Source organism: Cheilinus undulatus, linkage group 20 (genome assembly GCF_018320785.1).
Source record: "Cheilinus undulatus linkage group 20, ASM1832078v1, whole genome shotgun sequence".
Lineage (NCBI taxonomy): Eukaryota > Metazoa > Chordata > Actinopteri > Labriformes > Labridae > Cheilinus > Cheilinus undulatus.
The window spans coordinates 1,754,919-1,825,657 of record NC_054884.1 but is presented as its reverse complement, the minus strand read 5'-3'; the positions used below and the strand labels follow the sequence as shown (position 1 = coordinate 1,825,657).

The 70,739-nt window shown below is 39.4% G+C and overlaps 4 protein-coding genes across 22 annotated transcripts in view; 3 read left to right on the top strand and 1 right to left on the bottom strand.

The window, feature by feature from the left end:
* Nucleotides 1-3,902, top strand: part of rsph1 (radial spoke head component 1) — a 13,816-nt gene extending 9,914 nt beyond the window's left edge. The window contains exons 5-8 of the mRNA XM_041816365.1: nt 659-794; nt 1,028-1,099; nt 3,435-3,543; nt 3,772-3,902. Coding sequence (XP_041672299.1) covers nt 659-794; nt 1,028-1,099; nt 3,435-3,543; nt 3,772-3,824 — 370 coding nt within the window. The 3' untranslated portion in view covers nt 3,825-3,902. The remainder of the gene's footprint in view (nt 1-658; nt 795-1,027; nt 1,100-3,434; nt 3,544-3,771) is intronic.
* Nucleotides 3,903-7,645: 3,743 nt separating this feature from the next.
* adprm (ADP-ribose/CDP-alcohol diphosphatase, manganese-dependent) lies at nt 7,646-16,214 on the top strand. 2 transcript variants are annotated; one of them, XM_041814887.1, is made up of 4 exons: nt 7,646-7,783; nt 7,886-8,505; nt 13,809-13,931; nt 14,724-16,214. In XM_041814887.1, exons 1-4 carry the CDS (start codon nt 7,761-7,763, stop codon nt 15,014-15,016), a joined length of 1,059 nt encoding a protein of 352 aa, XP_041670821.1. In that variant the 5' UTR covers nt 7,646-7,760; the 3' UTR covers nt 15,017-16,214. The 2 variants fall into 2 exon arrangements, with proteins under 2 accessions (XP_041670821.1, XP_041670820.1); XM_041814886.1 differs by having other exon boundaries at nt 7,754-8,505.
* A 3,331-nt stretch (nt 16,215-19,545) lies between these two features.
* map2k4b (mitogen-activated protein kinase kinase 4b) lies at nt 19,546-45,142 on the top strand. 3 transcript variants are annotated; one of them, XM_041816071.1, is made up of 13 exons: nt 19,546-19,752; nt 21,856-21,891; nt 24,392-24,424; nt 30,105-30,207; nt 31,920-32,094; nt 32,362-32,481; nt 35,102-35,221; nt 35,306-35,357; nt 35,826-35,953; nt 37,262-37,339; nt 37,426-37,574; nt 38,138-38,183; nt 42,034-45,142. In XM_041816071.1, the coding sequence occupies exons 1-13, from the start codon at nt 19,638-19,640 to the stop codon at nt 42,145-42,147; spliced, it is 1,269 nt and encodes a 422-aa protein (XP_041672005.1). In that variant the 5' UTR covers nt 19,546-19,637; the 3' UTR covers nt 42,148-45,142. The 3 variants fall into 3 exon arrangements, with proteins under 3 accessions (XP_041672005.1, XP_041672006.1, XP_041672007.1); XM_041816072.1 differs by lacking the exon at nt 24,392-24,424; XM_041816073.1 differs by lacking the exons at nt 21,856-21,891; nt 24,392-24,424.
* Nucleotides 45,143-52,501: 7,359 nt separating this feature from the next.
* myocd (myocardin) overlaps nt 52,502-70,739 on the bottom strand; it is a 246,061-nt gene continuing 227,823 nt past the window's right edge. For 6 of the 16 annotated variants that reach the window (XM_041815350.1, XM_041815361.1, XM_041815355.1 and 3 more), the window contains 9 exons: nt 69,418-69,522; nt 69,026-69,336; nt 66,121-66,277; nt 65,508-66,041; nt 64,715-65,212; nt 61,835-61,975; nt 61,356-61,478; nt 58,382-58,439; nt 52,502-58,245 (listed from right to left, as the gene is read on the bottom strand). In XM_041815350.1, coding sequence (XP_041671284.1) covers nt 57,629-58,245; nt 58,382-58,439; nt 61,356-61,478; nt 61,835-61,975; nt 64,715-65,212; nt 65,508-66,041; nt 66,121-66,277; nt 69,026-69,336; nt 69,418-69,522 — 2,544 coding nt within the window. In that variant the 3' untranslated portion in view covers nt 52,502-57,628. The remainder of the gene's footprint in view (nt 58,246-58,381; nt 58,440-61,355; nt 61,479-61,834; nt 61,976-64,714; nt 65,213-65,507; nt 66,042-66,120; nt 66,278-69,025; nt 69,337-69,417; nt 69,523-70,739) is intronic. The other 10 variants (XM_041815364.1, XM_041815358.1, XM_041815365.1 and 7 more) reach the window with 6 other exon arrangements.

The window sequence follows — 70,739 nt, the reverse complement described above, 5'->3', positions numbered from 1 at the left end:
CATTTTGGTTGGCCGACCACTCCTAAGAAGGTTCACCACTGTTCCCAGTTTTCTCCATTTGTGGATAATGGCTCTGGCCATGGTTCACTGGAGTCCCAAAGCCTTGGAAATGTCTTTGTAACCTTTTCCAGTCTGATAGATTTCAGTCTCTTTGTTTCTCATTTGTTCTTGAATCTCTTTGGATGGTGGTGTGATGCGTTTCTTTCTGAGATCTTGTAGCCTACTTCACTTTGTCTGACAGCTTCTATTTAAGAGATTTCTTCTTTTAACTAATCTGGCTGTAATCAGGTCTGGGTGTGGCCAGTGACACTGAACTCAGCTTTCCAAGAACTGTGGTTAATCACAGTTAACTCAGGATTTAACAAGGAGGGCGTTTAATTTTTCACACAGGGCCAGATAGGTTTGGATTTTTTCCCCCCTTAAAGTATTAAATAATCATTCAAACACTGCATTTTTTTATTTACTTGGGTTGTCTTTGTGAGATATAAAAATCTGTTTGATGATCAGAAACATTTAAGTGTGATAAATATGCAAAAAAACTCAGGATTCAGAAAGGGGGCAAGTACTTTTTCATGGCACTGTATATATGAATGAATTCCAGCCTAAACTTCACCAAATCTTAGATCTTAATGCTGGTTTTAAATCTTCTCATTTCCAGACATGGTCAGGGAGTTTACCATTACCATGATACTGGCTCAAAGTACAAAGGATCATGGGTAAACGGCAAGATGGAGTCAGCTGGAGAGTACATCCACTCCAGCCACAGATACCAGGGCAACTTTGTCAACAGCTTTGTGAGTCCAGCTCTCATTACTAAACATGACATTCTCTGCCAAACGGTGGGTAAAATGATTTAAATATCTGTTTGTGCTTCAGGGATGCTGTGAAGGGGACAGGCTGAAAAGTCTGATTTAATTATGCTCATTAAAGTCACTGTATGTGTGGCAGCTACAAATAGAAGAAAACCATGACATAGAATGATCTAAGACTTATTTACAGAGGCCTGTGTGTTATTTTTATGTTCCAGCCGTGTGGTCCAGGCAAGTTTGTGTTTGATATCGGCTATGAGCAACACGGAGAATTCCATCAAACAGAGCAGGTAACCCAGCACTGTTGAGTCCATCTATTTTATCTGATTTTACTACATACATTATAGTAATCTGTCCAAAGACACAATGTTTAACCCTGAAAACCATCTCGACTCCAGCCAGCGACCGTGGAAAAGAGCAGCAAAGATCTAAAGTCTCAGCGGTCGCCTTACCTGACCTCCAGGGAGGGGAATCACATGTTAGGGGCTGCAGGAGGAGCAGAGGAGGTGTTGTCTGATGTGTTTGCGTGCTCTGGTGTCAGATAGGAGAATGTCTGGTGTCGTTGTTGAATGTTCAGTTTGGGGATACGATGCCCCCAGACTTTTATGTGGCTTTATGTTTTCAGGCTGTCCATCCATAGATCCAGGTTGTGCATGGGTTATCTCAGTGACGTTTGCTTTACACTTTAATGTTAGTTTTTACAGTAGTTTTCTGGATGTGCCCTGAGCAGTGCTGCTGTTAGTTTCTGTTATCTTTGAATACCAAAACTCCCATCTGCATGACAAACTTACCTGACCAAGTACTAATACAGACCCCCTAAACCTCAAATCTTGAACTGCCTGGTGGCTTTATGCCTCTGTGAGGTATATGATTACTGCGCAGTGTCAAGAAGAAGGGCATGGGAGGTCTCTGACATTGACCTTTGACCTCCATGATGTATCTAGTTGGTCTTTAGAGTGCAAATAAGGAAAAAGTCCTTCAAAATGTTTTCACACTCATGAGCCATGGATAAGATGAAGCCTGATGTGTGGACCTTTGACATATGACTTTAAAAACCTACTAGCTGCAAACATATTTGCTGTATTTGCAGTAAGTCAGGTCCCTGCAGAGACACGTTATTTCTGGGGAAACACTGAGACTAAGGCCCAGTTCAGACCAGATATTTGCAGCATAACAAGGCTGTTCTAGGACATAACTATGACTTTTCATCTAATTATTATGGATTTATCTGAGAAGTTTGAATTTTGTTTTTACAAATATGACTTTTATCTCATTATTTTGAATTTTGTTGTTATAATAATGACTTTTTATCTAATTATTATGACTTTTATCTCAGAATTTTGAATTTTGTTCTCATAATTATAACTTTATCTCATAATTTTGAATTTTGTTCTCATAAAAATGATTTTTTATCTCGTAATTATGACTTTTATCTCATAATTTTGAATTTTGTTCTCATAATTATGACTTTTTATCTAGTTATTATGACTTTTATCTCATAATTTGGAATTTTGTTCTTATAAAAATGACTTTTTATCTCATAATTTTGAATTTTTTTCTTATAATTATGACTTTTTATCTCATAATTTTGAATTTTGTTCTCATAAAAAAGACTTTTTATCTCATAATAATGACTTTTATCTCATAATTTTGAATTTTGTTCTTAACTCATAATAATGACTAAGGATTTTTTTTTTCAAGAACTGCCCCACCTTCACATTTTTGCTTTTTTATCTGGTGAAATGGGCTTCCATACCGGCATCTCAAGCGCCCCTCCCTACTGTGGGCCTGGGTAGTCAGTACCCTTACCCCCCCTGTATATATGCCCCTGTATATATGCCCCTGTATATATGCCCCTGTATATATGTCCCTGTATATATGCCCCTGTATATATGCCCCTGTATATATGCCCCTGTATATATGCTAAAATTGCAAAATAAAATTAGGCAAAAGTGAAATTTTTCATTTGCTAACTTGATTCTCTCTGATCTAGTCACATTTGTACACATATTTACAGTTCTGGATAAATTTCAAACGTGCCCTCTTCATTATTGTAGCTTGATGATTTAAATAGTTCCAGAGTTATGCTCATTTAGAGATGGGCTGTAAATTTGGAGCAGTAGCCTAATAGGTTAAATAAAACACTGTAAAGAAAGTGACTGTGAGTGTCGCTGCTATGGACGCTACGCCGTCTCCTTCAGTTTCATTGTTGTAAACTGGCTCACAGAGAGTCGGAGGGTGGCCCGTTACAGTCGGTGCAGTCTCATCTCCTCACGACTCTCAGGTCCAAACTGGGCTTCAGATTTTTGAAGTTTGAAATTCTGATGTGGGATCAACGCTGATACCTGGCCCTCCATTCATGATTGTACCTGAGGAGTTTGTGATACTGAAATCCAAACCAGAGAAACAGGAAGTGTTCTTTTTCTTCTCGGTTGCACACTTGTCTGCTCTTTATGCATTTTAGACCTTTAATGCATGGCGTGGCCTTGGACTGTGAATGAAGCTTTAGGATGCATGTTCATAATGGATTTGGATGTAAGCGGCAGTGTATTTCATGAAGTTTCAGATGTTCAACACTATTTTTCCAAGGCCTCTGAAGCTTTTTCTCTCTTCTGTTCTCTGAAGGACCAAACTGAGGGCGAGTGGGGCGAATTTCCATCCACCAGCGCCCTCAAGTGGATCCCAAAGTGTATCAGCAGTCTCACACCATGGCCTCCAGGAAGAGACTCTACAGGTGAGCTTTAACTACGGCCACTGCTTAGGGTTGTAGGTAATTTATACCCACCTGTAATATTTGTTTATACCTTTTATTCAGCTTATATGAGGGAGTGAGGTGCATTCTTTTCTGTGGCATGAACGAACTTCACGGCTGTTTTTTAAGATTCAAGTTTAAGTGTCATCTCAGAGCAACAAAGAGGCCAGACGGCACCAAAGAAGCTGAATTTGTTTTTTCTTTCCTCAGGAGAAAAAGACCCACATTCAACCGAGGAGGAGGGAGAAAACTCTCCTGAGTGATCGAACCATGATCCAGCATCTTTCACATTTTTAACTGACACAAATATACTAACAAACATGTAAATAAAGAAGTGAAGCTTTTATGTTGATGCTCTAATAAAGAGATAGAGATCAACCAAAGGTTTGTTTATCTTCTCGTTGTACAACAAAACAGTGAGTGCATTAAGCCCACGGAGCAGGGCTCATCGAGAACATCTGCACCAGGACCAGATTTAGTCTCTACAGAAACTCTGGGGGCCGGACTTTCAAATAAACAAAAATAAATATTTTGGTCTGACTGAAATATTATTGTAGTAGTATTTGGAGGACACTCAGTCATTACCAGTGATATCTATGCCTGTTATCTATGATGGCCAAGGAGACAGGCCTGACAGCAGAACTGGCCAGACCCCTGAAAATCCCAGGCCCTCCCCAGTTGTGATTTAGAACTTGTATTTACTCATTTTTGACACTTTTAACCCCTTTTTCATACTTTTTGCACCTTGAACACAATTTTTGCAAGATTTTAACCCCTTTTAAGCCACTTTTCTTACATGTTTTAGCCCCTCTGTGTCACTTTTCTTCTATTTTTGCCACTTTTTAACCCCTTTTCATTAAGTTTTGTCAACATTTTTTGCAACTTTAAAACCATTTTTGCCACTTTTAACCCATTTTTTATACTTTTTGCCTGTTTTACCCAATTTTTTGCCATTATTTAACCCATTTAAACCACTTTTCCTGCATCTAATAACCCATCCATGCCATTTTTGCCACTTTTCTTCTAGTTCTGCCACAATTAACTCCTTTTCATTACTTTTTTGTACTATTTTCTGTCATTTGTAGCCAATTGTTGATACTTTTAGCCCCTTCTTTTCCTCTTTTACCATTTTTTGCCACACTGACCTCTTTTCACCACCTTTTCTGCCAATTTTTCTCTCTTTGTGCCACTTATCACCCATTTTTGCTAGTCTCTAGCCCCTTTTCACCACTTTATCTGGACTTTTTTGCAGCACTTCTGCCAACCTTAACCTTTTTTTAAATATCTACTAATTATGACAGTAAATTTCAGTAAAAAGAGATCAAATAAGTCATAGACTATTTTAACCCCTTAACGCCTGTTGTATCATATTTGATACATACTTTTATGAAACCTCTATCTAATCAATATGCTCAATGGATTACTCAAAAAAAAACTTATGAAAACAATCTAAGTGATAAAAATGCCCTCAAGTGGATTATCAGTTACCAAAAACACCTAATGAATAAAATGAGATGCTAAAAATGTAATTGTTAAATTTTATGGAAATTTTGATATTTTTTAAATTTCAGTAGACAGTCACATGAATATTTCAGTTCCGGAAAATTAGAATTTTCTGGCTTTTATTTGTGTTTTCAGGCTTTAAGGGGTTAATGTTAACTGTTGGTGGGATGGATTTAACAGCTGCAGACATTTAAAGCCAAAGGATACTCTTAAAACCACAACATCCTCTTTTCCTCCTTTTCTGAATTTAATGATCTTCTGGGGTCCGGACAGGAAGCTTTAGGGGGCCTGATATGGCCCCTGGGCCACCAGTTGATGATCAGTGCCATAGAGGGTGTTCAGGCCATGTTGCAGCTTTGTCGGTCATTTTTTGGGTTCATCTTTACTTATTTTGACCGTGTTAATGGTGACAGCATACATTTTGGAGGGTACATTTTTCTCTGTAGAGTTTTAAAATATTTATATCAGAACCTGTAAAGGTCCAAAAGGAAGCCCTGCACACTTTTTGCATCCACTCAGGTTGTGAGCAAAAATATCCCCACTAAAGCCCACTCAAATCAAAGTTTTGGATCCTCCAGCCATTCCAGTAAAAACAAAACAAAAAAAACATGCATGTATGATATTAGGCTTCCTTTCTGGACTCACTGCTTCAAGAGTGCAGTTTTTACTGCTCGTCACCAAATATCAGCCATTTTACCATTTTTGGCACAAGGGGAAATTACATGCTTTTTCCTTGTTTCCTGTGTTATTAAAAAAGTAATAAAATCTTGATATTAAACATAAAAATAAAAAATAACAATCAAAATTTTCTCATTTTTAACATATCCAATTCAATGAAATTAGATTTTCATAGAGTAGCCCTATATGAAAAACATTTAATCTTTTGTTTTTTAAACATCACAAACATCAAACTGGCACTGAAAGTGTTCAGTCCTGAGAATTAATCAATATTTGATTTTTTTTCTTATCAGATATGATCTTGATTGAAAAATGTATGCAAAAAAAAAGTGGGGAAAAATTATATTTAATTTCCATTTATGTCCACTCACATCCTGAGTTCAACAATTTATTGAAATCTTTAAGAAAAATAATGCATGAAAATCAAACTTGTTTTTCAATATTAATGTATTCAAGGCTGTGAATATCGGCTGCAAAGAATTTCAATTTGCATATAGTATCTGAAAATTGTTTACTTTTTGGGGATTTTATGTTATAAAAATCAGGGGTTTGCACCTAAACGGGCACTGAAAGGGTTAATTTGCAAAAAAAAAAAAAAAAAAGGTTCAATATTTGAAATAACAATGGATCTTTATCTGGTTAAATCAGGGGTGTCAAACTCAGTCACAGCAGGGGCCAGAATCTGAATTTTGGTCTAACCTGAGGGCCTAACAGGGTCACCATTTAACCTTAAACTGTCAACAAAACTGATGATAAAAGATTATGAGATTTAAAAAAGTCAAAATGATCAGTTTAAAGGCTCAAAATCTGAGATTAAAAGTCAAAATATTAATTAAAAATGTCAGAACACAAAATCAAAAGTCAAAATAATGTTTTCAAAAGGCAAATATATGAGAGAAAGTAAAAATCATGAGTTAAAAGGTTAAAATATGGATTACAAATCAAAATTATGAGTTGAAAAGGTCAAAATTTGACAAAAAAAATAAATTTTGAGTTTAAAAGGTTGAGATATAACTTAAAATTGAAGATTATGAATCTAAAAGCTCAAATTATGAGATAAAATTTGAAATTATGATCTCAAAAAAGGACTTTAAATTTAAAATTGTGATTTAAAAGTTAACAATATAAGATAAAAAGTCAAAACGCCAAGTCTAATGTCAGAATTTTGAGATGAAAATTGAAAAAATTGAATGAAAACAAAAATTAATTTCTCTCCCTCATTCCTTATTTTCTATCTCATTATTTTTACTCTCTAGTTTTTTTAAAGTTTTATGACTTAATAAAGGATATTTTAAATCTTCAAGACTAAATTCCCATTTCTATACTGGGGAAAATCTGCAGACCTCAGACCTGTGGGCTGGTTATTGTTAAATGTGATATATGTAAAATATAATACGTGATCCTGCGGACCGGGTAAAACTGCACCACGGGCCGGATTTGGCCCCCGGGCCTTGAGTTTGACACCCCTGGGTTAAATATAGGTTAGATCAAATTTTAAAAATGGATGATCAGATCTGATCGGTGAAAAAACATTTGGAAAAATAATGCACTGTTTTAATTGTTTATATGCGGCCAGTTTTGGTCACGTCAGTGTAAAAATGTATTTTACTGTATGATCATTTCATCCATGTGTTCTGTGTGCTTTATTTTGAAGGATACAACCGGAAAATGAGGCTTTTATTTCGAAATAAGTGCCGCAGGTGCTTCGCTTCAAAGCGTGACCGTGTTAAATGGCGACTTTCTGCCGTATGTTTCTAAGGTTGTCGTAGTTACGTTAGACGTTAAAGAGCCCTGAATGCTTTTTGTTGTTGTTGCTCAGTCAAACATAGTTATCAGGTTTTTATTTAGTAGAAAAAAAATGACAAATTCACATCTGTTCGGAAACGTAACGTCTTCAGCATCTCTTGGAACAAAACCGCGACAACGACAGTCATATTCAGCAGGAAGTCACAAGTTAACACGGACGCTCTGCACACCGCAACACCTCCGCTACATGTAGCGTTGGATTTTGAATTGTCATGATGTGGAACCAAAGCGGGAGGTGAGCACACACATCCAGCCTGGCGGTGTTTCATCATGTGACGTTTTTCACTCGTTACAGGTATGTGTCCATGGTTTACCGTAACCTTACATTTCTCCGTAGAGTCAGTGAACACACCCTGACGGCCGTTAAACCAGAGACATCACGGAGAATGGAGAACTTTCCAGAACAAACGCCACTGTTTACCTTCGGTGTGATAGCCGATATTCAGTACGCTGACATGGATGACGGGTTTAACTTTACCCGGACCCGGAGGAGGTACTACCGGAGCAGCCTAAAGCTGTTAAAGAACGCCCTGAAGAGCTGGGGAGAATCGGCAGTAAAACCGGACTTTATTCTCCAGCTCGGAGACATCATCGACGGCTTCAATAAGAACCACGAAGCCTCAGACAGAGCTCTGGACGCCGTGCTGGAAGAGTTCAGCTCCGGGCCCGCCGAGGTCCACCATGTGTGGGGAAACCACGAGTTTTATAACTTCAGCCGGAGTGACCTGCTGCGGTCAAGGCTTAATAGTACACTGCATTCCGAGCGGAGCCTGAACGCAGCACCAGCTGACTGTGACCTGTATGCGTACAGCTTCAGCCCGGTACCCGGGTTTACCGTGGTCATCCTGGACGGGTATGATGTGAGTCTGCTGGGCAGAGAGGAGAGCAGTGATCGGTACAAAGACTCTCTGAGTCTGATCAGACAACACAACCACAACGAAGACCTCAACTGTCCAGGTAAAGACCAGTAATGTCCAGGTTAAAGGTCAGTTATGTCTAGGTTAAAGGTCAGTTATGTCCGGGTAAAGATCAGTCATGTCCAGGTTAAAGATCAGTCATGTCCAGGTTAAAGGTCAGTTATGTCCAGGTTAAAGGTCAGTTATGTCCGGGTAAAGATCAGTCATGTCCAGGTTAAAGGTCAGTTATGTCCGGGTAAAGATCAGTCATGTCCAGGTTAAAGGTCAGTTATGTCCGGGTAAAGATCAGTCATGTCCAGGTTAAAGATCAGTCATGTCCAGGTTAAAGGTCAGTTATGTCCAGGTAAAGATCAGTCATGTCCAGGTTAAAGATCAGTCATGTCCAGGTTAAAGGTCAGTTATGTCCGGGTAAAGACCAGTAATGTCCAGGTTAAAGGTCAGTTATGTCCAGGTTAAAGGTCAGTTATGTCCGGGTAAAGATCAGTCATGTCCAGGTTAAAGGTCAGTTATGTCTAGGTTAAAGGTCAGTTATGTCCAGGTAAAGACCAGTAATGTCCAGGTTAAAGGTCAGTTATGTCTAGGTTAAAGGTCAGTTATGTCCAGGTAAAGACCAGTAATGTCCAGGTTAAAGGTCAGTCATGTCCAGGTAAAGATCAGTCATGTCCAGGTTAAAGGTCAGTTATGTCCAGGTTAAAGGTCAGTTATGTCCAGGTAAAGATCAGTCATGTCCAGGTTAAAGGTCAGTCATGTCCAGGTTAAAGGTCAGTTATGTCCAGGTTAAAGGTCAGTTATGTCCGGGTAAAGATCAGTCATGTCCAGGTTAAAGGTCAGTTATGTCCAGGTTAAAGGTCAGTTATGTCCAGGTAAAGACCAGTAATGTCCAGGTTAAAGGTCAGTTATGTCTAGGTTAAAGGTCAGTTATGTCCAGGTTAAAGGTCAGTTATGTCCAGGTTAAAGGTCAGTTATGTCCAGGTTAAAGGTCAGTTATGTCCAGGTAAAGATCAGTCATGTCCAGGTTAAAGGTCAGTCATGTCCAGGTAAAGACCAGTAATGTCCAGGTTAAAGGTCAGTTATGTCCAGGTTAAAGGTCAGTTATGTCCAGGTTAAAGGTCAGTTATGTCCAGGTTAAAGGTCAGTTATGTCCAGGTTAAAGGTCAGTTATGTCCAGGTAAAGATCAGTCATGTCCAGGTTAAAGGTCAGTTATGTCCAGGTTAAAGGTCAGTTATGTCCAGGTTAAAGGTCAGTTATGTCCAGGTAAAGATCAGTCATGTCCAGGTTAAAGGTCAGTCATGTCCAGGTTAAAGGTCAGTTATGTCCAGGTTAAAGGTCAGTTATGTCCGGGTAAAGATCAGTCATGTCCAGGTTAAAGGTCAGTTATGTCCAGGTTAAAGGTCAGTTATGTCCAGGTTAAAGGTCAGTTATGTCCAGGTTAAAGGTCAGTTATGTCCAGGTTAAAGGTCAGTTATGTCCAGGTAAAGATCAGTCATGTCCAGGTTAAAGGTCAGTTATGTCCAGGTTAAAGGTCAGTTATGTCCAGGTAAAGATCAGTCATGTCCAGGTTAAAGGTCAGTCATGTCCAGGTTAAAGATCAGTCATGTCCAGGTAAAGATCAGTCATGTCCAGGTTAAAGGTCAGTTATGTCCAGGTTAAAGGTCAGTTATGTCCGGGTAAATATCAGTCATGTCCAGGTTAAAGGTCAGTTATGTCTAGGTTAAAGGTCAGTTATGTCCAGGTTAAAGGTCAGTTATGTCCAGGTTAAAGGTCAGTTATGTCCAGGTTAAAGGTCAGTTATGTCCAGGTTAAAGGTCAGTTATGTCCGGGTAAAGATCAGTCATGTCCAGGTTAAAGGTCAGTTATGTCCAGGTAAAGATCAGTCATGTCCAGGTTAAAGGTCAGTCATGTCCAGGTTAAAGATCAGTCATGTCCAGGTTAAAGGTCAGTTATGTCCAGGTTAAAGGTCAGTTATGTCCGGGTAAATATCAGTCATGTCCAGGTTAAAGGTCAGTCATGTCCAGGTTAAAGGTCAGTTATGTCCAGGTAAATATCAGTCATGTCCAGGTTAAAGGTCAGTTATGTCCAGGTAAAGATCAGTCATGTCCAGGTTAAAGGTCAGTTATGTCCAGGTAAAGATCAGTCATGTCCAGGTTAAAGGTCAGTTATGTCCAGGTTAAAGGTCAGTTATGTCCAGGTTAAAGGTCAGTTATGTCCAGGTTAAAGGTCAGCTATGTCCAGGTAAAAATAAGTTATGCCCAGGTTAAAGGTCAGTTATGTCCAGGTAAAGATCAGTCATGTCCAGGTTAAAGGTCAGTTATGTCCAGGTAAAGATCAGTCATGTCCAGGTTAAAGGTCAGTTATGTCCAGGTTAAAGGTCAGTTATGTCCAGGTTAAAGGTCAGCTATGTCCAGGTAAAAATAAGTTATGCCCAGGTTAAAGGTCAGTTATGTCCAGGTAAAGATCAGTCATGTCCAGGTTAAAGGTCAGTTATGTCCAGGTAAAGATCAGTCATGTCCAGGTTAAAGGTCAGTTATGTCCAGGTTAAAGGTCAGTTATGTCCAGGTTAAAGGTCAGTTATGTCCAGGTTAAAGGTCAGTTATGTCATGGTTAAAGGTCAGTTATGTCCAGGTAAAAATAAGTTATGCCCAGGTTAAAGGTCAGGTATGTCCAGGTTAAAGGTCAGTTATGTCAAGGTAAAGGTCAGTTATGTCCAGGTTAAAGGTCAGTTATGCCCAGGTTAAAGGTCAGTTAAGTCCAGGTTAAAGGTCAGTTATGTCCAGGTAAAGATCAGTTATGTCCAGGTTAAAGGTCAGTTATGTCCAGGTAAAGATCAGTCATGTCCAGGTTAAAGGTCAGTTATGTCCAGGTTAAAGGTCAGTTATGTCCAGGTTAAAGGTCAGTTATGTCCAGGTAAAGATCAGTCATGTCCAGGTTAAAGGTCAGTTATGTCCAGGTTAAAGGTCAGTTATGTCCAGGTTAAAGGTCAGTTATGTCCAGGTTAAAGGTCAGTTATGCCCAGGTTAAAGGTCAGTTAAGTCCAGGTTAAAGGTCAGTTATGTCCAGGTAAAGATCAGTCATGTCCAGGTTAAAGGTCAGTTATGTCCAGGTTAAAGGTCAGTCATGTCCAGGTAAAGATCAGTCATGTCCAGGTTAAAGGTCAGTTATGTCCAGGTTAAAGGTTAGTTATGTCTAGGTTAAAGGTCAGTTATGTCCAGGTTAAAGGTCAGTTATGTCCAGGTAAAGATCAGTCATGTCCAGTTAAAAGGTCCGTTATGTCGAGTTTAAGGGTCAGTTATGTCAAGGTAAAAGTAAATTATGCCCAGGTTAAAGGTCAGTAATGTCCAGGTTAAAGGTCAGTTACGTCCAGGTTAAAGGTCAGTTATGTCCAGGTAAAAATAAGTTATGTCCAGGTTAAAGGTCAGTTATGTCTAGGTAAAGATCACTTATGTCCAGGTTAAAGGTCAGTTATGTCCAGGTTAAAGGTCAGTTATGTCCAGGTAAAAATAAGTTATGCCCAGGTTAAAGGTCAGGTATGTCCAGGTTAAAGGTCAGTTATGTCCAGGTAAAAATAAGTAATGCCCAGGTTAAAGGTCAGGTATGTCCAGGTTAAAAGTCAGTCATGTCCAGGTAAAAATAAATTATGCTCAGGTTAAAGGTCAGTTATGCCCAGGTTAAAGGTCAGTTATGTCCAGGTTAATGGTCAGTTATGCCCAGGTTAAAGGTCACTTATGCCCAGGTTAAAGGTCAGTTATGCCCAGGTTAAAGGTCAGTTTTCTCCAGGTTAAAGGTCAGTTATGTCCAGGTTAAAGGTCAGTTCTGTCCAAGGTAAAAGGTCAGTTATGTCCAGGTTAAAGGTCAGTTATGTCCAGGTAAAAATAAATTATGCCCAGGTCAAAGGTCAGTTATGTTAAGGTAAAAATAAATTATGCCCAGGTTAAAGGTCAGTTATGTCCAGGTAAAAATAAATTATGCCCAGGTCAAAGGTCAGTTATGTCAAGGTAAAAATAAATTATGCCCAGGTTAAAGGTCAGTTATGCCCGGGTTAAAGGTCAGTTATGCCCAGGTTAAAGGTCAGTTATGTACAGGTAAAAATAAATTATGCCCAGATTAAAGGTCAGTTATGTCCCGGTAAAGATCAGTTATGTTCAGGTTAAAGGTCAGTTATGTCAAGGTAAAAATAAATTATGCCCAGGTTAAAGGTCAGTTATGTACAGGTAAAAATAAATTATGCCCAGGTTAAAGGTCAGTTATGTACAGGTAAAAATAAATTATGCACAGGTTAAAGGTCAGTTATGTACAGGTAAAAATAAATTATGCACAGGTTAAAGGTCAGTTATGTACAGGTAAAAATAAATTATGCCCAGGTTAAAGGTCAGTTATGTACAGGTAAAAATAAATTATGCACAGGTTAAAGGTCAGTTATGTACAGGTAAAAATAAATTATGTCTGGATTCACGACTAACCTCAGGGTGAAACAATGTCACCTTTTTAAACAGAATATCTCAACCTCATTTCACCAGTAATAAAATATGAAAAATTTTTTAGCACTGATGCTAAATGATTTTGACATTTAAAAAGTTAAAAAGATACGTTTAAAGGCTCACAATCTGAGAAAAGCAAATTTATTAGTTCACAAAGGTCAAAACATGAAATTGAAATTGAAAAAATGTTTTTTAAAGGCAGATATATTAGAAAGATAGTCAAAATTATGAGTCAAAAGGGTCAAAATATGGAATAGAATTTTTAATCATGAAATCAAAAGTCAAAGTATGATTCAAATTTTTAAAATTGTAAACTATGGGATTATAAAGTCAAAGTTAGGAGTTGAAAATATGAGATAAATACAATATAATTAGTTTTAAAGGTCAAAACATGACTTAACATTTTAAATTATGAATCTAAAAGCTCAAAATATTATATGAGAAGTCAAAATTATGAGTTGAAATCTTCAAAGTATGAAATAAAAAGTCAAAATACTAAATTAGACTTTTTTGAGATGTAAAATTGAAAAAAATGAAATGAAAACACAAATTCATTTCTTTTCCCACATTCCTGACTTCTTATCTAAATATTTGTACTTCTTATTTTTAGATTTTATGACTTAACAAGGACATCTTAAATCATCTGGATAAGTTCACATTTTTATACTTGAGGAAATCTGCAGACTTCATATTGTAGAACCAGTTATAACAGAATTTTCATATGAACTTGCGAGCTAGATTTAACTGTTCCTTGAGCCGGATTTGGCCCCCGGGCCTTGAGTTGCCCCTTGAGAGCCCTGCTCTAGAGCCGTCAGATGATTGGACTAATTCTGTGCATTAATTATATTTTTCCATGCTGTGTTTCAGTGTTTAAAGATCTGGAGGAGAGATACACAATGTTTAACGGTGGATTCAGTAAAATCCAGCTGCAGTGGCTCGATTCTCTCCTGACCTCTGCTGATGAAAATGGAGAAAAAGTCACCGTCGTCTGTAAGTCAGAGCTACGTGTTTCAGCAGGAATTTTCTGATGAATTCATATTTCTTTTAAAATAATTTTTTGACATCGATTTTTCAAATTTTTTTCCTCTCATAGATCAAGTAAGAGCTCTGACACTTAGTTGGATTTCTGATATGAATTATGAGAGAAAGACATGCTAGCCAAAAGACTAGCCTTCTGTCTTCATATGGTGCCGTTATTGCTGTAATTACATTTAAACTATGTTTAGGGACTGGTATTACTTCTAGATCTGGACAGTGTGTACATTGTTCTTCCTTCAGGAGCTGCTTAAAGGTCACATATTTGACCCCTTTAAGACAAGTTCATATTGGTCTCAGAGGTCCCAAAAACATGCCTGTGAAGTCTGTTGCTAAAAACTCCAGTTTTGGATTTCTGCATGTCTAAAAACCCCTCTGTTTCAGCCCTGCTCAGAACCAGCTGTTTCTGTAGCTTTCAGTGTCACTGAGCTGTCTGACTCCGCCCCTCTTGGCAAATGGGTGTGGCTTGATGGATGTGGCTCTCCTGATCTTCCAAGTGTGGAGGGCCAACTGAACCTGGGGGTGGGGCTAACTCCCCACATGACATCATGAGGGGAAAATCTGGGGACAGCTTGTTTCAGCTCACATTTGGAGAAAGAGAGGGGGGAGGGGTTTGATTGTTCTGATTCTTAGGGGGATTGTGGACAGGCCAGGGTCACATATTTTTGTTAGAAAAGCCTGAAAAAGTATATTTTGCATAATATGTGACCTTTAAAAATACTGAATGATAAAAATATTCTCTCTTAGGTCACCTCCCCGTTCACCCCAGCTCCACCACGCCGATCTGCCTCGCCTGGAACTACGACGAGCTGCTGTCCATCCTCCGCTCTCACCGCTCCGTGGTGTGTTTCATGGCCGGACACGACCACGACGGAGGATACCACAAGGACAAAACCACAGGGACGCACCACCTCACCTTAGAGGGGGTCATCGAGACGCCACCAGACAGTGACGCCTTCGCCACCGTCTCTGTGTACGAGGACAGGATGGAGCTGAGAGGATACGGGAGGGTTAGGGATCGAGTGCTTCAGTTTCCATGACGACTGTGAGACACTGACTACAGGGCAACAAAAAAGCAGAGTTTCTGGAATATTCTCGACTGAAAGATTATAGATTATAGATCGGTATGATCTTAGTTTCTGCTAAAGAAGTTTGTAAATTATCAGAGTCACTTTACTGGGAAAATATCTACACATGCAGCCATCTACGCAGTCTACAGGTTAATAAATTAGAAGATACGCTAAATCAAACTGCACTGATGGTTCAAGAGGATGTTTAAAGATGCAGCAGTTTATACTTTAACTTTATTTTTAACTTTGGAGTTCAGGGCAAGGCTTTTTTATACTTACTGTATGCAATGAATCTACAGAAGTGCACGCGTTCTAGACACACAACGTGAGACTCTGAGCTCCTCAGCGGGCTACAGACAAGATGGTTGGAAACATGGGAGGCTACACACTAAAGGGCCGTTTCTTTAAAACTCTAAGTTGGCAAGGGCTAACGACAGCAGGGAGTTTAATGCCTTAAAATGTCTCCTTAAACATCTCGAAAAGGTTCTGATTTTAAGCGTCCAACCTCAGTGAAAGCTGTTAAGGATGCTGAAATATTAGTTTTACTTTTGTAGACTAGAAAACTGCGAAACAGGCACACTGTTAAGAGACGAGTCTGTCACTGTGAACAGCAGAAGACCGCAGCATCCCGGTAACATCAGTGCCAAAAGAATGGATGACTTTAGAAAGCATGTTCTGCAGTAAAATCTGAGTGTTTTTAATAGTGCGGGTCACCCAGCTCTACTGAGATCAACCTGCTGTGTCACCACGTAGTTCATCATTTTTAAACTTTAGTTTATGTACCAAAGAGTTTTCCTAAAGGTGGAGAGCAGATGACCCTCATGAAACACACCACACTTTGTGTTTTTAAATGCAAGGTGTTGTGTTGAAATACCTCAGCTGAACATTACCTCATTATTTATTTAACTTTGATTTTTAATTCTGACAAAGAGGAAAATGATTCTGTTTTATTCTAGAGGTGAAGTGGTTGTTTGAGTATTTCTATGCACATATTTTAAGACTGAGGTCATTTTCTATTGCTGCCTTTTTACTAAAGCGTCTCCTTGCACAGCACTGATTTTTCTGTTATTTGCCGAGGGATGTAGCGTGCAATGTTGAGTGAATCATGCCAGTTTTGTACCTTTTGCAATGTAAAACAATGCAATGGACAATAAAAACGTGAACAGCAGCAGCACTTTGTCTCTGAATTCACAGATGCATCGGTCTAGCACAGGGCTTCTCGACCTTTTCAGGCCCCCCCCCCCCCAAAAAAAAAAAAAGGTGCCAGAGACCTGGGACCCCCACTGTACCTGAAGGTGGTTGAACACAGCCAGGAACACTCAAGGCTGCTCATTAGGAAAAACAGGCGAGCCTTCTGGGGGCCAGCAAACTTATAGTCCATTGTGAAGTTAAACTGTGGTATTTTATATTTAACCTGAATAATAACCACTCTTATCAAAGAAACACATTTTAAAACTTTTGTGTGGTAAGTAGCCCTCTTAAAAACAATCCTTTTGTTAAAAAAAAATTAAAATACATGAAAGATAGCTAAAATTGGTAAATAATCAGAAAAAATGGTGGGAATGGTGGTGAAATTAGATTTTAAAAGTAGCACAAATGGGTTAGAAATGCCCAAAATTAGATTAAAGTGGCAAAAATAACCAAAAATGGGTTAAAGTGGTAAAAAAAAAGGCATATTAAGTGGTAAAAGGGGATTCAAAAGTGACTAAAATGGCATTAAAGTGGCAAAAATAGGTGGACATTTGTTTAAATGGGATGAAAATTGATATAAACTGGCAAAAATGGGCTTTTCACATTGTGAAATGTGTTTTAAAAAGCTGTAAAATGGGTTACTAGTGGCAATAATGTGTCAGCAGATCCAACAATAGACAGAGTTGCAAGATTTTGTTTAGAAGTGGCAAAAAAGGGTTTAAAATGGACAAAAAATGGGTCTTAAGTTGCAAAAATATCTTTAAATTGGCAAAATTGGTGGAAAAAAGTGATAGAAATTGGTAAAAATGAGGATAAATTGGTGGAAAGTGGCAACAGTGTAATTCAAAACTAAATAGTCAAAATAGTTTTGTTAAGGCATTTGGAGACCCCCTCTCAGTGTCTCACGACCCCAAATGGGGTCCTGACCCCAATGTTGAGAACCCCTGGCCTAGCAAACGTGGCATAGACCAGCGTCAGTAGCTGATGTCTATCACTGCCGCCTGGCTCTGAGTCTTTCACCAAATAGAGAAATAAAGAAAACTGGTTAACAGTCACAGGAGGGAGAATTATGTTCATCTGGGCTAACAGGATACAGATTCTTAATTATTAATTAGTAATCAGTAGGATTGTGGAAGTTAAAAATTAGCCATAGTTTGTTGTTTAAATGATGGGTTAAGAACAAATACTGCTCTGACAGCAGGGGCTTAGAACTGATGGTGCAGGGACGTCCTCGACTGAGAAACCGTCACCTTCAAAGCCAGCAACACACTACATGTAGTGCACGTGTCAGTAAAGCTACAACAGCATATTAGAGCTACTCCATAAGGAAAGGATCCATCATGGATGTCAGGGAAAAAAAATCCTGAATTTTGGGAGATGCAGTCATACATTTTTTTGAGGAAAAACACAAAAGTCACAAATTTTGACATAAACTTGGTAGATATCCTTTCATAAATTATTACATGATAAAGTAATAAATTTACACTTATAGAGGTAGATTCTTATCGCAGTGAGGCTGTTTTACACATAAACAGGTCAGTTCTCTTTCCAGGATAACTGCAACGAGCTAGATTTGTGCCCACTGTATATTAGACCACAGCTTTGTGAGTCAGTTTGAGTTTTCTCCGGGGTTGATGAGAAGAAGTGTTTTATTTGAGGTTAGAAGAAGTCATTTAGATTTCAGAGGATCTAGTTCAAGTACATTTAAGCATGCCATTATTAACCTTAGTGATGTATAGCAGGGGTTTTCAAAGTCCCCTAAGAAGAACTTATTCATCTGGTGGACCCCCACCCACAAAAAGGATTCAAACTGAAAAAAGATTAAACATTTCAAACATTTATGTTTAATCTTTAAGCATTTTTAACATTAATATATTCTGGTTTGCAAATGTCCTTAAACATCTGCCTTTCCCTCTTATTCAGTTATAATGCCATTAAATACCCTTTTTTCACATTTTTGGGCCATTTTACAACTTTTTGCTTCTTTTTCCCCATTTTTTCCACTTTTATCCCATTTTTGCCCCTTTTTCACCTTTTTGGCCATTTAAGCTACCTTTCATCATTAAATATCCCTTTTTCCCCAATTTATTTGTGACGTCTTTTTGCCACTTTTATCCCATTTTTTGGCCTTTTTTCTTTGCCATTTTTGCCACTTTTTGTCCATTTAAGTGACCTTTTTTCCAGTAAATACCACTTGTTTCCCCTTTTCCCAATTGTTGCCTCTTCTTGTTGCCATTTTTGCCCTTTCTCACATTTTTTTGCCACGTTTTGCCCATGTAAACTACCCTTTTCCATTACTTACCACTTATTTCCTCTTTTTTTGTCTATTTTTGCCACTCTTGACTGCTTTTTGCCCATTTAAGTCACTTTCCACTCATTTTTTGTCACTTCTTGCAAATCTCTGCTACTTTCTGACCATTTTTCCAAATTTTCTCCCCATTTTCACCCATTTTTTGCCAGTTTTTGACCATTTGCCACCTTTAACCTATTTTTATTGCTACTTCAGGCTGTTTTTGCCTCTTTTTCCTCTTAGATTGTGGCTCTTTCAAAGGTATTATTAATAATGTGGCTCTTTGGTTGAGTAACACTGCTCTATAGCAAAGTCCTTATAATAACTATAAGTTTATCCATTTTGCTCCATGCACAGCAGATCACCTTTTTTCTGGTTTCTGGTTCCTGCCTCCCTTGAAGCTCTGTGGCGCCCCCCAGGGGAGGCCCGCCTCACACTTTGAAAAACACTGAAAGGGATTATTTTCAACAAGAAAATGAGGCTTGTTAAAATGTAGAGCTAGTAACTTTAGAGAACTACTAGCTGCAGTGGCTGGTGAGTAAAAATGTTCCTGTTTAGCCCTGGATAGGTTATATTGATTACCACATTCAAACATATATTTGATATTCATTTATTCAACATTTAAAATCAATTTTGTAAGCCTATGTTGAGAGTGTTAATATTTTTACCAGTTTGTTGATTTTATTAATCAGAGGAAGTCAAAGAGATGTGTTTTATGTTGTGGTTTTAATAATCTGACCGTAGATCGATTATTTATTGAGTGCTGCATGACTACACTGGTGTGGTCTGAGGCCACAGAGCTTCAGAGAGTTATTCTGTCAAATACACTAACACTGTTATATAATCAGAAATATGCAGGATGACTCACTGGCGTAATGGTGAAAAGTTTTAAGTGTTTTGGTTATTAAAATGGTGGATTTGTCGATGTTTCACTGTAAAAACGTGTGTTTCCGACTGTCGGTGAACGCATCACCCGCACAGACGTGGCCGTGGTGCAGCTGCTGCGTTCAGGTGTCGCAGTGTCCCGTGTGGAGGCAGAGAGGGCGAAGTTTGACTCTCTGCATTGCAGCCTGGGCGCTGCTGCTGCTGCTGCCGGAACCCAACACAACAATGGCGACTCCCAGTCCTGACAGCAACTCCACAAGCCCCACCAACAACAGCGGCAACATCGTCGGATCCACGTCGCACCATTTCCACCAGCAGACACAGAGCAGCAGCATGCAAGGTACGCCACAGTTAGCTCCATATTACCGTTTCACAATTCAACTGGGAACACTGGAGTTAGTGGGAGAAGGTAGCTTGTAGCTTCCCAGAAACCACAGTAAAGATAGACCGGGTAGTTCATGTTTTCCGGCTGAAATTTTCAAAATAAGATCCAAATGTGCACTGCTAAGCTTTTCTCAAACACTTGGGTATTTTTAGCAGGAAAGATGGCGATTTTTTAATATTCAGCTGTAACTTGTAGACTTTGGACTGCTTCTGTATAATACTATTGCCATAGTGCTCTCAGGTTATAACTAAGGTTTTTCACAGAAGAAGAGTAGGGTGTACAAATATGTCGGGATCATTACAAACCGTTTGTGACAGTAATGAGGCAAAAAAAGAGAAATCTGCGGTAATAAATGACTATTCAAAACGAGTTTTCAATTACTTTTAATAGTGGGGGATCTTTATAAATATCAGGTATGCATTGGCTAATTTTCATTACACAAATGCTACCAGTGTTGTCGTGAAATGTAGGCAGTGTCGAAGTTTTCCTGCTATTCTTGATAAAAAGAGACAAAAGTTTACTGATTTTTTCGTTCTTTGGACTTGTTTATTTCATGCTGTGATATCGAAAGACTAATCGATATCATTATGATATTTATTAGAATCATTTCGACGTTCAAACTTCTGGTATAGGCAGGTGATGTATTTCTAGTGAAGGCGTACATACTTGCTTTTATTTTGAAAGCGGAACTGCGCAGTCTCCGCTGAAGCCCGCGCTTTCTTTGCGTAGCTTTATCAAGCTACATAGCTAACAGGCTAGCAGTGATACAGGGGCTTCTGTTTAGCTTCTGAACCGACAGACATGTAGTGAAGTTTCTATTTTCTGTAAATAAGACGCGGTTCTTTTATGGCTCATAGATTCAAATCCCCAAATGTTTATTAGTTTAAAGGGTCATCTAATGATTGTTTATCTGCCGATATTATTAGCATCGGGCAGCTATCAGAGCCATGAAGGCCTACGCTGAAGTGTCCTCCTCTACGTTAGCCAGGCCACTGCCTCGAGAATAAATAAAAGGGAATAAAACTGTTAAAATTAGATAACGTAATTACATTTACGATATAAACATTAATTAAACTTTAATGATTTACAGCCTGGAGGAGTCTCACAGCGCCACAGGACTCATTATCCTCGAATATGTTTGATTTATGTCGAGATTTCATCTCCTTTAAATAAAGCAGAGTAAATATATAATAAAGCACATTTCATACCCAAAGGCTTTGCACAGTAGTTAGGCCAAACAGCAAGATAATACCGATTAGAATCAGCCTGGGGAAACAAAGCCTGCTAAAGAGCACAGACTTAATAATAAAAAACAGATTATCAAGACTTTCCATTTTAAACAAGGATTATTAAAAAGGTTAGCTATGCTATAAATCTGTTTTAGTACTGTACACTCCTATAAACATTGATCAGAGGAGCAGGAAAAGCTGCTGACAATAAAGATCACAGATATCTGCCTTCAAATACGTAAAAATGTATTTCAGAATATTAGAATTTTAAATCATAGGCTGTGTGGTAAGATATTTTTCCCCCCAAAAAAGCCTTTTAATAGAAAAAACATTAGACAAACTAGCCTATTAAACATATACATAACAATTTATAACTAATAGTTATTGATAAAATAATAGAAATAGTCCCTGTTATGTAACATATCAGCAGATATTGGCCTTACTGATAAACAGTCAGCCACTGGGAAGAATAATGTGCCATGAACGATATAAGCATCCAGCGTTTATCTGTTGCGCCGGGTAAATTTAATGTTGTCTTTTAGCACTAAAATACTTTCTTTATTATGCAGAAGAAGTCCTCTGTCTGGTCTCTTTTCATGGTCTGTAAAGAAAGTAATGACTTTATGTGATGTGATATGTGGATTTTTCTAAATGGGGGGTAGACAGTGATGATGGAAGTGTTGATGATACCTGTTTGACTATGGAATGAGCTTCCGTTGAATTTTGGAGCAAAAATCAGACAGGAGCAGTTATTTAGGAGACTCCAGTGGTGCATGAATGTCCTGTGTGGCCGATGTTTGGGATGAAATGTTTTATCTAAACCTTACAGAAACCAACAGCTGCTGGAGATGTCAGAATGAAACAGGTATTCACATTTATTTTACCAGAAGGGTTTTTGAATTCTTTGTGTTCAGCAAAGAAACTCCTTCAAATATTTCACACCCACCTTCCTCTTCTTTTCATCATTTCCCTGTTTGTTTCTATATAATTTTATTTTATTTTAAACCTGAATTTTTACCCTCTCTTCTGCATGTTTTAATGAGATTTTCATGGTAGAATGGTCGTATGTAGACACAGTAGACAGACCCCATTTGATGAGACACTACTTCAGACTCGATCACTTTGAAAAACCGCTGTTTTTGTCTTTTCTGACACATATTTGTGGTGTATCACTGATAACTCTTCAAGTACTGCTGCTGTTCTTCTGGCCTTATAGCAGAATGTAGATGAAGTGTTACATAATTCACACTGACACACAGCCGAAAGAGCAGAAGTTTGCCTGTAATCTTTAAATTAGAAACAAGGATATGGGACCAAGGACTTTTACTTTTGTTCCTGTGGTATCACAGCAGTTATTGATCTTGTTTGATTTTAAACCTTAATGTACTGCAGAGAATTTTGTGGTCATAAAAACTTAGTTTTTAGGATCAAATGTCATAATAACAGCAGCATTATACAGATTTTCAGTGATATATTACTCAGAATTTACATTATCACTAATACAAGGGTGGCAAAATTTACAGTACTTAAAGATTTGGCAGCACTTTATTTTAATTAGGGCTCTGATTACCTAGTAATTCAATAATATTAATAAATATTAACAAATGTAGTAATAAATGGGCATTTAACCGAATAACTCAGAAATATGGCCATTTAGGAAGTTGAACGGTTTGCAAAAATAATCTTATTGCGATTTTTTTCCCCCAGCATTGCGATTGCAAATGATATGTGATTATTATTAGGTACCATATCTTGTTTATCTTTTAACAAATTTAAGCAATAAATCATTCTGTATTACAACCTACATTTAGTCAATCAGCATGCTTTGACTTTCCAGGGAGTGCATAGCTAGAAACCCCCATATGGATAGATGCATTTATGACAATGTGCATTAAAAAATGAAATTATTCAGAAGCAGTAATCCCAGAGTAGCATTAATCTGAGTAGATGAGTGAAACAAGCTTTAAACTATAAAGGAGGAGGCTGGGGTGGAGGAGGGGAAGCTTTAAGCTATAAAGGAGGAGGCCGGGGTGGAGGAGGGGAAGCTTTAAGCTATAATGGAGGAGGCTGGGGTGGAGGAGGGAAAGCTTTGAGCTATAAAGAAGGAGGCTGGGGTGGAGGAGGGAAAGCTTTGAGCTATAAAGAAGGAGGCTGGGGTGGAGGAGGGGAAGCTTTAAGATAAAGGAGGAGGCCGGGGTGGAGGAGGGGAAGTTTAAGCTATAAAGGAGGAGGCCGGGGTGGAGGAGGGGAAGCTTTAAGCTATAAAGGAGGAGGCTGGGGTGGAGGAGGGGAAGCTTTAAGCTATAAAGGATGAGGCCGGGGTGGAGGAGGGGACGCTTTGCCAGCAGCAGGCTCTTGGTTATCAGCTGCTAGGGATGTGATTTGTGTGAACTAACACCAAGCTTCATCAATATAAGATGGAATGAGTGATTAAAAAATATATATATATTTGCAATTATTGTTGTTGATATTGCAAATTTGACATCAATTGCTTTATTGAAGGAGGATTATTGTTTTAAGTAAGTAAAAAATACATCAAACTTGAAAAGGACAATTTTTGTAAACTATTTTATTAAAAAAAGACACTTGAATGTTTGCATAATGTGCATTAAATTTACTCTAAACTGGTGTTTTGACATATTTCAATCTGTGATTTGTAAATTGCAGCATGCCATATTGCGATTTAATCTCGCTGGTGATTAATTGCCCAGTCCTAGTTGTTAGGTGGTATTTTAACCAAACCTATAATGTCAACTTATTAAGGAAGGACTCAGTTTAACTTACTGGGCCAAAATAAAGAAATTACCCAGGAATTAGAAGTGCTTCTGTGTTACGAGGGTTAGGGTAAAATTCTACCTAATTATCAGAGCATTGCCACAGTATTATTAGGATTTATTTACAGTGAATACATTATAACTAGGTAAGTATTGCCCTAATATTACAGAGTTATTCCTTGGTAAAATGTCAGATTATTACTATGTAGTTCCAACCTTATTCTTGAGAAATTACTGGGTAAATATGGTTATTTCTAGGGAATTACTACATAATCAAGGCCCACTAAAATAAAGTGCTACATTTCTCACTTGTGTTTTTGGTTGAAATAGAAAGTTCTAGCTACACAAGCAGTCCCATGCTTATTGAACAGTGTTCTTATGCTGGATTAATAGAATACACATAAGAATAAATGAAACCACACCTAGTTTGACCTGAAGCTGCATGGCCGTGAATCAGACCCACCAGAACACGGTTCTAGTTTTCATGTGTAATGTCCCTTTACTCCACTTTTACCACGCTGGGATGGCACGTTTTAACAACGATCTCTCAGCCCAAAGAACATGCAGTAAAGTGTTTTTTCTTTACTTCAGGGTTTCAGATAAGCCTGTCTGGAGTTTCCCAAAGTAAGCCACACACAGCACACCGACCGTTGACTCTCTGTGGGGGAATCTCAGTAGTCTAAAGCGGTTTCTTTCCTCGCTGGCTCTGGCTGTGCGACGGGTTTCTGTTCACTCACTGAAGCCGCTGTAAACTACTGACCAGCCTGTGTGGTGCTCTGGTAGTGGGGGAGTCTGTCCACTGTTCACTGCTGTCACAAAAAATGCTAAACATCATGGCAGAGAGAGATGAATCTGCTCCGGGGTTTGGAGGCTCAGAGTTAAAGAGGGCATGGCGAAGACGACGCAACACTTCAAGTCAGCACCAAGCACAGAGTGACTAACTAAACCACTGAAATCAAAGACTGGACATATGAAGAGAACTGGCCTCTCTGGGTTCAAAAACCTTAAACCTCATTCTGTCCACGGGTGTAGAGCATTTAGAAGTCCCCGGTAGATGTCCCTTCTTCTCTGACGCTCTTTAGACGGCATGTTAACAGGGATTTATCTGGTTTTGTGCACCCAGACACCAGGTGGCGATCTTTAATGCTTTGTGTGGACATATCTCAATATGTGGTGATATCTGATAGTTCAGACTGCATACAGAGGTGGTCTAGGACATTGGTTCCCAACCTGGGGTCTGGGACCCCCCAGGGGGGCGCCAAAGGTCTTAGGGGAGCGCAAGGATTTATCTGCTCTGAGGCTGCCAAAATTAGGTTTGCAAATATTAACTAAAACCATGACAAAGCAGTTATTAAGTAGTTTATACAAAGGTCTTTTTTAGGGTTTTATCAGTGAAGCAATGAAAAATGTATGTTGATTTTTGGCAGCAGTGACACTTTTTCTTCTCTCTTGGGTCCTTGGGGCCCTGGTCTTGGTCCCTGGTCCATAAAAAGTCCTCACATTTTAGTCTTTACTTTTAGTCAAAGCATTTATTTTCTTATGTAAATCTGATACCAAATCATGGTAGTGTGTTCTCTGCTAAACCTGGAGTTTTGACAGATTTAACCAGAGTGGAGAAATATCACAGATTTAGCATGTCTACATTACATTTTAGTCTAGTTTTTGTCAGTTTCTGTCATCACAGATATGTTTTTGTTAGTCTCAGTCTAGTTTTAGTCATCACAGATCTATTTTTGTTAGCCTCAGTCTAGTTTTAGTCATCACAGATCTATTTTTGTTAGTCTCAGTCTAGTTTTTGTCATCACAGATCTATTTTTGTTAGCCTCAGTCTAGTTTTAGTCATCACAGATCTATTTTTGTTAGCCTCAGTCTAGTTTTAGTCATCACAGATCTATTTTTGTTAGCCTCAGTCTAGTTTTAGTCATCACAGATCTATTTTTGTTAGCCTCAGTCTAGTTTTAGTCATCACAGATCTATTTTTGTTAGCCTCAGTCTAGTTTTAGTCATCACAGATCTATTTTTGTTAGCCTCAGTCTAGTTTTAGTCATCACAGATCTATTTTTGTTAGCCTCAGTCTAGTTTTAGTCATCACAGATCTATTTTTGTTAGTCTCAGTCTAGTTGTAGTCATCACAGATCTATTTTTGTTAGTCTCAGTCTAGTTGTAGTCATCACAGATCTATTTTTGTTAGTCTCAGTCTAGTTTTAGTCATCAGATCTATTTTTGTTAGTCTCAGTCTAGTTTTAGTCATCACAGATCTGTTTTTGTTAGTCTCGTTTTAGTCATCACAGATCTGTTTTTGTTAGCCTCAGTCTAGTTTTTTCATCACAGATCTGTTTTTGTTAGCCTCAGTCTAGTTTTTTCATCACAGATCTGTTTTTGTTAGTCTCAGTCTAGTTTTTTCATCACAGATCTGTTTTTGTTAGCCTCAGTCTAGTTTTTTCATCACAGATCTGTTTTTGTTAGTCTCAGTCTAGTTTTTTCATCACAGATCTGTTTTTGTTAGTCTCAGTCTAGTTTTTGTCATCACAGATCTGTTTTTGTTAGTCTCAGTCTAGTTTTAGTCATCAGATCTATTTTTGTCAGTCTCAGTCTAGTTTTTGTCATCACAGATCTATTTTTGTTAGTCTCAGTCTAGTTTTTTCATCACAGATCTGTTTTTGTTAGCCTCAGTCTAGTTTTTTCATCACAGATCTATTTTTGTTAGTCTCGTTTTAGTCATCACAGGTCTGTTTTTGTTAGTCTCAGTCTAGTTTTTGTCATCACAGATCTGTTTTTGTAAGTCTCAGTCTAGTTTTAGTCATCACAGATCTATTTTTGTTAGTCTCAGTCTAGTTTTAGTCATCAGATCTATTTTTGTTAGTCTCAGTCTAGTTTTAGTCATCAGATCTATTTTTGTCAGTCTCAGTCTAGTTTTAGTCATCACAGATCTGTTTTTGTTAGTCTCAGTCTAGTTTTAGTCATCACAGATCTGTTTTTGTTAGTCTCAGTCTAGTTTTAGTCATCACAGATCTGTTTTTGTTAGCCTCAGTCTAGTTTTTTCATCACAGATCTATTTTTGTTAGTCTCGTTTTAGTCATCACAGGTCTGTTTTTGTTAGTCTCAGTCTAGTTTTTGTCATCACAGATCTGTTTTTGTTAGTCTCAGTCTAGTTTTTGTCATCACAGATCTGTTTTTGTTAGCTTCAGTCTAGTTTTTTCATCACAGATCTGTTTTTGTTAGTCTCAGTCTAGTTTTTGTCATCACAGATCTGTTTTTGTTAGTCTCAGTCTAGTTTTAGTCATCAGATCTATTTTTGTCAGTCTCAGTCTAGTTTTTGTCATCACAGATCTATTTTTGTTAGTCTCAGTCTAGTTTTTTCATCACAGATCTGTTTTTGTTAGCCTCAGTCTAGTTTTTTCATCACAGATCTATTTTTGTTAGTCTCGTTTTAGTCATCACAGGTCTGTTTTTGTTAGTCTCAGTCTAGTTTTTGTCATCACAGATCTGTTTTTGTTAGTCTCAGTCTAGTTTTTGTCATCACAGATCTGTTTTTGTAAGTCTCAGTCTAGTTTTAGTCATCACAGATCTATTTTTGTTAGTCTCAGTCTAGTTTTAGTCATCACAGATCTATTTTTGTTAGTCTCAGTCTAGTTTTAGTCATCAGATCTATTTTTGTTAGTCTCAGTCTAGTTTTAGTCATCAGATCTATTTTTGTTAGTCTCAGTCTAGTTTTAGTCATCACAGATCTGTTTTTGTTAGTCTCGTTTTAGTCATCACAGATCTGTTTTTGTTAGTCTCAGTCTAGTTTTTTCATCACAGATCTGTTTTTGTTAGCCTCAGTCTAGTTTTTTCATCACAGATCTGTTTTTGTTAGTCTCAGTCTAGTTTTAGTCATCACAGATCTGTTTTTGTTAGCCTCAGTCTAGTTTTTTCATCACAGATCTATTTTTGTTAGTCTCGTTTTAGTCATCACAGGTCTGTTTTTGTTAGTCTCAGTCTAGTTTTTGTCATCACAGATCTGTTTTTGTTAGTCTCAGTCTAGTTTTTGTCATCACAGATCTGTTTTTGTTAGTCTCAGTCTAGTTTTAGTCATCAGATCTATTTTTGTTAGTCTCAGTCTAGTTTTTTCATCACAGATCTGTTTTTGTTAGCCTCAGTCTAGTTTTTTCATCACAGATCTATTTTTGTTAGTCTCGTTTTAGTCATCACAGGTCTGTTTTTGTTAGTCTCAGTCTAGTTTTTGTCATCACAGATCTGTTTTTGTTAGTCTCAGTCTAGTTTTAGTCATCAGATCTATTTTTGTCAGTCTCAGTCTAGTTTTTGTAATCACGGATCTATTTTTGTTAGTCTCAGTCTAGTTTTTGTCATGGGAAAAGGCTGACAAATATTTTTAGTCAGAGTTTTAGTCGACTAAATTAACACTGACTGGTCGAGGAGGTCTTTGTGGTCTAGGAGGTCTTCATCTGGGCTGGATTGGTTGTGTAGACCTGAGTCACATACACGTTAGACCATAAAGAGTGTTGTTTGTTAATCTTATTTTCCTTTTTTGATTATTTTCACCGTGTTCATGCTCAGGTCAGTATTTTGAATGGAAAGATTTTTTCAGTAGAATATAAAACATCAGAACCAGTAACAGGTCAAGAATAAGCTCTGTAGCCTTTTTATTTCCACTCAGGCTGTTGGTGACCAAAAAAGTCCCATTGAAACCTGTTAAAACCTATTTTCATCCTCAAGCCAGTGCAGTGAAAAACATGCATTTTTTGCATTTGCAGTTTTTCCTGTTGGTCACCAAATATCAGTCATTGACCATATGTGGCATGAGGGGAAAATGTCTGCTTCAGATATCGTGACAATTTATTAAAGTCTTAGAATTTAAAGAAAACAATAATGCACAAAATCAAAGTTGTTGCTCATTATCAACATATCCAGCTGTGATAATCCCCTTCAAGGAAATTCAGTTTTCATGTTCAGTGCTTAATAAATTTATTAGACCACCTCCCAAAGTAAGGTTTATGCCACATCTGTCCTAAATTAACAGCATTGGTAATTACCAAAATCCGTTTTTTCCCCCAGTATATATAATTCTCTGTGCATTGACAGTATGGTTGAAAGATGTGCAAAGGGTGCAAGAATGCTGACTAGACATGACCATAAATATAAGATATGCAAAGATGTGGGCAGGTTTACATGCAGTGGTTAAGATGATAGTTTACATGAGTCAGTACATATGAAATGAGGTGTTTTACCACAGTGAGCTCCTACAGTTTCATATGTACAGTGTCATACAGTAGAAGTCGACATGGTTAAATGTTTAGCAGTGCTTATGGCCTCCTCTCCTTATATGGTCACTTCCAGCTTGAAGCCTAAACACCAAACTTAAAGCAGAAAACGCCCCCGATACCAAAATAGCCTTACATCCTGGCCATGTTCTCTTCTTATTGACAGTCTGTGATCTAAATCAATGTTTCCAGGCGATACTGCCCAATAGAAATGATAATAATGATGATGAATGCTGTGCTGTGTAAGTGTTGGGTCACTTTGATATCTAAGGGAACTGTTCAGATTTGATTGCACATTTCTTTACAAGAACATTTACTTTTTTTTTTTTTTTCAGAGATTCCTAATATCAGTATCCTGCAGGACGGCTCTTTTGGCTCCAAAGCAACACCAACTTTTATAATAAATATAAAACTGTATTTCCTCTTATAAAAGCCTGGTTCTTAATGAAGGCCTGTCCTACTTGAACATCTCATGGCTAATCCCAAAGAGAGCCAGAAGGGAAAACAAAGGAAGATGAATTTAGATGCCAAAGCTGTTTAGAGCTCTTATACAAGGCTGCTTTAAATAAAGGCCCTGTACCAGGCTTCTATTAGAGGAAATGTGGTATCTGGACCTAAATTTATCTGGTATAATTAAAGGAGCAGATGTAGTATCTGAGTATTGGGAATCTCAGTGTACCTGGGCACTCTGCTTGTCTTTAAATGCATTTTGAGCTTCCTCTGATCCTGACAAGAACTTGAGATAAACCAAAGACCAGTTCATGGGCAGATCATGCTGATCCTCACTGCTCTGCCCTAAATTTATCACCATATTTATTCAAACAAAGCACAATAACGTGCAGCTACTTCAGTAAATCACTGCTCTTCATATTGCCTTGATAGTTTAAGGTTTATCTCAAGTTGAACCAGAAGTTTCCGATGACAGAGGAGCGTTAAACCACTCCGTTTGTGTCCTCTGTCTGCTCAGACTGGTTGACCCACAGCGTGAGTGTTTGTGTGCATGTTGTTGGATCTGGATCTCTGTCTCTCTCTTCACCTGCCAGGTAAACGTAAAGCTCTGAAGCTGAACTTCGCTAACCCTCCAGTCAAACCGGCCTCCAGACTCCCCATCAACCCGACACCGCCATCCTTCCAGAACCCCCACATGTGAGTACACGTGGCTATGGAGGGGGCGGGGTTTGTGCTCAGCAAAGGAGCACTCGCTCCAGGACCAGACGGCCTGTACCATGGCGAAGCATGATTGTCTTTAAACCATTGCAGAGTAGATGTCTGGATTAATGCAAAGACCGTCATGAGCCTGTTACCGTCCTGAAGACAAATAAACGACGGCCCCTCTCTGGTGGCTCCAAAGTTCTTCTACCTGTCAGAAACTCCAGAGCAGTGTTAATCAACGCATGGCTCTTCAGCCACATGTGGTTCTCTTATGTCTGAATTTAAAATATTATTCCACCTTTAAAAAGGGAAACTTTGACCTCAGAGTAAAAACCCAGAGTAACCTAGACAAATCCAGGTAACACAGGAACCCAGCTACATAAAAAGAGACCTAAGGACCAGAAATGCTGGAGCATTAAAATAATAGGAAGAGACAGAAAGGAATGAATCAAAGCAGTAAGAAGTAGAATCAAAACAATTTAAATGTGTCGAGATAAATGAGTCAGAATTCAAAAATTAGAAAGGTAGACGTGGTAAAATTAGTCAGAATAAATTCATAATAACAATATAAGTTTTTGCAATTTTACCTTTTTGCTTCTTTTTCCCTGCTATAGTCACTTTCACTCATTTTTTGCTTTATGACCCTTTTTCCACCTGCAACTTATTTTTTTGATACATTTCACCCATTTTTGCCACTTTTTGCCCTTTTTTGCCACTTTTTCCTCTCATTTTTCACCTAATTATTGCAGTTTTTGCCCCTTATTCCATTTTTTGCCATTGGAAATCAATTTTTACTGCTTTAAGCCCACCTTTCCACTTGTTTTGGACAATTTTTCCCTATTTGTATCCCGCTTATACCCTCTTTTACCAATTTTTGCCTCTTTTATCCTGCATTTTGCTGTTTTTCGCCTCTTATTGCCATTTTCCCCCCTATTTTTCCCACCCTTGTTGCTTTTTGCCCTTCTACCTTTTTGCTCCTTTTTCCTGCTATAGTCACTTTTCACTCATTTTTTCGCTTTATGACCCAAATATGTTCCCCTTGTAACTTAATTTTTTATCACATCTCACCCATTTTTCCCACTTTCTGCCCACTTTTTCTTCCCATTTTTTTCACCCAGTTATTGCATTTTTGCCCCTTTTCACCCCTTTTTGCCCCTCATTCCATTTTTTGTCACTTATTTTTACATTTTTACAGCTTTAAGCCCACTTCTGCCACTTCTTTTTGCCACTTTTTGCTTGTTTTTGCCCTTTTTCACCAGTTTAAGCCTCTTTAATACTGCTTTTTGCCACTTTTTCCTCCCCATTTATGTCACTTTTCACCCAGTTTTTGCTATTTTATGCCTACTTTGCCCCTTGTCAGCCACTTTCACCCCTTTTTGCCACTTTTCACCACTTAGATTGTGGCTCTTGCAAAAGTATTTTTCAATAATATGGCTCTTTGCTTGAGCAGGGTAAGTAACACTGCTCCTTTTATCACCAGGCTTTACGCTACTCATCTCTTGGAAGTCTTTTCATTAAGTTGAGTGCAGATCTTTATCTTTATTTAAACCAAAGAGCAGTTGCAGATTTTACCTACAGACAACACATAGGTGCATGTAAAGTCAATAAAGACTATTAACTTCAAAAACAGAGACACATGCTGGTGAGGCAGCTGCTCCGTGTATCCCTGATAGTACTTAAATGTGTTTTATCTGCCGTTCCGTCAGAGAGCGTCTGCGGACGCACAGCATCGAGTCGTCAGGGAAGCTGAAGATTTCTCCGGAGCAGCACTGCGACTTCACGGCTGAGGACCTGAGGGACCTTGGGGAGATCGGTCGGGGGGCGTACGGCTCCGTCAACAAGATGGTCCACAAACCTACGGGACAGATCATGGCTGTCAAGGTGAGCTTCTGGTACTCATACACACCCCTTCCACATTAGCAGTAAATCTGTTTTAAAACACTGGAACTGTTGTTGCTGTCTTCAAAGTGTTGTCACAAAGTAAATAAGGGCTTCAGTATGTCTGGTGTCCATGCAGATGTCTAAAACCAGTTACAGGCTGGAGGGGTTAAGAACTGGTGCTGCTCGAATCCAGCGTTGAAATCCTAGCTATCCGTGCAGGAACTGGTCTGAAAGCAAGACTCATCTGTAAATGTCTGTGTCTTTCAGAGGATTCGTTCCACGGTGGATGAGAAGGAGCAGAAGCAGCTGTTGATGGACCTTGATGTGGTGATGAGGAGCAGCGACTGTCCCTACATCGTCCAGTTCTATGGAGCGCTCTTCAGAGAGGTACTGCTGAAAATAATGGGGATTTTCCACATGTGGGGGCAGCTCAGCTTGGCTCAGTTTTACTTGGTTTTAGTATAGTTTACTTTTATCATTGTGCAAATCTGCCGTGGTGTCCAGCACAACAATAAAGCACCTCGAGGTGATAGTCTACCTGGTGCTTGGTGTTTTCAGTCGTCTGCTCAGGCTGTCACAGCAAGGAGAGGAATTATGTTTTAGATCAGGGGTGTACATACAGAAAATTTCATGACATCAAAGTAAGTCAATCCAGTCCAGTTTAGGTAAAGATGCACTAAGTGATTTGATATGCTGGTCGAGCTGGTTTGATGTTTTCCACATAGTTGAAAACCTCAAATGTGAGCCTGAATGCACCACAGCACAACACATTTTAAAGCCTGATTTATGCTTCTGTTTCAAATCTACGCTGTTTCAGACACTGTACATCCACTTCACATTAAACCTCATGTGGAGACCTACACATGAAGCCAACATGCACCGCCTTACTATAACCATGCATCGAAGACGAACCCTGTGATTGGCCTGCTGGTCTCTGAGTAATGTCTGCAGACTTACTGTGTGACGCTCATCTGCTCATCTATATCTCTCTAAAGACGTGTTTCCATCAGGTGGTGCGGTTTGATTGAGTAGGGTTTGTATGCTTGACACCAAAATAGTTTGTTTCCACAGACACCCGTACCCTCACTTGGTGGGCGGCTGTGAAGGCTTGAATGTGACATCACAGTCAGCTTGAGTCTGCTGATCCAGCTGCAGAGTTATAGAAAGGATGAGTGACAGAAATCAGTAGGGAATAAGCAGTAAACAGCTTTATTTCAGCTGAAAGTGCTTTTTAAAAATTAACTACATCTTAATTATGTTAACCGCTGTCAGTACAGATCCTCAGCTGATGGAATACAGAAACGTTTAGAGTCGTAACGGCACATTAATATGTGAATATATCTAGTCTATAACAGTTTATACCACATAATATAAAAGTTTAGAGCTGTACTGTGAGAATTCACCACATTTAAAATAAAGTAAAGGTCTAACTGGTGTTAAAATCAAACTAGATTAAGTCAGAAATCCTGGGTGTGTTGACCTCATTTTAAAATCGGCTGAAGTTTTCAGCCCGAAGTTTCACAAACACATCCAACAACCACAGAGCAACATTTTCAGAAGTTAGCTAAAGTATGAAGTAGATGAATAACTATCTACAATACAGAGAATCAGCTGATCTAAAGCTTCGTATTCACAAAACTTCACCATTAATTTAGTTTCACATCCATCAGAGATAGACCAGGCTGATGTGAGTCTTCAGGCTCTGCTTTGTGTTCTTAAAATCAGGTCCAGATAAACGTCAGGAAGCTTGATTTGTGGCCAGATATCAATATCCACAGACTAGGAAACAGTACGGATCGCTGTCAAGTCCAAATATATTTAAGCAGATACGAGCTAACCTGGCACGCCAGATGGATTTGTTTAACTCATCCATCTGGTAAACCTTCCATAGACAGTGTTTGGGAAAGGGCAGAGCCTTTGAAAAAACAAAACTCGGAGGGTGATCAGATGAACGTTCTGTCACATCTTTACGGACCAATCAGAGCAACAAAACACGTGACGTAGCCACTACCGAGAAGTAAACTCAATATAGAACTCCATAATGTGAACCATGGCGACTACAAACATGTCAGTACTCAACTTTTGTCGTTTCTGAAAAGAAAACAACTCACTGCTGTTCTTTGTTCTTCTTTTAATGAAGAAAAGTCGTCAAGTTCTGATAAAACTGGCGTTTTAGCAGCATCCACGCTAAGCTCTTCCACCATAATTGCACCGGCTCTTGTTGCTGCTTGCTTACATCACGATTCTGCCGCGCCTGAAAGTACTGCCCCTCGACGCTGATTGGTCCTGTCACTTTCTAACCGGGCCCAAATGGTTCAGATGGGAGCTTTGCAAGATGGATTCACCAGTGAGAAACACGGAAACAGGGAATCCATCTGCTTGGCAAGGTTATATATGAGTCTGTTTTTCTCCCGCGGTCGTGTCTTGTGCTAAACGTGAGGTCAGTGCAAACCCCTGTTGTTGTTGTGTGTAGCTCCACCTTTTTGGGACGGATAGGAAAGATTTGTACCCCTATAGAGGGGCGCCAAAAAAGTGGGACGGCATGGGTCATTTTTATGGGATCCTTGGAAACACAGAAAAAGTGTGCTACTCCAAACTGAACCAGACCGCTCGGTGGAACGGACTTTTAAAAATCCCTCATCCTCTGTCTGAGCTGGTTGAGTGGCCGTACTCTCCATCCTTTCTGATGTTTCCTCTTGTTTCTTCTCGTCAATAGCTGCAGTAACTAATGATCAATATTTATCAGCTACAAATCTGACATAACACTACAAAAATCACACTGCTGAATTTTGTGAGTGGAGCTTTGCAAGGTGGCGCAGACACACCAATTAGAGTTAGTGTTGCTCCTGACAGTGAAGGTCGATGAAGGTCAATGAAGGTCAGTGAAGGTCAGTAAAGGCTGCTCCGGCGCAGGCTCGACACAGAAGCTTAAACCAGACTTAACTGTTGAGCCACACATTTCAAACTCCTCCTTAAATCCTCACTAAGAGTCTCGTTTTTGTTTCAGGGCGACTGTTGGATCTGTATGGAGCTCATGTCTACCTCATTAGACAAATTCTACAAATATGTATATTGTGCATTAGATCACGTCATTCCAGAGGAAATATTAGGAAAAATAACTTTAGCGGTAAGTTAACTTTGACTTCATCTTTTTTTTTTTTTAATTCATCGGTACAGATAGAGCTAATGTCCTCTTTTTTATCTTCAACAGACGGTTAAAGCACTGAACCACTTAAAAGAAAACTTGAAAATAATTCACAGAGGTAAGTCTGTCAGCGTTTGAGAAATGTACACGGAATATTTATTGTGTATTAAGTCCAAGTTATACCATCATTCCCATCATTTACAGTAGGAGGACAGGAGGCCTCAAGAGTTTGTTGTTGGCAGAAATCTTTAGAATTAAAAAGCTTCAGATTTTATTCCTTTTGAACCACTGCTTCTGTCTTTTAATGCCATCATGTTGCACAATCATTGAGTCATCATCACACTGGCACTAATTTGATTTAAAATGAGCAGACAGCAGGGAAGTACTCTAATCTGGCAACTCTAGTCTAAAACATAATGGCTAGAAAGTAGCTAGATTAAGCACAGATACGGGCTGATCAGCAGCTGTTAGGGAGCCTTACAGACTCTAACTTTATTTATAAGAATTAAAAACAGTGTACTGCATGCTGGCAGCTGTCTGAGTCCCAAACATCAGATCTCTAGCTCTTGTCCTTTTCTGTTCTCAGACATCAAACCTTCCAACATTCTCATGGACCGACGGGGGAACATAAAGCTGTGTGACTTCGGGATCAGCGGTCAGCTCGTCGACTCCATAGCAAAGACCAGAGATGCCGGCTGCAGGCCGTACATGGCGGTAAGAAAGAGGAAGAAACGATGCAGAGATGTAGTTAAGCTTTTTATTCATCAAAAACAGAAGCAACACTCTAAATCACGGGTGTCAAACTCAAGGCCCGGGGGCCAAATCTGGCCAGTGGTACAGTTACACCCGGCCCGCAAGATCATATCCTGTTCTTATTATAACTATCCCTAAAATATGAGGTCTGCAGATTTCCTCCAGTATAAAAATGTAAACTTAGCCATGATGATATCAAATATACTAAAGTCATTAAAATGTAAAAAAAAATAAAGAATAAAAATAATTAGAAAAAAGAAGATTTAAAAAAGAAAAGAAATTAATTTGTGTTTTCATTTCATATTTTCAATTTTGCATTGCTCAATTATGACTTCAGTCTGTTATTTAGACCTTTATTTCATATTTTAACCCTTTACATTTATTATTTTGACCTTTTGTTTCATGTTTTGACTTTGTCAATATATTATTTTCACTTTTTATCCCATATTTTGAGCTTTTCAATCTAAAATTTTCATGTATCTAATAATTTCAGCCTTTTCAATTTAAAATGTAGATTTTATAACTCATATTTTGACCTTTCCATTTATAATTTTGACTTTTGTCTAATGTTTGACCTTTTTAATCATAATTTTGACTTTTTATCTAATTGTTTGACCTTTTCAACTTAGTATTTTAACTTTTATCTAGTATTTTGACCTTTTAGGTGCACCATTTTAAATTTTAAGTCATGTTTTTGCCTTAAAAACATGATTGTGACTTTCTTTAAAATCATTATTTTAACATCTAATTCTGTGTTTTGACCTTTTTAACTAGTAAGTTTGACTTTTTATCTCAGATTATGAGCGTTTTAACTAACCATTTTGACTTTTTAAATCTCAAAGTCATTTATCATCAGTGCTAGTTTCTTTTCCCCATAATTTATCACTGGTGAAAATGTGGTTAACAGTTTGGTTAAATGTGGACCTGTTAGGCCCTCAGGTTTGACCTTAATTCAGAATCCGGCCTCTTGTGTGATTGAGTTTGACACACCTGCTCTAAATTCTTGAATCTTCTATTTAAATAGTGAATAAAGTGAGAAGTAAGAAAGATAAACAGCTCTGAATCAGAAGAGGTCAGCATCAACAGGAAGTACTCAGGCGGCTGATCCCTTATTGTCACAGGAGGCTGACTCTGTATTCCTCTGTGACACTCTTATTGAAGCAGAGGTGTCACATGGGCGTGAAAATCCCAGTGGCCTCTCATATTCTTAAAGAGTCGAGGGTTCATCATCACTGAAAAGTCTCCTGCTGCTCTCTTTGTGTGTTCCAGCCTGAGAGAATAGACCCGAGTGCGTCCCGTCAGGGTTACGACGTCCGCTCAGATGTTTGGAGTTTGGGAATCACTCTGGTGAGAAGAAGAAAGGCGTCACTCTGACATCTGTGTGTCGTTTCATCTCCCTGTGCTTGAATAGAAATACTCTGTGTCTGTTTCAGTACGAGCTGGCCACGGGACGGTTCCCCTACCCCAAGTGGAACAGCGTGTTTGATCAGCTGACCCAGGTGGTCAAAGGTGAACCGCCGCAGCTCAGCAACTCTGAGGAGAGACAGTTCTCCCCCAAATTCATCAACTTTGTTAACCTATGGTAAGAAATAAAAGATACTGTTAAAATGGACACCAATATAATAAAAACCCTACTGTATACACTCCACTGTGATTAGAGTTTAAAAACACTTGGAAAGGGTGTTAAATTCTGCCACCAGGGGGCTCCAAATCAAAACAATAACAAACGACTCTGAGTAGAGAAGCTCTGTTCAGCTCCAACACACCTTCACTGCTAACGTCTTGTTTTCACCTAGGAGTTAACAGCTGTTTTGGTTTCATGGACGAATTTCACAGACTGAGGGAGAAAAGCGGTTAAAAGTGACCTGCCTAGTTAATGCTGCAAACATCCTGGGATTACTAACAAGGGTTTTCGCTATTTGTTTTAATTTTTAATATTTAAATTTAAGTTTCTGTTCCTTCAGAAATAGTTAAAAGAGCAGATTTAGGATGTAGTGACATCTAGTGGTGAGGTGCAGGTGTTTGAGACTGCAGAAGAAGAAGAACTTGCTATGGGTCATCAAAAAATCACCGGCCTTTTATTACTTTTTTATATTCTCCAAAAGTCTTCTAACACTGATTTATTTCCACTGTTTCTGTCTGCAGCCTTACAAAGGATGAATCTAAAAGGCCAAAGTACAGAGAGCTTCTGGTAAGTTTAAAGCCTTTATTTCTATATAAAAATTACTCAGAGGAAAGTTTTATCTAAAATGCCTAAAACTTAAAAAATACCCAAACTTAACTTCATGATTTTAAATTTAGACCTTGCAATATTAGAATAAAATAACATAGTCCTGATAATTTGCAACAGAATCCGCTAAGAATCTCTACACAGAAATATTATTTTAAAAAACATAATAAATAAATATGCACCTGTTTATACAAGAACTCATACTGTGCATCCAGAAAGTATTCACAGAGCTTCACTTTTTCCACATTTTGTTATGTTACAGCCTCATTCCAAAATGGAATAAATTCATTTTTTTTCCTCAAAATTCTACACAACACCCCATAATGACAACGTGGAAACAGTTTTTTTGAAATTGTTGCAAATTTATTAAAAATAAAAAATTAAGACATCACATGTACATCAGTATTCACAGCCTTTGCTCAATACTTTGTTGATGCACCTTTGGCAGCAATTACAGCCTCAAGTCTTTGTGAGTTTGATGCCACAAGCTTGGCACACCTCTCTTTGGGCAGTTTCACCCATTCCTCTTTGCAGCACCTCTCAGCTCCATCAGGTTGGATGGGGAGCGTCAGTGCACAGCCATTTTCTCTCTCCAGAGGTGTTTGATCGGATTCAAGTCTGGGCTCTGGCTGGGCCACTCAAAGACATTCACAGAGTTGTCCTGAAGACACTCCTTTGATATCTTGGCTGTGTGCTTAGGGTCATTGTCCTGCTGAAAGATGAACCGTCGCCCCAGTCTGAGGTCAGAAGTGCTCTGGAGCAGGTTTTCATCCAGGATGTCTCTGTACATTGCTGCATTCATCTTTCCCTCAATCCTGACTAGTCTCCCAGTTCTAGCCGCTGAAAAACATCCCCACAGCATGATGCTGCCACCACCATGCTTCACTGTAGGGATGGTATTGGCCAGGTGATCATCAGACCAGAGAATTTTCTTTCTCATCGTCTGAGTCCTTCAGGAGCCTTTTGGCAAACTCCAGGCAGGCTGCCATGTGCCTTTTACTAAGGAGTGGCTTCTGTCTGGCCACTCTACCATACAGGCCTGATTGGTGGATTGCTGCAGAGATGGTTGACCTTCTGGAAGGTTCTCCTCTCTCCACAGAGGACCGCTGGAGCTCTGACAGAGTGACCATCAGGTTCTTGGTCACCTCCCTGACTAAGGCCCTTCTCCCCTGATGGATCAGTTTAGACGGGCGGCCAGCTCTAGGGAGAGTCCTGGTGGTTCCGAACTTCTTCCATTTACGGATGACGGAGGCCACTGTGCTCATTGGGACCTTCAAAGCAGCAGACATTTTTCTGTACCCTTCCCCAGACTTGTGCCTTGAGACAATCCTGAATTGGAGGTCTACAGACAGTTCCTTTGACTTCATGCTTGGTTTGTGCTCTGACATGCACTGTCACCTGTGGGACCTTATATAGACAGGCGTGTGCCTGTCCAAATCAGGTCCAATCAACTGGATTTACCACAGGTGGACTCCAGTGAAGCTGTAGGAACATCTCAAGGATGATCAGTGGAAACAGGACGCACCTGAGCTCCATTTTGAGCTTCGTGGCAAAGGCCGTGAATACTTATGTAATGTGATGTCTTAGTTTTTTATTTTTGATAAATTTGCAACAATTTCACGTTGTCATTATGGGGTGTTGTGTGTAGAATTTTGAGGAAAATAATGAATTTGTTTCATTTTGTAATGAGGCTGTAACATAACAAAATGTGGAAAAAGTGAAGCTCTGTGAAAACTGTCCAGATGAAGTGTACATGCCAGGTCACTCTGAGGAACCAAGAAGAAACTGATAGCACCGAGTAAAGAATGAAGAGAATTAGAGGAAGGAATATTGTCTTTTCCTTATTTTATTTTTTGGATATTGTCTGTATTTCCTTTTCTATCACTGTGAAAAAGTGATTAATTTTTCCTTTTCTGGTTTCGATCATGTGTTATTGCTTTTCTGTTGACCCCATGTGGTCAGAAAAGGTTACTGCAGGTTAATATGGAAGCAGGAGAGTGTGTGCATTTTTGGCTCTGTCTGGTCTGACTCTTACTGACTGACTGATGCTACTTTCGCTTTTACATGCTCCATTTAGTTTGATTTATTTGGGAAATATTTTGACAGAGCAGTGTTTTTATTTTATTAGCTTTTCCAGATGATTGTCGAATTTTTAATATTTATTAATGCAACAATAGATATGAGTCAACCTGGGGTGTAGGTTAGCTGTCTCCTCCTGACAGGGCTTAAAGCTTTTAACTTTAAGGGTCCTTTAATTGCCAGAATTCACAGTTCAGTTAGGCTTTTCTACAGACATCCCAGATAGCTGCAGTCAGCCATATACTAGGTTTTTAACTTGTTATTTGAAACTCTGAAATACAAAGTTTGAAATTTATGGTCATTTCAAATATTATTTACATTTTATAAAAAAAAAATAAAAATAAATTAAAAAGGACAATTGTTTTTAAAGTATTTTTAAGTCTAATTTAACTAGAATTAAAATAGAATTATTGAGTTTAATGTCAAATATTATTCATTATTCAAAGCCGATGCGAATTCTTTTAAATATTCTGAAGTAGAAAACTGATGTGAAAAGACAGAAATCAAAATTCAACAAAATTCAATAAAAATTAAATAAAAAATTTCAATAAAAAAGACTAAGAAGAAAAGACAAAAATCAGAGTTAAACATCTATGAATAGAGAACCTGAATGTTTGAGATAATAGAGAAATTTAAAGGAATGGCCAAAAAGATTTGAGCATATAAAGTTGAAAAGTAATGAAAAAGAACCTAAAATTAAAAAAAAAAAAAATTTGAGTAGAATTTTATGAGAAAGGACCTAGAGTTTAATGGGTTATAGATTAAAAGATGGTGAGAAAACAGCCTAAGTTTTTAAAATTTTAGGGTTAAAAATTAATGAAAAAGACATAATTTTTATAAATTATGACGTAAAGAGTGTATGAGAAAATATATTGGATTTACGAAATGATAAAGTAAAAGAAATACCTAGAATTTTTAAGATTATAAAATTGGAAATTTATAAGAAAAATTCCAAGATTTTTAATTATCATTAAATCCAAGATTTCAGAGAAAATACTTAAAATTTTTGAGATCGTGATCCTAAAAATGCATGAATTGGGAAACAGAATTTTTTATGTTATAACCGTTAGAATTTATGAGAGAAGATCCAGATTTATTTTAAGATAATAAAGTCTCAAATCTATAAGAAACTTTTGAGATTAAAAAGTTGCAAATTTAAAATAAGAAAGAAACTGCTTTGTAGATTGTGAAGTTAGAGATTAACTTTTGGTTTAATAAACTTGTCAAAAAAAATGAGACAAACTCAGACAGTTAAAAAAATATATACATACACATATTTCTTGTAAATTTATGATTTCACGATCTCAAAAAGTTGACCAGTTATCTCAAGTTACTGAAATTAAAGGATAATAACTTTAAATGAAAAGCTTATCGTTATTCTAAGCTTTTTATTTAAAGTTGTCCTTAGATATGATGATGCTTAATAATCCAAACTTCATCAAAACATCCAAAGTTGTTGGAGGCTGGTCTTGCAGACGGATCTTAAAAATCATGAATTTAGACTTTTTAAATCTCTGCTTCTGGATTTATTTATCACTGCCCCGTTTTAACCTGTGCTTTTGTAATTTAACCGCATTAAAATAAATATCTATGTGAATCTCTTTACTTTTTAATTGTGTTTTAGTATTTCAGTCATGTAAAAATGAGTCTTTATTGTATGAATCTCTCCTGTTAGGTCATGTTTTTGTCATTTAATCTCCTTAAACTGAGTCTCTGTTGATCTCTGCTGCAGAAACATCCCTTCATTCTGATGTACGAGGAGCGCTTTGTGGACGTGGCCTCGTACGTGTGCAGCATCCTGGATCAGATCCCCGCCTCGCCCATCTCTCCCATGTACGTCGACTGATGGCGCTAAGCCGGGGGGAGGGGCTTACGGGGGGGGGGGGGGTTACACGCACTAAGCTTTGTGATGCGACGCTCGACATGATAGCCCTCGGTAGTTTATTCACTCGTTCCAAAGAACTAAGGAACTCCAGATTGCCCGGTGCAATGAGAAAACCCTAACGAACCCTTTCCACCTCCGTCACCTCATCAGAGTAAAATCTCATCATCTTCATCTTCACCCAGAAAAACTTGAAGACAAACGCCGTCTTAGGAAAATGCAAAGCATCTTTTATGTGAGCAGATAGAGAAACATTTATGGTATAAATATATTTACTTGAAGTCGTCGATGTACACAAAAACAGAACCTACCAAATAAAATGTCGAACAGTGACTCACGATCAAAAAAAAAAAAAAGCCGTCTGTTGGATTGTAAACGTGGACTGTCTGTTAGTGGTTTCACTTCTGAAATGTACACATGTATGCACTCACAGACACACCTTCACTCACCGTTAAAGACCAGTATGCAAAGTGAGAGCTCATGGATTCGGTCGCGTGGCTTTATTTCTTTATTTTTGTTTTCTGTTTTATTTTCAATATGCAATCTGTGAGAGTTTGTCTGTTCTCACTTTAACGTTCGCTCCAGTTTGTGCTTTTTAAAGATGTGCCGTAACATTTGAGTCATGGAGCTAAAGAGTCACGCTTTATCAAAAAGTAGTTTTTAGGGGAGCAGGTGGCCTAGTGGTTAAAGGCGCACCCCATGTACGCGGACGGCCCGGGTTTGAATCCGGCCTGAGGCCCTTTACCGCATGTCTCTCCCCCACTCTCTTCCCTGTTTCCGACTCTATCCGCTGTCCTCCTCTATCATAATAAGGGCACTAAAATGCCCAAAATAAATCTTAAAAAAAAACAAAGTTTTTAAAAAGATCTTTAAATATAAGTTAATGGAGATGTCTGTTGATGTGCGCCATGTTCCCATGAAATCAAATCAGATCTTTGAATCAGTTCATTTTACTCATTCATGAATTCATTCATATTCAGATATTTGATCCTTTCTATCAGTATCTGTTAAAATATGAATTATCTGAAGGGATTCTGGATATCTCAACTTCATGAAAGACGTTCACAATGCTGAGAAGATTTTAAGATGATGAAGTCCACATGTAAGTGGAAAGACTGAATATATGGGATGATAAAATCAAACATTTATATGGAAAGACGCATAATTTTCAAGATTATAAAGGTGAAAATTTGTGGGAAAAAAAACACATTTTTTGTAGATTTTGAAGTTGCAAATGTTTGTGGAAAGACCCAGGTTTTAATAGATAGAATAGTTGAAAAATTGTGTGGAAACACCCATAATTTTGAGAAAAGAACTTGAATTTTTGAGATCATGAAGTTAAAACTGTCAAATCCCAGGATTTAAAAGAAAAAATTGAAATTTTGAAAATTTAATATTTGTTTAAATTCAAAATGTATGAGGCAAAAATTTACACCAAAGGACTCAAAAGTTTATAGATTTTAAATTCCCATTTTTTTTCAGAAATGACCCATAATGTTTGAGATGATACAGTTTATATCTATGATCAAATGAAGTTCAGTAGGACCAGCAGATGGGAACAGGAGGTGTTTCCTGCAAAGAAAACACTTTCAAAATAACAAAGTTAGTTCTGTTTCCAGCTGTGACATCTGGTCAGATCAGGAGACGGCACAATCTGGAGCCACTTTTGAGTCTCGATAGTAGTGAGCAGTTTTGGCAAGAAGTTCAAAAATCTCTCTAAGAAACTGATGTCTGTTTGTGACGGGAAATCCGCCTCCTTTTAGAGATCTGGATCTTTCGGCTCAGCTCAGTAATAAGAACCAGTTTGGCTTTTTAAATGTGGATTATATAAACATAAAAATAAGAGAAAGGAAGATGGCTCTCAGACAGGAGCCAGCTCCGGTCATTCATATAAAGAGCCAGCTCGTTCATCGTCACTCGTTCTCTCTCTTAATATCATATTAGTGTTTCTATCAAAAGGATGGTTATGTCAGAACGGGGGAGAAAAGCTGTTAAAGAGGCTTAACTAGCCTCTCAGCTCAGTCCTAGTCTCCTCTAGACTCTGGTCTCAGTCCTAGTCTCCTGTAGACTCTGGTCTCAGTCCTAGACTCCTGTAGACTCTGGTCTCAGTCCTAGACTCCTTTAGACTGGTCTCATTTCTAGTCTCCTCTAGACTCTGGTCTCAGTCCTAGACTCCTCTAGACTGGTCTCAGTCCTAGTCTCCTCTAGACTCTGGTCTCAGTCCTAGACTCCTTTAGACTGGTCTCATTTCTAGTCTCCTGTAGACTCTGGTCTCAGTCCTAGACTCCTCTAGACTGGTCTCAGTCCTAGTCTCCTGTAGACTCTGGTCTCAGTCCTAGTCTCCTCTAGACTTTGGTCTCAGTCCTAGTCTCCTGTAGACTCTGGTCTCAGTCCTAGACTCCTGTAGACTGTTCTCAGTCCTAGTCTCCTGTAGACTCTGGTCTCAGTCCTAGTCTCCTGTAGACTCTGGTTTCAGTCCTAGACTCCTGTAGACTGTTCTCAGTCCTAGTCTCCTGTAGACTCTGGTCTCAGTCCTAGTCTCCTGTAGACTCTGGTCTCAGTCCTAGACTCCAGTAGACTGTTCTCAGTCCTAGTCTCCTGTAGACTCTGGTCTCAGTCCTAGACTCCTCTAGACTCTGGTCTCAGTCCTAGACTCCTCTAGACTGGTCTCATTTCTAGTCTCCTCTAGACTCTGGTCTCAGTCCTAGACTCCTCTAGACTGGTCTCAGTCCTAGTCTCCTCTAGACTCTGGTCTCAGTCCTAGTCTCCTGTAGACTCTGGTCTCAGTCCTAGTCTCCTGTAGACTCTGGTCTCAGTCCTAGACTCCTTTAGACTGGTCTCATTTCTAGTCTCCTCTAGACTCTGGTCTCAGTCCTAGACTCCTCTAGACTGGTCTCAGTCCTAGTCTCCTCTAGACTCTGGTCTCAGTCCTAGTCTCCTGTAGACTCTGGTCTCAGTCCTAGACTCCTGTAGACTGTTCTCAGTCCTAGACTCCTCTAGACTGGTCTCATTTCTAGTCTCCTCTAGACTCTGGTCTCAGTCCTAGACTCCTCTAGACTGGTCTCAGTCCTAGTTTCCTGTAGACTCTGGTCTCAGTCCTAGTCTCCTCTAGACTTTGGTCTCAGTCCTAGACTCCTTTAGACTCCTGTCAGTCCTAGTCTCCTCTAGACTCTGGTCTCAGTCCTAGTCTCCTCTAGACTCTGGTCTCAGTCCTAGTCTCCTCTAGACTCTGGTCTCAGTCCTAGTTTCCTGTAGACTCTGGTCTCAGTCCTAGTCTCCTGTAGACTATGGTCTCAGTCCTAGTCTCCTGTAGACTGTTCTCAGTCCTAGACTCCTGTAGACTGGTCTCAGTCCTAGTTTCCTGTAGACTCTGGTCTCAGTCCTAGTCTCCTCTAGACTTTGGTCTCAGTCCTAGACTCCTTTAGACTCCTGTCAGTCCTAGTCTCCTCTAGACTCTGGTCTCAGTCCTAGTCTCCTCTAGACTCTGGTCTCAGTCCTAGTCTCCTCTAGACTCTGGTCTCAGTCCTAGACTCCTCTAGACTTTGGTCTCAGTCCTAGACTCCTTTAGACTCCTGTCAGTCCTAGTCTCCTCTAGACTCTGGTCTCAGTCCTAGTCTCCTGTAGACTCTGGTCTCAGTCCTAGTCTCCTCTAGACTTTGGTCTCAGTCCTAGACTCCTTTAGACTCCTGTCAGTCCTAGTCTCCTCTAGACTCTGGTCTCAGTCCTAGTCTCCTCTAGACTCTGGTCTCAGTCCTAGTCTCCTCTAGACTCTGGTCTCAGTCCTAGTCTCCTCTAGACTCTGGTCTCAGTCCTAGTCTCCTCTAGACTCTGGTCTCAGTCCTAGTCTCCTGTAGACTCTGGTCTCAGTCCTAGTCTTCTGTAGACTTTGGTCTCAGTCCTAGACTCCTTTAGAATCCTGTCAGTCCTAGTCTCCTCTACACTCTGGTCTCAGTCCTAGTCTCCTCTAGACTCTGGTCTCAGTCCTAGACTCCTCTAGACTCTGGCCCCCCCTTCTATCTGTATAGACCTGTAGTAGGAGGTCTTCAGGACTAAGGGTCAGGTCTATAAGTCCAAAAATTTACCTCCTAAGTCCTTTCCTATCCACTTTTCCTTAAGGTGGGAGTGAGAGGATAGGAAAGGAGAACAGCAGTGATTAAGGAATCTGACCCCACTTTCCCTAGACGGATGTTACGGACATGACGTGTTTGATTTGTGTAAAAACTACAATTTAACGTTGATGGACTACAAAATTCACATCCAGCACTCGGTGCATTCTCTTTGTTTTTATGTGCAGTGAATGAAACGTGATAAATATGAGCTCATTAAGATTTTTATGTCCTAAAGTCTCTTCAGGACGAGGAACTGTGACTGTAAACATCCAGAACAGCAGAAACTTTTCTCTTGATCTGAACTTGAACAAAGTCAACGTGACTGGATGAATAATATTCAAGTCCTTTTATTTCACAACAATATTAAATAGTTTTTGTTTTATTCCCTACCTCTCCATTTTCTTTAATTCTCTCATCTCTGTTAGTTTTATTAGTCTACTCTGGTTCTGTCTTTCTTTCCGTTCATTATTTGAATAACTCTATAACTTAATTATGATGATAAATATAATAATCACAACATGGCAACACGACGACTTTATCGCTTGAATTGGTCGTGATTTACAAACGTTAATCACATTTACTTTAATATTTCAAAATAGCTAAACAAATGCAGTTTGACATACTGACTGATCGGTTTACTGTTTGTATAAAAATGGAAATGAAATGGTCATAAGTGGACTGATATAGTTTTCATGTCTTTAATATTCCTCTGTTTATCACATGATTTATAAGTTTGACTGAATTTTACTGTTTTAATCGCGGCTAGTAAAGTTAGAGTCAAAGTGATCGCTTGTTATGATGAGCGGCCAACAGGTGCGTCACTTTAAATGAAGTTTACACAAAGAATTGTGGGTCATCTTTTCATCTGTCCTTTGGTAAAGGACGCTCCAGTGTTTCCTAGGCTAAAGGAGATAAAAAAGGAAATTAATGAAGCTCCTTTCCTTTTCAGTTAGAGAATTCCAACAGCCTTCATCATGGCCAACATAAAAATACTTCCGGGTCGTTTCACTCGGTTAGGAACCTTCCTAAGCAAAATAGACTATTCAAATGGATCCTAAGTGATTAGTGATCTGGATCTGTTATAGGCCAGGTAAATCAGTGAACCTGTGCTAAAAGTCTTTTTGTTGTTCTTCACTTCCTGCTCCTCTCTGTCTTGCACATCACTAGATCACATGACTGCAACCTGAACATCAGCTAGTTTGTTCTGTGGAAAATCACCATGATCTTATTTAACATAAAGCATTTCAGTCTGAAAACCTACACTTGATATTTAACATCCTGGATTATAAATACATGTCTGGTGGCAAAATAAGCTGCATGAATATTGATTCACTTTTCAGCAAGCTGTGAATATTTGAATAAAGTTAGACTCACATTATTCTCAGCTGCAGCTCCCCTCTTCAAGATGACAACCATGTAGATGCATCATCCCTGTGAGCGGAGGTCTTTGTGTATAAATCTATGGCTAAGATTATTTTATATAGTCAAAATAAAGTTTATAGCAAGCAACCAAATGGTGCTAATGTGCACACTCAGATGGAGTTGCTGATTTGATGCATGTCATGCTGTGCAGCTGCAACAAGAACAGTCAAACCAAACTCCACTAAAAGATAAAGTATTATACCAGTTTATTCTTGTCTCACTGATGGACCTGGTAAATCATGGATTTAGATTTTCTATATTTCTGCCTCATGATTTTGTCATTTTAGCAGCTTTTTAGCCTTTTAATTGTATAAACCATCATTTCAAATCAACAAAATAGTTTTTAAACATTATAAAATTATGATTAAAAGTGCAGGAGGTTTTATGAAACAGTCTTAGTTTTTTTAAGAGGTTATATTTCTGAAAACAGACCTTTAGCACCATGACTCTAACGTAATGACACGGACTGAGAGGCGCAGGCTGGAGCTAACTGGATGCTACATTGCCTGATGTAAAGTTACTTTAGGACCTTGCGTCCTCTGATGTAAATGTGTTTGTATATAGAACATCTAATCTGCTGTTTCCGGCAGCTTCTGCTCAGCAGCAAAGGCTCATTTCTAAACTCAGCAGTCAAAAATTAAAGGCAAGGATTTTCTGGAAGAGAATTCTGTCATAAGGTTGGAAAAATGAGAGGAGGATTTTTATTTTGCATCTTGAGAATAAAGATGAATTTTGAGTCGACAGTGAAACCAAACCAGATGGATTTTCTGATATTTAAGTTGAAATGCTAAATAAATGTCTTCCTCTTATTTCCATCCTGTCTATTTGGGTGTTTGTTGAAAATTAAAATGTTAATTCTGGTTTGAAAATGAACCTTTTTCTCCTCAGCAGGCTGCCAAAGCACTGTACAGTTTAACTCATCCACACTGATCACAGATCCACCGTGCTGCCATTCAGAGGCAAACATAGAAACTTTAAAGAACGTCCCTCTGAGGACTCGAGAAAAACGTCACCCATGATGCTGCTAAGCGACGTCACGTCTGCGCCCGTGGAGAGGAGCGACCGCTCCTCTCACGGTCTCTGCTCTCTCATCGTAACGACACCATGAACTCAGCATGCTCCTCCATGGCTCGGCATGTCTCTCATGTTTGCACTGATGGTAGAATGTTTCCAGTACAAAACACACGTTACACCGAGGATGCATCACAATAATCGGCCTCCGCCGCAGAGGAGGAGGAGGCAGAAACATGAGACTATTGAGATCCATCTGTAGTCGTCCTTCTTCTGACAGCCACGTCTACCAGGCAGGAAAACAAGCACGTTAAAGTTAGCGAATGAACCAAACTGTCAGCAGGGATGGTGGCCAACACATGCTGGGACACTGCAGAGGTCTGTCAGTGTCAGAAATGATTCTAAAGATCGAGGATGGAGCAGCAAAAATCCTCTGTATCAGGGGTGTCAAACTCAATCACAGCAGGGGCCAGATTCTGGTCTAACCTGAGACCAGTTTCACCAGTAATAATGTATGAAAAAAACAGCACTGATGCTAAATCATTTGGAAATCCAAAAAGGTAAAAATGATAAGTTTAAAGGCCCAAAATCTGAGATAAAAAGTCCAACTTATTAGTTCAAAAGGTCAGAACACAATATTAAAAATGGAAAAATTATGTTTAAAAAACAAATATATGAGTAGAAAGTTGAAATCATAAGTTTGAAGGGTCAAAATATGACTTATAATTTAAAATTATAAGTTTAAAAATCAAAATATGGGATTAAAAAGCCAAAGATAGGTGTTGAAAATGTCAAAATATGAGCAAAAATTCAAAATAATGAGTTAAAACATTAAAAATATGACTGAAATTTAAAATTGTGGGTCTAAAATGTCAAAATATGATATAAAAAGTAAAAATTATGATTTAAAAATGTCAAATTATGAGGGGAAAAAAGTGAAATCACAAGTTTAAAAGTCAAAATCTGACTTAAAATTTAAAATTATGAGTCTGATAGGTAAAAATATGGGATCAAAAAGCCAAAAGTAGGAGTTAAAATGTCAAAATATGAGCTAAAATACAAAATGATTACATAAAAATTAAAAAAAATATGACTTAAGTTTAAAATTGTTTGTCCAAAATTTCTGAATATGATATAAAAAGTAAAATTTATGAATTAAAAATGCCTAAATATGAGGAAAAAAATGAAATTATGAGTCTTAAAGTCAAAATACAGCATTAAAAAGCGAAAGTTAGAGGTTTAAAGTGTCAAAATATGATAAAAATTTTAAAATAATGAGTGGAAAACAAGAATATGACTTAAAATTTAAATTGTGAATCTAAAAGATAAAATATGACATAGTCCAAATTGAGTTGAAAAGGTTAAAATGTGAAATGAAAAATCATAAGTTTGAGTCATAATCTTGAGATGCAAAATTGAAAATATGAAATTAAAACACAAATAATTTCTTTCCCCACATTTTTATTAAATTTTTCTTACTCTTAACTTTTTCAGATTTTTATGGCTTAACAATGAAATTTTAAATGATCGAGGTTAAGTTTTCATTTTTATAACAGAGGAAATCTGCAGACCTCAGACTGGTGGGACAGGTAGAATACAAATATGATATGATCTTGGGGCCAGATAGAACTGTTCCACGGGCCAGATTTGGCCCCCAGGCCCTAAGTTTGACACCCCTGTTCTATATGAATCACAGGCATCACTTGCAACCTTGAACCCTAATTTTGTGGTAAATCAAACCAAAGTTTCTAGCAGTGGTATTGAATCAGACATGATCACCCCAACCAACAAATTTACAAGGGTGGAAATTTCACTGCTGTTGAACTACAACCAAACTCACCTGTGCAGGTAAAAGACAAGAATCTGCTTCAAGTTTGGCTCAAAAATGTGATTTTTTCCTTTAATGTCAAACTCAATGACGAAGACCTCTGCAGGAGTCAGCCATGCTCCAAAGCAGCCGCCATCTCCTGGGAGTTAAAGACTTGTGGCTTCATTAGAGGAGGCTTAAAACATTAAAAACCAAGAGTATTTGCATTGTAGAGCAGACGTGCTTCTCTGAATTCTGTGTAAATAGAGAGAACCGTGTCTGTTCTGTTCTTTACATTTCTGTAACGGTGCAAACACGCTGAGGACACGGCGGTCTCCACATCCGTTCTTCACTCGTGGGAAACAAGAAGCTAACTTACCGCTGGTGAACACGAATCTCCAGGGTACATGTTGTAAAAATTGCAATTTACTAGAATGTTCATATTAGATTATAAGATAATATTAAGGGCGATGAATATTATATTGTATCTTTATCAAGGGTTACAAATAAAGTTCCCGTGGAAAAGATTAAATGGCTGTCATTGTGTGGTTCTTGAATTAAAATCAGACTCACTGGTGGACTCAGAGGGGGGGCAGGGGGGCAGCCGCCCCTCCTGATGAAGTAATGTTGGAAAAATGAGGCTAAAGTGACCTTTTGGATCCCTTCCTGGTGTTCTCTTGGTGTTCCAAATTATTATGCAAATTAGATCTTAGTGTCATAAACATTCAGTTGTTTGTTTTTCAGTTGGTTTTGTGTCTCAGGGCTCTTTGGATCACTGAAATCAATCTCAGACACCTGTGGTCATTAGTTTGCCAGGTGAGCCCAATCAAAGGAAAACTACTTAAGAAGGACGTTCCACATTATCAAGCAGGCCACAGGTTTCAGCAATATGGGAAAGAAAAAGGATCTCTGCTGCTGAGAAGCCTCAAATAGAGCAATGTCTTGGACAAGGAATGAAAACATGAGATATTTCAGGAAAACTTCAGCGTGACCATCATACTGTGAAGAAATTAGTGTCTGATTCAGAGCACAGACGGGTTCCTGCAGATAAAGGCATAATGAGGAAGGTTTCTGACAGACTAATTCATGGGATTAAGAGAGCAGCTGCTAAAATGTCATTACAAAGCAGCAAACAGGTATTTGAAGCTGCTGGTGCCTCTGGAGTCCCACCAACCTCAAGGTGTAGGATCCTCCAGAGGCTTGCAGTCGTGTATAAACCTACTATTCAGCCCCCCCTAACCAATGCTCACAAGCAGAAACGGTTGCAGTGGGCCCAGAAATACATGAAGACTCATTTTCAAACAGTCTTGTTACTGATGAGTGCCGTGCAACCCTGGATGGTCCAGATGGAGGAGTAGTGGATGGTTGGTGGATGGCCACCATGTCCCAACAAGGCTGTGACGCCAGCAAGGAGGGGGCGGAGTCATGTTTTAGGCCAGAATCATGAGGAGAGAGCTGGTAGGCCCCTTTAGGGTCCCTGAAGGTGTGAAAATGACCTCAGAAAAGTATATAGTTTCTGACTGACCACTTTCTTGCAAGGTACAAAAAGAAGAACAGTGCCTTCTGTAGCAAAATTATCTTCATGCATGACAATGAACCATCTCATGCTGCAAAGAATCCCTCTGTGTCATTGGCTGCTATGGGCATAAAAGGAGAGAAACTTATGGTGTGGCCCCCATCCTCCCCTGACCTTTAACCCTGTTGAGAATCTTTTGAGCATCCTCAAGTTAAGATCTATGAGGGTGGGAGGCAGTTCACATCAAAACAGCAGCTCTGGGAGGATATTCTGACATCCTGCAAAGAAATTAGAGCAGAAACTCTCCAAAAACTCACAAGTTCAATGGATGAAGAATTTTGATTGAAATAGCTTTGATTTCAGTAGATATGACCTCCTAATGCTGCAGATTCAACAAATGAACATTTTCAGTTCTTTACAACCTATAAAATGTTTTGAACTCTGTTGTGTATGATAATGTGGAACAGTGTTAAACTGAAAGTTTCTCCTCTACACACGGACAAACTTGAATTATCTTTGGTGCCCTCTAAACTAGATTAATTGGCTACTCTGACACGTCTAATAGTGGTGAAAATAATGACGTTAATATGAATTTGACTTTATTAAAACTGTATAAAAATGTGTGTACGTTGGTGTCCCATCACAGCAGGTCCCCTTTGTATTACCCCTCAAACTTCCTGGGTCGCCCACTAATCAGACTGCAGACGTGATCTTTGCTGTGATACGTTTATTGCTCGTCTTTCTGTAGAATACACAGAAACAGGAAGACTCTGTTTTTACAAAATAAAGCAAGTCAGTGGCCAAGCAACATGGAAGCTTCTGTCCAATGTGATCAGGAAGAATGACTGCAAAATGAACCGTACCGTGACTGGAAGAACATCAGTGCTGTCAAACGTCTTTTCTTTGGTATTCAAAAGTGTGAAGAAGAATGAAACTGAGCAAACCTGACACCTTCAGCTTGTTTGGAGTCTGATATTCTTCCATTAGTGGATCTACTGCATGTAAAGGCTGGTTTTGGTAGGCTAGCGCTGTGCTGATATGCAGTATTCACAGTAGAGATCTGAATATATTACATTTCCTATTCACAAGTGCTTAAAATGGTCGTTTCCACTTCATATGATCAGTGACATAAGAAAACATGGCTTATCAAAGTGGTTCCTTCACTTTTTATCACATTTTTGAGAAAAGACCTGATTAACTAGTAAATATCCGTGGTCTAAACGGCGCTATGCTTCTAGAAACTCCAAAAACCCGATCTATAAGAAAGGAATGTCAGTATAAATACATGATAAAGAATACATTAAAAAAACAAAAAATAAATAGTACGGATTGGCCTAGATTTTTTTTAAAAGTACATTTTGAGACAAAGAGTGTCATAAATTGGTCAAATATAAAAGAAGAGCTGATGCTGGGGAGCTCTAGGTTATAATGGCGCCTTCAAATACGACTGTTGAGTTTCACTGGAAGTTTTGAAGAAATTTTTGACTTTTTCATTGAAGTTATTTTGGATGTTTGGCAAAATCTCTCAGGAATTTTTTCAGGCCCTTCTTTGGAAATTTGGGAGATGAATTTTTGCATTTTGAAGAAATTGAAATTGGGAATTGGGTAGGGGTGTTCTTTACACATTTTCAGGAATTTCAATGGAGATTTAAGGGATTTTTTTTGGGCGTGTGGATGTTTCTGTCATCTTCATGGAATATGGGGAGGGTAATGGACGTTTTATTGTAGATTAGCTTTGTAGTTTTGGGATTTTCCAAAATTTAAATGGGATTTTTTTTTATTGGAATATCCAGGCTTTATGATAAAGTTTTACTAAAACATTTTGGGATTTTTCAAGTAAATTTTGGGCTACTTTTTTATGAGAAACTTTATTTTCACAGAATTTAAGGTAATTTCTAGGGATGGATGACGTTAACGGCCTGATATCAGTACCGGCAGTTATTAAATTTTCAGCCAATATTTACATCTGATATTTTGGCTGTAAATTTCTGCGTACATGGACTGAATATTCTGGCCATAAATATAAGTTAGTGGAGATTTAAGTGGAAACACAGACCTAGGTCAGTTCAGGTCTTTTTCTTTATTTATCTTCATTCTCTAAAGTCTGTTTGAGAGATTAAAGTTTGTTTCTTTGTTCATCCTTTAACCTTAAAGAGTTCAATGGACTGAAGATTTAAGTCTGAAGAACATATTTAAATATTGGTTTTGATATCTGCTTAAATTAATCTATAACTACTGGCATATCGGTTATCATGCATCCCTTGTAATTTCTTTGAAATTTTAGGGAATTTTTGATGGATTCTGGAAAGAAAATTTTCCAATAAGTCCCTGTTAAAAGACAAGGCTGATGTTTTAACTTATGAGGTCCTACTTTCCTCAAAAAAAAAGGGAAAACTAAAGATTCATTCCAAACCAAAAGTCCAGTCTGAGCAGGGGTGTAGCTCAGGATTTTGGGCCCCCAGAAAGAATATCACACAAGGCCCCCCTTTAACCAGCTTGCCATGCAACAAATGTTGCTTAATTTTTACAAATACATATGCATTTTAATGTATTTTTGAACCATCATTTTTACTGTGGTTAAACTGGATTTACCTCCATTATTTCACAGCACTGGACAACACCATTTGGACATTTTTAATACAAATTTCAATCTGTGGACCAACTTATTCATTCACTTTTGATTCAATAATGACACTAATTACTAAGAAAAATAAATTCAAATCCTCTTTTCATTCAATGGCCCCCTCCCTACTGTGGGCCCGGGTAATCAGAACCCCCCCCCCGGTGCTGCGCCCCTGCTCTGAGGATAAACGACACAACCTGACGACTTATATAGTTCCATTTGAAGGCAGCATTATATCATCAGAATAATTGTACATTTCAACAGGGAAGCTGGGATAAAAACATGTTGGAAATATTTTCCGGGTGATTAAAACCAATAAGACCAAAGGTTGTTTTTTTTTTTTTTTTTTAAATAAAACCTGATTCTGTGGATAAAAACAGTGAAAAGTCCTTCAAAAGCATGACAAACATTTCTACGCAGTCTCTACGCAGTCTCTACGCTCAAGCAAACAGTGAAATACGTGTCTTTATGTCGAGGTGCTCAGTGAGATCTTTGCTGTCATATTTACATGGATAATAATCTGATTACATATTACACTTGATTTGTGGTCAGTGTTCTCCCACGCCGCTGACAAAATATGCAGACGTCAACTCATCTCTGTCAGTACGAATAGTCCGGATATTTACAACATGGCTGTGTGGAAGCATCCAATTCACTTTGTATGTCCATCTGTTATTTTCCAGTAATACAAACGCAGAAAATGTACAATGATTGTCAACATGTGTCTTCAAGTCTACGTGGTGTAACACTGATAATGCATAAAGTGTTGAATAAAGCACGTCATCGGGTTGTACATCATTAATGAACCTTCACAGGTCTGCAGAGATACTTGCTGGCAGTTTGACATTCTTGTCCAAAAAGACAAAGCTGGTCTGAAAAAGCACCTTTTCCTTAGATTCAGATCAGTACGATACAGAACGGAGCCTCCAAAGGAGCACGATGGGAAAAAAAACGTGACTCCTTCCTGATAAAGTTTAGTCAGACTTTGAGAATGTGTGAGAAGTTTCCTCAATAAGTTTTTAATCAAGTGAGCAGTTTGGATGTTCTGTAGTCTGGACCAGACTGTTTGCCTCCTTAAATCTGACAGTGACAATTATCTAAGGCAGTGGTTCTCAAACGGTGTGGCGAGGCACACTGGTGACCCTTGAGGCAATTTCAGGTGTGCCTTGGGAATTTGTACAACCATGCATGTTTACATTAACTATACAAGTATGAAGAAATTGCACAACCTCTTCGAAAAATAACATTTTCTGTAGTATTACTGTTTTCTTACTTTTTCTAATAATTTGGTGTAAAATGACTAAAAACAGGTACAAAAATTTTGGATTTGCTATAGTAGATTTAAATAAGAACTTTGATGCAAAAATATATATTTTAGCATGTATTTGTGCCATTCAGTTGTTCCTAAATGGTAGAGTGTTGGAGATTTGAGCAACCACACATTCTAGCTCCAACTATACATCAACTAAATTTACTCTAAGAAAATTTAAAGGGGTCATTTTGCATGGATATGAAGATGGTGTGCCTGAAGATTTCGGCATGATCTCAGGTGTGCCTTGGGCAAAAAAAAAAAGTTTGAAAATCCCTGATCTTAGGGATTCTGCAAAGTGGAGTTACTCAAGATATTTCAAAATGTTCTATAGATGTCACTAAAATTTCTTGTGATCTTGCCAAAGTTTGTTAGCATCTTACAAAATTCTCTAAAAGGTTTCACAGGATCTCTTGACATTTTGTGAGAATCAGGCCGAAGTTTCAGGGAATTTTGCAAAGGTTAATGTCAAAATCCTTGAGATCTTGCTAAAGTTGATCATGACTTCAGAAAAGTTTCAAGACTTGCTTTGAAGTTTCTCTACAGCTTTCAAAAGTTATTCAAAGATCACGATTTGGCACAAGATTCAAGAGTCTCAAAAGATCTGAAAATCATTTTGAAGACCTTGAACAGATCTTACAAAAAGTAGTTTTGCAGGATCATGCAAAAAGTATCAGCCAAAGGAACTCCAGATCTTGCAGAAGTTTCTCAGATTATTTCAGAAGTTTCTCTAAAGTTTGCAAAATTTTCAGGGTCTTGAGAAAATAGTAAGGATAAGAAAAGTTTCTCTAGAAGTTGTCAAGATCTTTTACGGGTTTCTTAATGCCTCTGTTAAGTTTCTTAGGATGATGCAAAAGCCTCTCTGGGTTTGAAAATGTTTGCCAGGACTTTGTTAAGGATCTCACAAATGTTCTAATGTTCTCCTAAAATTAAAACGTTTATCTCTAGATAAAAGATCATCTCAAGAGCGTGAAGTTCTCAGGATCTACAAACCCGTTCTAGGGTCTTCATTAAAGGTTTCTGGATCTTGTATAGTGTCTTGGATCTCTAAACCTTCTTCGAAAATGTTCCTGAGATCATGCAAAAGTTTCTCTGGCAAATGTTGCTCAGGATCTTGGAAAACCATTTCTGGGTCCCGCAAATCTTGGCTAAATTCTAGGTATCGTGCAAAAGTTTTGTGATATCTCATAAAAAAATGTTTCAAGAAGTTAAACATTTTCTCAAAACCTTGAAATTTTTCTGAGCTATCACAGAGAATCGTCTGGACTGAATAATTTTCCTCAGAAGTTTGCAGAAGTTTTTAGTAGAAACTAAAATGTTCTTTATGATGAATGACTGTTTCCCTTCATGTGCTGAACTTTGGAGGCTCTGTAATCTCAGGAGAATCTCTCAGTAAAGTGGAGGCAGAAGTAAATGTGTTTCTAAAGTCCTGCAGACTGCAGACAGTCTTTGCTGCAGGCTAACAGTCCTCTCTCTGTTTGGTGACTAAAGGCAGACTCTGGTGTTTGGGCTGAAGCTGTTAAGGCACGTTTAGTTCTTTGGTTTGGTTGTGGCTGGTGTAGCGGTCCGTTCAGCTCCGTGCAGGCTGGTGTCTTGTATTCGGTTAGAATGATGCTAGCTTGGATAGCATGCTTTGTCGGCACCATGTTCACCAGTGCTCCAGGTGCAGGTCCATGGCAGAGTTCAGGTTAATGTCTGTCACATCCAGGAACTCTGTGTTAAAGATGCTCGGCCCAGTGGGCGGAGCCACGCTGAAGGCCGTTGCCGAGCTGGGCGGAGTCAGGTCCAACCACTCCATCGTTTCCCACGACGTCTCGCTGAACGTCATGCTGACCATGCCCTGCACCTCGGGGACGGAGGACACCTTGGTGCCGATGGGGGACAGAGGCGTATCCATCAGCTCTCTGTTGGTCATCAGTTTGTCCTGTTGCGGGTGGTGCAGGTGGCGGTGGTGGTTGTGGGGGCTGCTGTAGCCTTCGCTGTCTCTGTTCCCTTCGTCTTCCTGCCCTCCGTCCTCCGTAGCCATTTTTAGAAGCGCCACCTCCCCTCCCCGAGCGATCGGACTCCCCAGCAGAGTCTCTAGATGGCTCTCTGCGATGTGATTGGCTGCGTTGTCATACGGCAGCTGGGAGGGACTCAGGTGTTCGTAGTGGCGGTGGAACCTCGGGATAAGGTGGCCGGGGCACCCTGGGGACACATTAATGTGAGGCACAACTTTGGTTACAGAGGATCGCTCCCTCTCTTCTCGGGCGTTAGCGGGCATCTCTTAAAGAGAAAGAGGAGAGGAGGGAGGGTCACAGAGCGCTCGGGTTTACTGTAGACCCAGATCATAGATGTGACAGTAATCCCACAAAAGACTGCGCCTGAAATCTGTTAAATATGTTCAAGGATCTGTCCTTACCTCCACTCTCGATGAGCACATCCAACAGCTCGTCCATCTGCTGACTTCTGGTCAGCTGCTGCAACAGACACAAAAACAACGGGTCAATTTTAAGACAGAGTAGTCAACATCTATGAGTTTGAATTAAAGGGTTGGTCTGTAAAATATTCAAGCTTTCAGGCAGTCCACAAAGAGGTGCAGTGTAGAGACTGGATACAAGCTTATTTTGGAGACAGATCACCTTTAGCTTCTTTTGGTGGCAAAGGCCCTGAAGTCCTCATTGGACATGCATTTTATTTTACCCAGTTTATGGTGAAAGTGGGTAAATTTAAATGTTTGATCAGTATTTAAACTAATGTATCTCCTCTTCATGCAATAAATGGCTACTTTCCCATGATAATGAAGTAATTTCACAAGTTTTCTGGAAAATTGGCAACAATTGACACAAATGATGGGAAGAGGGTGTAAAATTTGTCAGTTTTGTCCTTTTTTTTTTTTTTTTTTTTTTTTTTTAATAAATGTTGTTCTGGTCCAATCATGCTCCAAACTGAAATATACTCAATCAACTAAACATGTTGTTGAAGATTTTTTGCAAACTTGGGTCGCGATCCATTGTGAGACAAACTGGTGGGTCCTGAGGCTGGACCAGTTGTTTACTGGTTTGCAGCAAACATGAAAATCTTTGAGTGAAAATTCAGAATTTGAGTTGGTATAGATAAACAAAACTGCAACAAAGGTGAGTTTTTGTCTGATAAACCTTTTAAAGTTTATTCAAGTATCAAACAATAATGTTAGTGCCCAAACTCAGGTAAAAGCTCCAACTACAACTCAGAATCTTAGAGTATTTATGACAAACAAAATATGTGATTAAAGCAAAACAGCATTTTATTATATTTAACAACTTAAATATAACTACAGATGCACTGATTTAGAGGAGCTGGATGGATACCTTAATAGAACATGAATGTATTAGTAGACTTTCATAATAATGACTTTCATAATAATCTGAATCAGCAGTATTTTAACCCACTTTAAGTAAAGTGATATACAAATATGTATAAAGTACCTGTGTGACCCAGCTCCTACAGTCACGTTAATGGACAAGACCCTTAGCCCCAGTTTGCTCCCACTGCTTCATCAGTGGAGTGTAAATGTGTATGGATGTTTGGATGGGATTATCTAATACTGATGGTTAAATCTCCATAGCAACCTCCGCTATCAGTGTGTGAATGAGGAGTGAATGTGTCGTGTGACCTGCAGTGTAAAAGCGCTTTGAGTAGTCAGATGAATAGAAAAGGACTTTACAAGCTCAAGTCCATTTACTGGGAAACAGAGAAATTTTGGATCTCCATCAAGTCAGAATATTTCCGATTTAAGCAGATATTAGTCTGTTTTTCTCCTGTTTTCACCTGTTCCTCACAAAGCAGACTGCTGTGTTTTGCAGCCCCGAGGTGAGCAGCTGAGTCGCGTGCTGAGGTGACGTCAGTACAACCCTGTATTATTGTGTGTAGCTCTACCTTTTTGGTACGGATAGGTAAGAGTGCTACCCCTACGGAAGGATGCTTAACAGTGGGACGGTACAAGTTGGCTTTTTGGGACCCTTTCCAACTTTTGCTCTATGGAAATGCAAAAATAATGCGTGCCGTGCTGCACTGAACTGAGCCGGACCGCTCAGTGGAAATATATATAATAAGTAGGGGTGTGACAGGACTCTTATCCTCATGGTCATGTTTAGAGACAAGACAAGATTTATCACTTTAAAAAATAAATATTTATTTTCAATTTACCCAAGACATAAAATGCAATGATTCCAAGTGAATTTTGAAATGTTTAACTTTTTATCCTTTTGCACTGAGTACCACTGCAAACATGTAAGCTGTTGACAGCTATCATGTCTGGTCACGAATCAAACATGCATTTAACAGCAGAGCTAGTGTCTCTTCCAGGCCGTAAGCATGTTTAGTCCTACTCTAAAGTTGGACATTTCCACATGGTGCCCTATGGGGACTGACTCACTGCAGGAGACAACCTCTAGTGGACACTCAAAGGACTGCAGTTTTTACTTAATATGTTAGCAATGGAGACTCTGAGTTAGACTAAGATTTTGACTACTATTGTTAGCTGTAGCCAAACTGTAGCTAGGAACTTATCAAATATTTTCTTAAACTTAAAAAATATGACAAACCTGACCTTAGAAATGTGAACTATCATTTGTTTAATCAGTTGATTAAAAACCAGAAATGTTCCTGATTTATCTGTTCTCCATATTTACTTCAAATAATTGGTCATCCTGCTCATCATCAATAACAATAGTGAAAGATAAATGGCTGCAGACAAAGATAGAATTTGTGAAATCTTGCCAGAGTCAGACGTCATCTACGAACAAGTGCATAAACCCCCCCCCCGTCCTCTGCCTCACTGCTGTTCATTCATTTTCTCTGAGGTTTCCATTCTTTTCTTCTTTGCAGTAATTGCAGTAAAATCAACTAAGGATCAATATCTATCAGCTCTATCTCCAATGTTAAACACTCAGATGAAGCTGCAGGTGTTTGGGTGGAGTACTGCAGCAGTCAGACCCACACACAGTCATGTAGTTCTTATAATGATGTAGGTCAGCCTAACTATGGCTTAGATTAAACACAAGGCTTTAAAACCAGGCTTTAAAAAATGCATTAAATCTTTAGAGAGGTGACAGATATACCTTTATTTCTTCCCTGTAATTTCCTGACTAAAACACTCAAACTCATTCTGTAAAAGTAAGATCTGCCTTCAAAATAGTTTGTACCATTTCATCATGGGTCAGCCTCAGACTCATCAGAGGTGGAAAGTTAGTGCGGTGAACCAAGCGGATGGGTGAGTTAGAGAGGTGCGAAACACATGATGAGACAAAAACAAGAGACAGGATGAGGAGAGGTGAAATCAGAGCAACGCCGATAGTAAAATAAAATCCTCGGCCAGCCATATTCTACCAAATTTAGAGTAAATTTGAGTTTACCTGCTTGACTGCATCCTCATAGCATGGGGGCTGTCTTAAGTCATCTGACTCTGAGCTACTGAAGGCAGGGGGGGACACCTGGCTCTTTAGACCAGCATGCCGAGGAGACGGCAATACTGACATCTACATGAGACAGGCGAAGAGTGACGTTAGCTCACCAATTACAAAGGGGGGTTTAAAATATGAATGATTGCAGAGGAAAGAACTAGTATTCAGGCCCCTGTGATTAGACCATCTCAGGATTTTATACATCAAATTTAAAATAAAGGTTGGCGTTGTGTTCTCGTACAGGAGAAGTCACCAACATGAGAAGGAGTTTGTGATGGAAACAGATGAACCTCAACAAAGACAATCATACCGTGTCAGAGACAGAACACAAATTAATGGAAAAGAGAAAAACAGTTAGGTGAACGTGAGGTGATGAATACATGACACTGACACCACACTGCAGAGGCTGTGAATGATGATCAAATGTTCACCTTTGGTTGTATGCTGTGGTTCTCTGTCTTTGCTGGACCGTCATGTCCACAGTCTGTAGAGTTTGGAAAAACTCCCTGAAGGCCCCTTTGGTCTGAAGGATAAGAACAATTCCCAGGCTGGCCACCATTCTTCTGCTGCATCTGTAGTATTCAACAAGACATCTGTAAGAATACTACGGTACAGAAATTTAGTATGATGTTTTCAATCCTAACCAAGGGGTTCTTGTTAGAAAGCATATCTACTTAACTGGTTTATGCTAAACTGTACAGGTACTAAAGGTACTCATTTTTCCTTAGGTAAAGATGAGGGGGCTGCTGCCTTCATCATAAGGTTTAACCCTTATGCTTATGTTTATCCAGTATGGTTATGTTAAGCGTGCATGGTTGTGTTTAGCCCGCATGGTCATGTTTAGCCAGCATGTTTATTTTTAGCCTGCATGGTTATGTTTAGCCAGCATGGTTATTTTTAGCCGGCATGATTATTTTTAGCCTGCATGGTCATGTTTAGCCAGCATGTTTATTTTTAGCCTGCATGGTCATGTTTAGCCAGCATGGTTATTTTTAACCAGCATGGTCATGTTTAGCCTGCGTGGTCATGTTTAGCCAGCATGGTTATTTTTAGCCAGCATGGTTGTGTTTAGCCAGCATGATCATGTTTAGCCAGCATGGTTATTTTTAGCCTGCATGGTTATGTTTAGCCACTATGGTTATGTTTAGCGTGCATGGTTGTGTTTAGCCTGCATGGACATGTTGAGCCAGCATGGTCATGTTTAGCCAGCATGGTTGTGTTTAGCCTGGATGGTTAGTTTTAGCCTGGATGGTTATTTTTAGCCAGCATGGTCATGTTTAGCCAGCATGATTATGTTTAGCCTGCATGGTTATTTTTAGCCTGGATGGTTATGTTTACCCTGGATGGTCATGTTTAGCCTGGATGGTTATTTTTAGCCTGGATGGTTATTTTTAGCCTGGATGGTTATGTTTTGCCAGCATGGTTGTGTTTAGCGTGCATGGTTATTTTTAGCCAGCACGGTAATGTTTAGCCTGAATGGTTATTTTAAGCCAGCATAGTTATGTTTAGCCTTGATGGTTGTGTTTAGCCTGGATGGTTATGTTTAGCCTGGATGGTTATGTTTAGCCTGGATGGTTATGTTTAGCCTGGATGTTTTTTTTTAGCCTGGATGGTTATATTTAGCCTGGATAATTATTTTTAGCCTGGATGGTTATATTTAGCCTGGATGGTTATGTTTAGCCTGGATGGTTGTGTTTAGCCTGGATGGTTATGTTTAGCCTGGATGGTTATGTTTAGCCTGGATAGTTATGTTTAGCCAGCATGGTTGTGTTTAGCCTGGATGTTTTTTTTAGCCTGGATGGTTGTGTTTAGCCTGGATAATTATTTTTAGCCTGGATGGTTATATTTAGCCTGGATGGTTATGTTTAGCCTGGATGGTCATGTTTAGCCTGGATGGTTATTTTTAGCCTGGATGGTTATGTTCAGCCTGGATGGTCATGTTTAGCCTTGATGTTTTTTTTAGCCTGGATGGTTGTGTTTAGCCTGGATGGTTGTGTTTAGCCTGGATGGTTATGTTTAGCCTGGATGGTTGTGTTTAGCCTGGATGGTTATGTTTAGCCTGGATGGTTATATTTAGCCTGGATGGTTATGTTTAGCCTGGATGGTTATGTTTTGCCAGCATGGTTGTGTTTAGCATCCATGGTTATTTTTAGCCAGCATGGTTATGTTTAGCCTGAATGGTTATTTTAAGCCAGCTTAGTTATGTTTAGCCTGGATGGTTATGTTTAGCCTGGATGGTTATGTTTAGCCTGGATGGTTATGTTTAGCCTGAATGGTTATTTTTAGCCTGGATGATTATTTTTAGCCTGGATGGTTATGTTTAGCCTGGATGGTTATGTTTAGCCTGGATGGTTATGTTTAGCCTGAATGGTTATTTTTAGCCTGGATGATTATTTTTAGCCTGGATGGTTATTTTTAGCCTGGATAGTTATGTTTAGCCAGCATGGTTGTGTTTAGCCTGGATGGTTTTTTTAGCCTGGATGGTTATGTTTAGCCTGGATAATTATTTTTAGCCTGGATGGTTATATTTAGCCTGGATGGTTATGTTTAGCCTGGATAATTATTTTTAGCCTTGATGGTTGTGTTTAGCCAGCATGGTTGTGTTTAGCCTGGATGGTTTTTTTTAGCCTCGATGGTTATGTTTAGCCTGGATAATTATTTTTAGCCTGGATGGTTATATTTAGCCTGGATGGTTATGTTTAGCCTGAATAATTATTTTTAGCCTTGATGGTTGTGTTTAGCCTGGATGGTTGTGTTTAGCCTGGATGGTTGTGTTTAGCCTGGATGGTTATGTTTAGCCTGGATGGCCATGTTTAGCCTGGATGGTTGTGTTTAGCCTGGATGGCCATGTTTAGCCTGGATGGTTGTGTTTAGCCTGGATGGTTATGTTTTGCCTGGATGGTTGTGTTTAGCCTGGATGGTTATGTTTTGCCTGGATGGCCATGTTTAGCCTGGATGGTTGTGTTTAGCCTGGATGGCCATGTTTAGCCTGGATGGTTGTGCTTAGCCTGGATGGTCATGTTTAGCCTGCATTGTAGGGTTAGTCCACATGGGTAGGACCTACCAGGCTAGGTTTAGACACTAGAACTACCCTGCTGTTATTAGAATGATATACTGAGGCCTTAACTGGGCTAGGTAAAGGCCCAAACTTCAGTTACAGACACTGAAAGCACTGCGAACCTTTCTCACTACTAGAACACCGGTTCAGATCACATTTAGGTTTATAACTATGAAATTATTAGGCTTTAGCTCCTTGTTTTCCACCACATTCACTAAAATGTAAGAATATCTTGTCCTGACAGACTTTTTACCTGCATACTGTGTATTCTGTTGTTTCCCTGGGGGTGGGGGTGATGGCAGCCGTCCCGCCCCAGTGGAGGTGTTAGCATGTAGGGGTTATTAGGAGAGGAAGGCTGGGGGCTTCCTGAAGGCTTCCCAATGGGGGAGTCCTGTGGAGAGCACTGTGGACTGAGGAAGGCTGACATGGTGGAGGGGCTGCCGGCGGTCTGGTTGGTGTCCATACATTGTGGCCCACTGGGGCCCCCCATACTAGGGAGGGGGGCGCTGCAGTGTCCCATCTCCTCCATGCAGCTCCCAGGTGAGCTCTTGAGCTGCTTAGGGGAGGACAGAGGACAGCTGGAGGACAGAGACATGGGCTCCTGTTTGATGGTCACACCAAAGAAGTGCTGGCCCATCATTGATGGGGTCTGCTGGTGGTGGAGGGGGGCGTGAGGTGGAGGAGGGACGGGGTCCTGACCTGCTCCATAGCAGCGTTTTCTCTTGTGAAGCTGCATCTTCAACTCTTCCACCTAAAAAACAACAAAGATCAAGAGATATGTATCTCTGTATCAAAATATCAGTCTGGTGTAATGTCCCTTTAAATGAAGTTTACTTCCTTTTAGATTTTTATAAACAAAGAATTAATTTCATACCAAATATTGATACTGCAACCTTTACACTCATCTACACTATTACACTAATGATTCATGATTAATGCTGGTCTATTATAATAGGAAAACTGCATCTTTTGGTGTTTTTCCCCACAGGTTGTTGCTCATTAAACCTTTAAAGGATCTTTAGCCATCCTCACAGAGGCCTACTCACCTGTCTCTGCTCCTGATGCAGCTTCCACGTCAGCTCCTCGATCACCTTCTGCTTCTCCACCAGCATCTTATCCTTCTCTGCCTCCACCCCGTCCATCCCTCCACCCTCCCCCACCCTCTGTGCTCCCCCGCTCAGACCGCCTCCCCCCAGGCCGTCCTCCATGCCGAGCTGGGCGGGCGACGGCTGCAGGTTGAACTGCGTTGGCGAGGACATGGGCACGTCGCTGAAACTGTCGGGGAGCGAGCCACTGAGGGAGAGCTCGGAGGAGGCGGGGGAAATGGGAGGGGTGGAGGAGGTGCTGGGGTAAGGGTAGTAACCGCCCTGGGAGAGAGCGCCGGAGGAGGACGGGGACTGGTAGGAGGACAGGGAGCCTGTGGGGGTGACGGGGAAGGTCACTGTTGTGATGTCAGAGGAAGCAGAGGGGGAGGAGCTGGCGTTGGAGTCCTTAAAGGGTCTGAGGCGCTCAATGAGGGCGGTCTTTGTGCCAGAGACGGGCATGCCACGGATACGCAGGTGCTGCCTGAGCTCAGATACCTGCCATAGATAAAAGCAAAGAGAGATGTTTGAGTACTGTTGGTTTAACAGAATCCTACCTTAACTTCCATCCTCGTACCTTTAAGTCGTCCAGATTAGCCGGTAGAGGCCCGGGTTTGACCGCTGAGATGGTGCTCTGGCTTGGATATGAGTTTTTCACCGGTGAGGACGAAGTACTGTTTGTTTGGCTCGATGGACCGCTGGAGCTGCAGGCCGAGAGCTGCTCAGTGACGCCTCTACAACAAGGAAATGACAGCAGTTACACACACACACACACACACACACACACACCCCTATATATGAGCCTGTTACTTACACACACATATATGTGAGCCTGGTACTGACACACACATATATAAAGAGCCTGTTACTGACTCACACACATATATATGAGCCTGGCACTGACTCACACACATATATATGAGCCTGGTACTGACTCACACACATATATATGAGCCTGGCACTGACTTACACACATATATATGAGCCTGGTACTGACTCACACACATATATATGAGCCTGGTACTGACTCACACACATATATATGAGCCTGGTACTGACTCACACACATATATATGAGCCTGGTACTGACTCACACACATATATATGAGCCTGGTACTGACTCACACACATATATATGAGCCTGGTACTGACTCACACACATATGTATAAGCCTGGTACTGACTCACACACATATATATGAGCCTGGTACTGACTCACACACATATATATGAGCCTGGTACTGACTCACACACATACTTATGAGCCTGGCACTGACTCACACACATATATATGAGCCTGGCACTGACTCACACACATATATATGAGCCTGGTACTGACTCACACACATATATATGAGCCTGGTACTTACACACAAACACTTATGAGCCTGTTACTGACTCACACACATATATATGAGCCTGGTACTGACTCACACACATATATATGAGCCTGGTACTGACTCACACACATATATATGAGCCTGGTACTGACTCACACACGTACTTATGAGCCTGGTACTGACTCACACACATATATATGAGCCTGGCACTGACTCACACACATATATATCAGCCTGGTACTGACTCACACACATATATATGAGCCTGGCACTGACTCACACACATATATATGAGCCTGGTACTGACTCACACACATATATATGAGCCTGGTACTGACTCACACACATATATATGAGCCTGGTACTGACTCACACACATATATATGAGCCTGGCACTGACTCACACACATATATATGAGCCTGGTACTGACTCACACACATATATATGAGCCTGGTACTGACTCACACACATATATATGAGCCTGGTACTGACCCACACACATATATATGAGCCTGGTACTGACTCACACACATATATATGAGCCTGGTACTGACTCACACACATATATATGAGCCTGGTACTGACCCACACACATATATATGAGCCTGGCACTGACTTACACACATATATATCAGCCTGGTACTGACTCACACACATATATATGAGCCTGGTACTGACTCACACACATATATATGAGCCTGGTACTGACCCACACACATATATATGAGCCTGGTACTGACCCACACACATATATATGAGCCTGGCACTGACTTACACACATATATATCAGCCTGGTACTGACTCACACACATATATATGAGCCTGGTACTGACTCACACACATATATATGAGCCTGGTACTGACTCACACACATATATATGAGCCTGGTACTGACTCACACACATATATATGAGCCTGGTACTGACTCACACACATATATATGAGCCTGGCACTGACTCTCACACATATATGAGCCTGGTACTGACCCACACACATATATATGAGCCTGGCACTGACTTACACACATATATATGAGCCTGGTACTGACTCACACACATATATATGAGCCTGGTACTGACTCACACACATATATATGAGCCTGGTACTGACTCACACACATATATATGAGCCTGGTACTGACTCACACACATATATATGAGCCTGGTACTGACTCACACACATATATATGAGCCTGGTACTGACCCACACACATATATATATGAGCCTGGTACTGACTCACTGACTATTTGATAGTATTTGATATTTATGATAAGGCTTGAACTTGATTTAAAAACTAAAGATGAATTTGGAAAAAATACTTGAGTATATTATTTTTCATTGTGACTTATGTATGCTGCCAGTTTTGGTCATGAACATTCTGTGTGTAACAGTTTATTTTAAACCATCAGAGCATTAACTATTATCAATAATTCTCTTGTTCAAAGTATTTTACTATTGAACTTCTGCTGTGTAAGCTGGAAGAAGCTAAGGACATCTATTATATGAAAACAGCCTTTTCTTAATCTACATTGCAAGTGATGCTTTGTTGCTGTTAATGAATTTTACAAATATTTGAACACATTTCAATAATGAAATTTATGTTTTTGCTCAGTGCCATGTTTGTGATGCCTTGTTTTTGCCTCTATCATCTAATTCCTTGGGCCGCTACTGTAAATCTGAATGTGGGCGAAACTCCCGCTGCTAAAGAAGGTTCATCAAACACCCATCTTCTAGTGCAGCGGCTAACGATAGAGGCTAACTATGAACGACAGTTGTTTAGATAGGATTTCGGGTCAGATTTGTAAATGTTGAGATATTTTTCGATTCACATGTATACACGGTTTGTATTGTAAGCTGTAAATAAGGTGAATACCACCTAATGTCCAAATTGCTCTAATAATCATGTTTACCATTTCGTTTCTATGCAAAATCCCGTTTAGACATGAAGCACCAGGAGTTGTGCCCATATTTCATGCAAAGAATCATGGGGCTAGGAATAAGGAGGGTAGATATGCTCTGTGTTTTGAATGCTGCTCTATAAATCACCTTGACTTGCCCTATAGCATCAGTATTTGTCAGATGACAGCAGTGTTTAGAAGAAGAATCAGAAATGAACAGTTTTCATTCATGGATGTGACGTACTTGTGTGTCTGGCTTGGAGGGTGGGGCTGGTAGCTGAACGCCGGCTGTCTCTGCTGGGCCGGCGTGTGCTGATTGTGTACATGCTGCTGCTGGGACGGCGTGTGAGAGTGAGCGTGTTTCTGCTGGCTGAGGATCTGCAGCTGCAGGAAGAGCTGCTGCTGCTGGAGCAGGCGGGCGTAGGCCGAGTCCATGGGCGGGGGCGACTTCTCCGCCTTCTGGTCCGGAGGAATGTACTGGTGGTACTTGAGCTTCTTCACCTTCGGCTTCACATCTTTGGGCTTCTTGTGCCGGTTCTTGTCTGACGTCTTGGACTGTTCATGGAGACGGTGTGAATACACAACCTTACATAAATATAAAATAGCAGAAAATATATGGTTTTAAAAATGGCTTACCTTGACGATAGCAGGGACAGGTATTGGGGGCGTGGCCTGGTTGTTGTTGGCTACAGATTGACCTTCATCCTGGCTCTGATCAGGAGGGTCTTGGCTTGTTCCTCCCTGCATAAAAACAAAACATCACAGTGACTGAACACCTTATTAGAATTGTTCAGAGCAGCTCTAACAGCCTGGGTTTAACTTTCAGTCCATCCCTGAGCCGAAAGACAACCACATGTTGACAACTTGCTGCAAAGATTACGTCAGAGTAACTTTAACACCTGTATGGAGAGGGACAATTCTACTGGCAGGGCTGAAAAACCATCTCTGCAGAGACTGGTCAACGCTCGCCCTGCTAAGAAAGAAGAGAGAGGCAGACGTGTTTGGATGAGGAGAGGTGTCAAAGGAGACTCAACGTTCTCCCAGCAAAGCTTTTAATGATGCTGACATGAAAGAATTCAAGGCCTCGCAAAGCAACACATAGCCGCTGTTTCCTGCTGGACAGGAACGTTTTTATTTTTCTTAATGAAATAAGAATTAATTTTCATTCTCAGGCCAGATCAGATATGTAATTCCTCCAGCGAGTTCTGGGTCTACCCGGGGTCTCCTTCCAGTTAGACGTGCCTGGAAGACCTCCTCAGGGAGGCGACAAGGAGGCGTCCTTGGATGACCTCAATAACTGACAGATTTTGAAAGCAAAAGAGGGAACATTTTGCAGAGGCTAGACAGGTTACACCAGTGATCCCCTGCTGGGGCCCATGGGGCCTGGATTCATGGCTCAGCAAGGCCTAATCAAAACTAAACTGTCTGTCATTTGCACTAATAACAGCATGACAGTCTGTGTGAGTACTTTCAGCTGTATAATAGCGGATATTATCTCGCCCTAGGCTTCAACTGTACTTTCTTTTTGCCACATCCTTCCTGCAGGAGATAAGTCTTTCTGTGTGTACAGTACAGATATTCATGTGTTGATGTGTGGAGTGAGGGGCAGGAGGCTTGTAATATCTCATCAAAGGGTGTCCCAGCAGGGAAAAGTGATGGCTAGCTTACGCTGATAGACACCAACCCAAAAAAACTGAATATTGTTCTAAAATCAGAAGCTGATTAGAAAAAGTTTTAGTCTCGGGGTGTGCATATTTAGGTGAGGAGGTTTTTGATATTTATCACTTTTTTAATTTGTCTTGTTTCACCCTGAAACTACAGTCAATAAATCATTGTTTTTTTCATTGATCTACACTCAGAACCCCAACATGACGGACTGAATGTTTTAAATGTATTAAATAATCAAATCTGGGCTTTATGGCCGAGCAGTTAGACAGAAGACTCCTCAGAGCAAAACA

Excerpts from the sequence above, each read along its gene's own strand:
- adprm (XM_041814886.1), top strand. The coding sequence starts at position 7,854 with ATGGTTTACCGTAACCTTACATTTCTCCGTAGAGTCAGTGAACACACC. Across the intron at positions 8,506-13,808 it reads CGAAGACCTCAACTGTCCAG|TGTTTAAAGATCTGGAGGAG; the intron begins GTAAAGACCAGT and ends GCTGTGTTTCAG. Across the intron at positions 13,932-14,723 it reads AGAAAAAGTCACCGTCGTCT|GTCACCTCCCCGTTCACCCC; the intron begins GTAAGTCAGAGC and ends ATTCTCTCTTAG.
- map2k4b (XM_041816071.1), top strand. The coding sequence starts at position 19,638 with ATGGCGACTCCCAGTCCTGACAGCAACTCCACAAGCCCCACCAACAAC. Across the intron at positions 32,095-32,361 it reads GACAGATCATGGCTGTCAAG|AGGATTCGTTCCACGGTGGA; the intron begins GTGAGCTTCTGG and ends TGTGTCTTTCAG. Across the intron at positions 37,340-37,425 it reads GGAGTTTGGGAATCACTCTG|TACGAGCTGGCCACGGGACG; the intron begins GTGAGAAGAAGA and ends TGTCTGTTTCAG.